The sequence below is a fragment of the Cetorhinus maximus genome, chromosome 34 (assembly GCF_964194155.1).
Source record: "Cetorhinus maximus chromosome 34, sCetMax3.hap1.1, whole genome shotgun sequence".
NCBI lineage: Eukaryota > Metazoa > Chordata > Chondrichthyes > Lamniformes > Cetorhinidae > Cetorhinus > Cetorhinus maximus.
In genome coordinates, this window is record NC_135912.1 from 930,301 (window position 1) to 1,000,672 (window position 70,372).

The window sequence follows — 70,372 nt, forward strand, 5'->3', positions numbered from 1 at the left end:
GGACAGAGACAAGTTGGTGGAGGGGGCAGATAGGTGGCAGATGAAGTTCAATGCGCAGAAGTGTGAGGTGATGCATTTTGGTGGGAAGAACATGGACAGACAATATAAAATAAGGGGTGGAATTTTGAAGGGGGTCAGGAGCAGAAAGGCTTGGGTGTGCGTGTGCATAGATCATTGAAGGTGGCAGGGCAGCATATAGTATCCGGACTTTATTAATAGGGGCATAGAGTACAAGAGCAGGGAGGTTATGCTAAATTTGACACTATTCAGCGGGTGTGTACATGACGTGAAGCAAAGGAAGGTTACTGTACCTTCGGACTTTGGGAGGAAGAAGGAAGAGACGGTTGTCTGTTTGACGCACCGCTGAGCAGCCCTCGTCTGTGTGAAATTTAGAGCAACTTCAATATTGTAATTCCTTCTGGACAGAGGGTTCAGCAGCTTTGAAATGGAATGGGGCTGAAAACAAATTTGAAGAAAGCAAAGTTAGGAATAACTTGTCACCAGCATGAACTGAACGCTAAATACAATAAGAATCTGAATATATTTGAATATTCTACATCACTGGTTAGTCCTCAGCCAGAGTATTGTGGACAATTCTCAACACCACTCTTCAGGAAAGGTGTAATGGCCTTAGTAAGGGTACAAAGAAGTTCTGTCAGGAATGAGGCTTCAGTTATGAGGAGAGGTTGGAAAAGTTTGAACTGTTCTCCTTGGAGCAAAGGTTAGGAGGTGACCTAAAAGAGGTTTCCAAGATGATGGAGAGGTTCTGAGAGTGGATAGGGAGAAATTACTCTCTTTGACGATAATCTAAATTCAAAATCATTGGCAAAAGATTTAGAGAGATGAGATGAGGAGAAATTGTTTCATACAGAGAGTTGTAAGGATCTGCAGGTTCCACCTGAAAAGATGGTGGAAGCTGATTCCATAAATAATTTTAAAAAGGGTGTTGGACAAGTACTTGTGGATGAAGATCTTCCCGGGATTCGGACAAAAAGCCAGAGATGTGGTACTAAACATGACTGATCCTTCAAAGAGCCAGTCCAAGCATGATGGGCCAAATGGCCTCCTTCTACATTGTGGTTTGCTATGATTTGGTGAAGAGGTTTTGACTCTTGGTGGATCAGGCAGGAATATTTCCTGCCTACTGTAATGAAATCCTTCTTTATATACAAGTTCATAATGTACAGAAAATAATAATAAATTGTCCCCTTGAATGGAACAAGGTCACATGCGGTTTTTCAAAAATTCATTTATGTGATGTGGGCGTCGCTGGCTGGCCCAGCTTTTACTGCCCATCCCTAGTTGCCCTTGAGAAAGTGGTGGTGAGCTGAATCTCTGCAGTCCATGCGGTGTAGGTACACCCACAGTGCTGTTAGGGAGGGAGTTCCAGGATTTTAAAATTCAAAGTCTTGCTAGACTGGGAGCCATGTACATCAGCAAGGATGGAGAGGTGTTGAGTGACTGGGATTACTGTCCTCTAGAGGATTGCTGCTGGCTATTATCACAGAGAATGGTCACTCAAACAAAATATGAGGCTGTTTGGAATTATTCCGGCAAGAGTGAGGAGGGGAGAAAAACAAGACCTGCATGACGGAATTTTTTAACAAGGTGACACTGATCCCAAAAAATACCAACCTCCGTTTTCCTCCTCTTTAGCTCCCTCGTGTCCAACCAAATCCCACATTCCTCCACCTTCGGGTTTTCAGATTTCTTCTTGCGTTTCATTGATGTACTGTACATAGTGTTGGCACTGGGCAGGCTGGGAAAAAAACACAAATACATCGATCACTTATACTGTGCAATATGCTGTTACGTGACACTTCTCTTAGTCTTTCCTTCCGGAAAGCACGTCCTACATTGTGAGCGTCAGTGACCCGTTCAACTATGGAGCCATTGAAACCCTGCTCAATCCCGTCTTCACTCAACATTACACACACATGGATTATCCAACAGGATAGTGGAGGCAGGGTGGAGAGTGGGGGATTGGGTAAGTAGGGGATTGGGTAGGTGGGGGATTGGGTAGGTGGGGGATTGGGTAGGTAGGGGATTGAGTAGGTAGGGGATTGGGTAAGTAGGGGATTGGGTAGGTGGGAGATTGGGTAAGTAGGGGATTGGGTAGGTGGGGGATTGGGTAGGTAGGGGATTGGGTAGGTGGGGAATTGGGTAGGTGGGGGAAATGGGTAGGTGGGGGAAATGGGTAGGTGGGGGATTGGTAAGTAGGGGATTGGGTAGGTGGGGGATTGGGTAGGTGGGAGATAGGGTAGGTGGGAGATAGGGTAGGTGGGAGATAGGGTAGGTGGGAGATAGGGTAGGTGGGAGATAGGGTAGGTGGGGGATTGGGTAGGTGGGGGATTGGGTAGGTGGGGGATTGGGTAGGTGGGGGATTGGGTAAGTAGGGGATTGGGTAAGTGGGGGATTGGGTAAGTGGGGGATTGGGTAGGTGGGGTGGAAGTTGGAGAGGGCGCAGGGCAGATCTAAAAAAGAGGGCTTGCAATTCTATAGTACCTTTTGCCAGCTCAGGCGGTCCCAGAGCACTTCACAGTCAATTAAACAGTATTTGACGCGTAATCACTGTCGTAATGTGGGATACGTGGCAGCCAATTTGCGCACAGCAAGATCCCAGAGCCAGCAACGTGAAAACGGCCAGATAAGCCTGGGTTTTTGATATATATATATATACACAAATATATACATATAAAAGCGCCGCCGGTCATGGGATAAATATTGAAACAGTCCCAGGGACGGGTTACTTCAGTTAAGTGTGGAAGCTGCCCTCGTAGGGGGGGAGGGGCGGGGGGAATGAGGCATTCGTGAGGGGAGAAACGAGGAGAAGCTGTTTCCGGCGGCAGGAGGGTCGGTAACCAGAGGGGGACACGGATTGAAGAGAATCGGGAAAAGGACCAAGGGGGGCAGGGGGGGTGGGGGGAACGATGAGGAGAATGTGTTTTTTACACAGCGAGTTGTTGTGATCTGGAAGGCGCTGCCTGAAAGGGCGGCGGAAGCAGATTCAATAGGAACTTTCCAAAGGGAAAATGTGCAGGACTGAGGGGGAAAGGGAGGGGGAGGGGAGAGGAGTATGACTAGCTGGATAACTATTTCAAAGGGGCTAGTACAGGCACGATGGGCCGAATGGCCTCTGCCAGAGTTGTTGGGCTCTCTTTTTGGATGATTTCCCTCCCATCCTCCTGTAAAAGGTTCATATTCAACCTGGGAAGAGAAAAAAACACACCTGAAAAAAAAAATACAAATATTATTAAAAAGGCGCAGTTTGCTGGTTAAAAAAAAACTCAAGTTAAAAATCGCTCCGAAAATTCCCACCTATGATTTTTTTTTAATCAAAACCTGATTTTTTTTTTAAAAAAGCTCATCGTTGAGGGTAAACGGTTTTTATCCGCTCGGCGGTGAAGACGGACTCTCTCCCGCTCAGCTTTTCCCGCCGACCCTGCGTGCGCGCCCCCCCCGTCGGCGCCGCGTGCGTGCGTGTGTGTGTGAGCGGTGTGGCGCCCGCGCGCGCTACCGTCCGCCGGCGCCGTACCCGGGCCTGCAGCCAGCGCGCTCCCGCCGCGAGGGCGAATGGGGTCATTGGAGCGCAGGGGGAGGGGGACTGGGCTAAATGGGGTGTAGGGGAGGCGGAATGGGGTATGGGGGAGGCGGAATGGGGTATGGGGGAGGGGGAATGGGGTGTAGGGGAGGGAGAATGGGGTAAATGGGGTGTAGGGGAGGGGGAATGGGGTATGGGGGAGGCGGAATGGGGTATGGGGGAGGGGGAATGGGGTGTAGGGGAGGGAGAATGGGGTAAATGGGGTGTAGGGGAGGGGGAATGGGGTAAATGTGATGTAGGGGAGGGGGAATGGGGTATGGGGAGGGGGAATAGGGTGTAGGGGAGGGGGAAAGGGGTAAATGGGGTGTAGGGGGAGGGGGAATGGGGTAAATCGGGTGTAGGGGAAAGGGGTGTAGGAGAGGAGGAATGGGGTGTAGGGGGAATGGGGTGAATCGGGTGTAGGGGGAGGGGGAATGGGGTGTAGGAGAGGGGGAATGGGGTAAATCAGGTGTAGGGGAGGGGGAATGGGGTGTAGGGGAGGGGGAATGGGGTATAGGGGAGGGGGAATAGGGTGTAGGGGTGGGGGAAAGGGGTAAATGGGGTGTAGGGGGAGGGGGAATGGGCTAAATCGGGTGTAGGGGAAAGGGGTGTAGGAGAGGAGGAATGGGGTGTAGGGTGAAGGGGAATGGGGTGAATCGGGTGTAGGGGAGGGGGAATGGGGTGTAGGGGAGGGGCAATGGGGTAAATCGGGTGTAGGGGAGGGGAATGGGGTGTAGGAGAGGAGGAATGGGGTGTAGGGGGAGGGGGAATGGGGTAAATCGAGTGTAGGGGGAAAGGGGTGTAGGAGAGGAGGAATGGGGTGTAGGGGGAGGGGGAATGGGGTAAATCGGGTGTAGGGGGAGGGGGAATGGGGTGTAGGGGAGGGGGAATGGGGTAAATGGTGTGCAGGGGAGGGGGACTGGGCTAAATGGGGTGTAGGGGAGGGGGAATTGGGTGTAGGGCAGGGGGAATGGGGTGTAAAGGTGGGGGAATGGGCGGTAGGGGAGGGGGACTGGGCTAAATGGGGTGTAGGGGAGGAGGAAAGGGGTAAATGTGGGTAAGGGGAGGGGGAATGGGGTAAATGGGGTTTAGGGGAGAGGGAATGGGGTAAATGTGTAGGGGAAGAGGAATGGGGTATAGGGGAGGGGAATGGGCTAAATGGGGTGTACGGGAGGGGGAATGGGCTAAATGGGGTGTAGGGGAGGGGGACTGGGGTAAATGTGTAGGGGTGGGGGAATGGGGTAAATGTGTACGGGAGGGGGAATGGGGTAAATGTGGTGTAGGAGAGGGGGAATGGGGTAAATGTGGTGTAGAAGAGGGGGAATGGGGTAAATGTGATGTAGGGGAGGGGGAATGGGGTAAATGTGGTGTAGGTGAGGGGGAATGGGCTAAATGTGGTGTAGGAGAGGGGGAATGGGGTGAATGTGATGTAGGGGAGGGGGAATGGGGTAAATGTGGTGTAGGGGAGGGGGAATGGGGTAAATGTGATGTAGGGGAGGGGGAATGGGGTAAATGTGGCGTAGGGGAGGGGGAATGGGCTAAATGCTATTTTCCCATCTAATGGAACCTTCCCCAAATCTAGGGAATTTTGTAAAATTAAAACCAACGCATCAAATATCTCACTAGCCATTTCTTTTAAGAGCTGAGGATGAAATCCATCAGGATCTGGGGATTGGTCAGCCCGCAGCTCCAACAATTTGCTCCATACCACTTCCCTGGTGATTGTAAACTTCTTGAGTCCATGACCCCCTTCCACTTGCTGATTTACAGTTATTTCTGAGATGATACTTGTATCCTCTACAGTGAAGACTGATGCAAAATACCTGCACAATTCATCTGCCATCTCCTTAGTTCTCATTATTAATTCCCCAGACTCACTTTCTATAGGGCCAATGCTCACTTTGTTAACTCTTTTTAAAATATCTATAGAAACTCATACTATCTGTTTTTATATTTCTAGCCAGCTTTCTCTTGTACTCTAATGTTTCATTAATCTTTTAGTCATTCTTTGCTGTTTTTTATATTCTGTCCAATCTTCTGACCTGCCACCCATCTTTGCACAATTATACGCTTTTTCTTTAAGTTTGACACTTTCTTTAACTTTTTTAGTTAACCACAGATAGTGGGTCTTGCCCTTGAAATTTTTCTTTCTCATTGGAATGTATATATTCTGTGTATTCTGAAATATCTCTTTAAATGTCTGCCACTGCATCTCGATTGATCTATCCCTTAACCTAATTTGCCAATTCACTTTAGCTAGCTCTGCTTTCATGCCATCATAATTGCCCTTATTTAAGTTTAAGACACTAGTCTTGGACCCACTCTTCTCTCCCTCAAACTGAATGAAATTCAATCATATTATGATTGCTGCTACTTAGAGGCACCTTCACGTTGCATAATACCAGGTCTAGTATAGCCTGCTCTCTGGTTGGCTCCAGAACGTGCAGTTCAAAGAAACTATTCCAGAAATACTCTATGAACTCCTCAGCTAGGCTACCTTTGCCATTCTGATTTTTCCAGTCCATATGTAGATTAAAATCCCTGATGATTATCTCTGTATCTTTCTGACAAGCTCCCATTATTTCTTCCTTTAATCTCCATCCTATCACGTGGATACTGTTAAGAGGCCTGAACATCACATCAACAAGTAACTTTTTAGCCTTTATCATTTCTCATCTTTACCCAAACCACTTCTACATCTTGGTTTCCTGAATTTAGATCACCCCTCTCTGTTGTGCTATTGGCATCATTAATTAACAAAGACACCCCCTCCACCTATTCCTAACTTCCCGTCCTTTCTAAATGTCATTCACCCTTCAACATTCAGGTCCCAATCTATGTCATCCTGCAGCCATGTCTCTGTAATGGCTATCAATCATACTTATATTTTTCTATTTGAGCGATCAGTTCATCTGTTTTGCTTTGAATGCACATTCAGATACAGAGCCTTTAGTTTTGTCGTTTTATTATTTTTGTAACCTCAAGCCTTATCTGCTGATTTACTCTTAGATTTATACTCTCTATCCCTTCCAGTCGCATCTGTTTATCATTTCCCATATTAGTACCTTTCTCTCTTGCCTTGTCTCTACTCCTTGTACACCACATCTTCCCAAATTTGCTCCCTTGCCCCCACTATTTAGTTTAAAATCCCTTCTACTTCCCTGGTTATGTGACTCGCTAGAACACTGGTCCCAGCAAGGTTCAAGGGTAGACTGTCCCAATGGTCCAGCCCCCACTTTCCCTAGTACTGCTGCCAGTGCCCCATAAACCAGAGGCCACTTCTACCACACCCAGTCTTTGAGCTACGCATTCATTTCTTTAATCTTATTTGCCTTATGCCAATTTGCGTGACTCAGGTAATAATCCAGAGTTTATTACCTTTGAGGTTCTCCTTCTTAAATTGGTGCTTAACTCCTCATACTGTCTATGCAGAACCCCTTTTCTTGTCCTGCCTATGTCATTGGTACCTACATGGACCACGACAATTGGATCCTCCCCTTCCCACTGCAAGTTCCTCTCCAGCCCTGAGCAGATGTCCCGAACCCTGGCACCGGGCAGGCAACACAGCCACCTAGACTTTTGATCTTTGCTGCAGAGAACAGTGTCAATCCCCTTCACTATACTGTCCTCTGCTGTCACTACATTCCTGTTCGCTCCACCCACTTGAATAGCTTCCTGTACCATGTACCATGACCAGTCAGCTCATCCACCCTACAGCCCCCGCCCTCACCCAAACAAGTTGACAGTACCTCAAATCTATCGGACAATGGCAAAGGCTGAGACACCTACACTCCCGCCCTCTTACCTGCCTCACTCACAGTCATACCCTCCTGTCCCTGACCAAATCAGAAGACTCTGTCCTAAATGATGTGATTGCCTCCTGGTACAAAGTGTCCAAGTAACTTGCCCCCCTCCCTGATGCATCGCAGTGTCTGCAGCTCGGCCTCCCGCTCAATGACTCTGAGCCGAAACTCCTCGAGCCGCAAACACTTACTGCAGATGTGTTTGCCCTGGATCACACTGGAATCCAGGGGATCCCACATCCTTGACACATCACCTGTCCTGCCATCCTGAATGTGTTTTAATTAACTACTTAATTATTTTATTCAATTCATTATTTTCTTTTTTACATATTTTATTAACCTTACCATCGCTTTGTATACTAATTAAACCTTAATAATAGAATAGACATTAACCACTCACCAGATGCTCACCAAACAGCGAGCTTCTTCCCCCGTAGTAGCACAAGAAATAATCCCTACAGGATTAAAAAGTTAGAAAAGCAAAGGAGCACCTCCCTCCCCCTACACCCCATTTACCCCATTCCTCCTCTAAAGGATAAATGGATTGTAGGGGGAATGGGGTAGATGGGGTATAGGGGAGGAATGGGGTGTAGAGGGGGTGGGATAAATGGGGTGTAGGGGGAGGAATGCGGTAAATAGGGCGTAGGGGAGAGATGGAGGGAGGTGGTGACGGGTGTAGTAATGTCACTGGGTTAATAATCCAGAAGCCCAGGCTAATGCTCTGGGGACATGGGTTCAAATCCAAAAAAATTTAAATTCAGTTAATAAATCTGGACTAGAATAAAGCTAGTCTCAGTAATGGTGACCGTGAAACTATCATCGATTGTTGTAAAAACCCATCTGGTTCACTAGTGTCCTTTAGGGAAGGAAATCTGCCGTCCTTTCTCAGTCTGGCCTACATGTAACTCCAGTCTCACAGCAACGTGGTTGACTCTTAACTGCCCCTCTGAAATGTGCAGCTCAAGGGCAATTAGGGATGGACAACAAATGCAGCCTTTGCCAGCGACGTTCACATCCATGAAAGATTAAAGAAAAGAATGGGGTGTAGGGGAGGAATGGGGCAAACAAGAAGGAGGGAGAAATGGGGTGCAGTGGAGCAATGGGGTGCAGGGCATGAATGGGGGACAGAGAAATGGTGTATAGGGGTGGGGGAATAGGGGGGTGGGAGAAATGGTGCATACGGGTTAGGGTTAGTTTCTTTTTCCATGGGATGTGGCAATTGCTGGCTAGGTCAGCATTTATTGCCCGTCCCTCATTGTCCTTGAGAAGATGGTGGTGAGCTGAGGTAACTGGGGTGCAGGAGAGGGATGGGGTTAATGAAGTGTAGGGGAGAGTGGAAATGAAGGAGGTAGGATGGGTGGAGGAATGGAGAGAAGGGGGAAGTGTGGGAGGTGGGAGGGGGAATGGGAGAGCAGGGACAGATGAATGGGGAGGAGGGAGGGAGGAAAAATGGCACACGGATAGCCAGGGAAGGGGGGAAGTGATGGGATAGTGGGGTAGGGAGGAGAGGAAGAGGACAGGGCATGGAGGGAGGAATGGGGAGCAGGAAATGGAGAAGGCTGTGTGCAGGAGGGAGATAGATGGGGAATGGAGGGGGAAGGGGAGGAGGAAATGGAGGGAGGGAGGGAGAAGTGAGGGGGTGAGTTATTGAGTGAGGGAGAGAGGGAGGTGAACAGAGAGGGGAGAGTGAGATGAATTATTGGTTGTGGGGAGTTTATACCAACAAAGAAATATTGCAAATATTAAAATAACTTACCTGGAAAAGCTCGCTGACTTGTCCCATCAGTCCACAGCAATGTTGTTGACTGTTAACTACCCCTTTGAATTGGCCTAGCAAGACACACTATTGTATTTAAGGTAGTGATGCACCTCATTTACCCCAGTTCAGTTCGCCACCACCTTCTCAAGGGCAATTAGGGCTGGGCAATAAATACTGTCCTAGCCAATGGTGCTCACATCGTGTTCCAACTGCACCCACTCCCACCAACAGCCCCTGGAAATATGACAGATCACCCCCCCCTTTCAAACACTCAGGCATTTACAGGGGCCCAACCATCACTCCGACAAACCCAGGTTGTATTCCCTGGACGTTAGAAGGTCAAGGAATGATTTCGAGTTTTCAAGGTATTAAGGGGGTGTCTGTACATATGTATCCGGGAAGCTCGGGACTGGACGATTTGGGGATTTTATGGATTTTGGGTCCTGGGCCTAGCATGTGCTTATAATGCATAAGATAAAGCGTGAAAAATTAAAAATGAAAGGGTTGTATTCCAATTGCTGCCCAGGGCACCAGCTTCCAATGCAGTTGATTTTCGAGTCCTTCCGAATTTTGGGATGCTGGATGAGGGGGTCCGATACCTGTAATTTGTAGGGTTGATAGAGAGAAACTCTTTCCGCTGGTCGGTGGGGGGTCTAGGACCAGGGCCCAAAGTCTAAAAATATCAGCCAGACCTATCAGGGGGGAAATGAGGAAACACTTCCACACACAAAGGGCGGTAGAAGTTTAAACTCTCTTCCGCAAATGGATTGATTTGTTAATTTAAAATCAGAGATGGATAGATTTTTATTCATCACAGGTATTTTCTTTTATTACTTCAATGGGATGCGGGTGTTGGTGGCAAGGCCAGCATTTGTTGTCTCTCCCTGACTGCCCGCGAGGGCAGTTAAAGACTCAACCCCGTCGCTGTGGGCCTGGAGTCACATGTAGGCCTGGCCAGGTAAGGACGGCAGATTTCCTTCCCGAAAGGGCATTAGTGAACCAGATGGGTTTTTAAGACAACCGATGGTAGTTTCATTACCGCCGTGCCACCGTCTCTCCATCTGAAGGCGGACAGGGCAAAGGTGGATCAGTGGAATCAAGTCGCAGATCAACCGTAATCTCATCTGAATGACGGAAGAGGCTGGAGGGGCTGAATGGCCTCCTCTTGTTCCTGTGTTCCCGTTCTCCAACGTTCTGTTGAGTAGACGAGATGTAATTCCGTAAGTTCTGCCCAACCCCGGATTGACAATTGCCCTTGAACCCATTACCCCGCCCCCCCTCCCCTCCACACACCCCACACGCCGCCATCACTACCGTATGGAAAAAGTGGGCGAGCGGGTTCCCGGAGTTACGAGGACTGCAACCTCAGCACAGAGTCCGCGCCTTCTGGGGAAGAGGAGGAGGCCGGGGGTGGGGGGGTGGGGGGAGCGGCGATGGAGAGAAGGCCCACTCAACTCCGTCCTGATGTAGTTGGGAAGCATCAACATCAGATGGCAGCAACACTCCAAGTTAGAAAGAGAGGCAGGCAATCTGTTTTCGGTTATTACCATCTGCTCCGGTAAACCCCGAAGTGTTGGGGGAAACAAACGTGTTTTTCATTAAATGTTTCACCCAAAGCAATCGCAGAGGTCCAATAGCTAGGACAGTCAGCTCGGGGAGTGAATACAATAATATCAGCAATTACGGTGGACGGGCTGGGTTTGAGGATTGACAGGATCGTTCAACAGGACAAGCAGATTCTACATGGAAACATTGGTGATGCAGGGTTTTGGGAATAGTCTGTCTGATTGCTTATTGCAGATTCAAGCCTTAGGCACGCACATTCACCACAGTGGCGATGACATATCTCTTCTACAACTTTCAGGCAATAACTTGCATTTATTTAACACGGTCAAATGTCCCCAATTTGCCCCCACAGGGACCAATTATCAAACAGAATTTGACACTGAGGTCAAGAACGGAGATGTGCGGACAGGTGACCCAAAGCTCAGTCAAAGTGGTGGGTTTTTTGCGAGCATCTTACAGAAGGAGAGAGAGGGAGAGGCGGAGAGGTTTGGGGGAATTCCAGAGCCTTAGGGCCCCCCTAGGCAGCTGAAGGCCCGGCCGCCGATGGTGGAGCGACGGAGACTGGGGATGTGCAAGAGGCCGGAAATGGAGGAGCGTAGAGATCTCGGACGTTCGGGGGTGGGGGGGCCGGAGGAGGTTACAGAATTAGGGAGAGGCCATTGAGGGGTTTGCTAATGGAGAGAGGAATAGATTAAACGGAGAGATTGGCTTGTTGCCGACCCATGAGTACTGAGCTCATACTCATTGCTGGATCACCAGGTGACACCACGGGTAGAACTCAGTCCCACTGTTCTCAGAATGCCGGCTTTACCAGCGCAGATGCATGGAAGGTTCCTTGAGCCAGCATAGACTTGAATCAAGATCTCTTGGGCCTCAAACTAGCCCTCAAACTGATGTCGGCCTTAGCCCAGTGGGTAACACTCTCACCATCCATTGGAAGGATGAAATTCCAAATCCGACACCAGATATTTGAGCACAAAGTCCAAACTGACATTCCCAGTGCATTCTTGAGAGATTGCAGCACGGTCGCAGGGTCAGTACTGAGGGAGTGCCGCACTGTCAGAGGGTCAGTACTGAGAGAGTGCCGCACTGTCAAAGGGTCAGTACTGAGGGAGTGCAGCAATGTCACAGGGTCAGTACTGAGGGAGTGCCGCACTGTCAAAGGGTCAGTACTGAGGGAGTGCCGCACTGTCAAAGGGTCAGTACTGAGGGAGTGCCGCACTGTCAGAGGGTCAGTACTGAGGGAGTGCCGCACTGTCGGAGGGTCAGTACTGAGGGAGTGCCGCACTGTCAAAGGGTCAGTACTGAGGGAGTGCCGCACTGTCAAAGGGTCAGTACTGAGGGAGTGCCGCACTGTCAAAGGGTCAGTACTGAGGGAGTGCCGCACTGTCAGAGGGTCAGTACTGAGGGAGTGCCGCACTGTCAGAGGGTCAGTACTGAGGGAGTGCCGCACTGTCGGAGGGTCACTACTGAGGGAGTGCCGCACTGTCGGAGGGTCAGTACTGAGGGAGTGCCGCACTGTCAAAGGGTCAGTACTGAGGGAGTGCTGCACTGTCGGAGGGTCAGTACTGAGGGAGTGCTGCACTGTCAAAGGGTCAATACTGAGGGAGTGCAGCACTGTCAGAAGGTCAGCACTGAGGGAGTGCTGCACTGTCAGAGGGTCAGTACTGAGGGAGTGCCGCACTGTCAAAGGGTCAGTACTGAGGGAGTGCCGCTCTGTCAGAGGGTCAGTACTGAGGGAGTGCCGCACTGTCGGAGGGTCAGTACTGAGGGAGTGCCGCACCGTCGGAGGGTCAGTACTGAGGGAGTGCCGCACTGTCAAAGGGTCAATACTGAGGGAGCGCTGCACTTTCGGAGGGTCAGTTCTGAGGGGGTGCTGCACTGTCAGAGAGTCAGTAATGAGGGAGCGCCGCACTGTCGAGGGTTAGTACTGAGGGAGTGCCGCACTGTCAGAGGGTCAGTACTGAGGGAGCGCTGCACAGTCGGAGGGTCAGTACTGAGGGAGTGCTGCACTGTCGGAGGGTCAGTACTGAGGGAGCACCACACTGTCGGAGGGTCAGTACTGAGGGAGTGCTGCACTGTCGGAGGGTCAGTACTGAGGGAGTGCCGCACTGTCGGAGGGTCAGTACTGAGGGAGTGCCGCACTGTCGGAGGGTCAGTACTGAGGGAATGCTGCACTGTCGGTGGGTCAGTACTGAGGGAGTGCCACACTGTCGGATGTGCCAGTTTTCAGATTTCATGTTAAACCGAGAGCCGCATTTTCTCCCTAAGGTGGACGTAAAAGACTCGATGGTCACTATTCAAGGAAGAGCAGGTCACTTCTCTTCTGTCTCCGGGGTGAAACTATATCCCTCAACCAACATTAAAAAGACAGGTGGTCCGGGCTGTCACCTCGGTGCTGATTGTGGCACGTTTCGGACGTTACAACAGTGACTGCACCAACCCCCAAGAAAAGCATTTCATTGGCTGTAATATGACTTGGGAGGGAGACGAGCCATCGAAATGCAAACCTTTCGAATAATCTCAACTCAGGGGTTACGGTGACTTACAACTGAGGGGGAAGGTTTGCCCTTGCAGTTTGACCTGTCATATTGTCCTCCGTTGGATCTCGGGCTGTAAACACAGCCTCATGTTTGCCAACATTTGGTGAGCCAGGAATCAGGGCAGGTGTGTTTGTGTGTGTGAGTGTGAATGTGTGTGTGTGTGTGTGTGTCATAGGATTGCCAGTTTGTTGGAGAAAAGATTGGAAGGCAGATCAGTGACTGAATGGTAACTTTCAAAAGGACTATGGGGAAGGAGCAAGGGGAGAGGGGGACTAATTGGATATCTCTGGCCAAGGGTTGGCACAGGCACGATGGGCTACTTGTGTGGCCTCCTCCTGTTCTCTGACGCGATAGGGGCTTTTGGAATACTGAGAAGAATGGGAGCAGATAGCTCGGAGTGGGTAATTTAACTGGGATAGCAAGAGTAGAACCAGAGGGCATGAGCGTAGGAGGAACCGGGCAGTTACAACAGACCGAGAACCCGTCTGCGCACTCAGGTGGATGTAAGTGATCCGATGGCACTGTTAACAACAAAAAGCCAAGGGGTTTATCCCCGGTGCCTGGCCGATATTTATCCCTCAGTCAACATCACCGAAAGTGATAACCAAATCGTTGTCATGGATTTTTTTTCAAGGGGGAGCTGGTGTGAAAGGGGAGGAGGTGATGCTTCAGCTGTATGGAGCCTTGGTCAGGCCCTGTCTGGAGTAACTGGGTTCACCTCTGGGCCCCACAATGTATAGACTCTGTGAGTCTGTGATACTGAGTCAGTAACACCTCAGGAAAGACATACCAGCCTTGGAGGGAGGGGGGTGGGGTGCGGAATGCAGCGCAGATTCACCAGAACGATACCGGGGCCAAAAAGGTTCAATTATGAGGACTAGTTTTGAAGTGAACTGGGGAATGTGGTTAAAAGATAGGACGGTAGATATACAGCGGCAAACTTTTAAGGAGATACTTCCTAACTCCCAGGAAAGGTTTATCCCAGTGAGAAAGAAAGATTGCTGGAGAGGGGTGCATCATCCATGGTTGAATAGGGAAGTGTGGGAGCTTGCTGTGCAGAAATTAATTGGCTGCTACATTTCATACATTAAATCGGTGATTGCACTTCGAGGCTACTTCAGTGGCTGTGAAACACTTCATGATGTCCTGGGGTCATGTAAGATGCTACAGCAGTGGAAGTCTATCTTTTTTCCATCTTAATCTTCTAAACTGGCGGGAATACAAGCCCAGTCTGTGCAACCATAGAACCAGAGAATGGCTACAGCACAGAATGGGGGCCATTTGGCCCCTCGGTCCTGTGCTGGCTTTCTGAAGGAACAATTGACCTAGCGCCACATCCTGACCTTCACGCATGTTTTCAGCTATTAATCCAATTCTCTCCTGAATGCTTCTCGATTGACCCTGTCTCCACTACACTCTCACACAGTGCATTCCAGACCCTAACCACTTGATTGACCCTGTCTCCCCCACACTCTCATTGCGTTCCAGATCCTAAACATTCGATTGAACCTGTCTCCACCACACTCTCAGACAGTGCATTCCAGACCCTAACCACTTGATTGACCCTGTCTCCACCACACTCTCAGACAGTGCATTCCAGATCCTAACCACTCGCTGCTGATGTGGACATCAATGGGCCAATGTGCAGAGAAGGAGAGAAGGGCTGATAGCCAAGCAGGATGAAATGCTTGGTGCAATAAATCTATCAAATCTTCTGACCTACCACTAATTTTTGCAGATTTGTAGTGTTGTTTTCAAACTGATTCCATCTCTAACATCCTTATTCATCCACGGATGATGCATCCTTCTCAAAGAGTCTTTCTTTTTCACTGGGATAAATCTTACCTGTGAGTTATTAAATATCTCCTTAAACGTTTGCCACTGTATCTCTACTGTCTTACCTTTTAACCTCATTTCCCAGTTCTCATAATTCACCCCTTTTAGCCCCGGTATCAGCCTTGTGAATCTGCGCTGCATTCCACCCCCTCTCCAAGGCCAGAGGTATCTCCTTCCTGAGGTGTGGGGGCCCAGAACTGAACCCCGTTACTCCCGATGGGGTCTGACCAAGGCTCTGCGCAACTGAAGCATCGCTTCTTCCCCTTTTATCCCAGCCCCCTTAAAAAAATATAGTTATTGCATTTCTATAGCACCTTTCGCGACCTCAGGACGCCCCCCACAGCACTTCACAACCAACGGAGTCCTATATTTGAAGTGTAACGTAGAAAATGCGGCAGCTAATTGGTGCACAGCAAGCTCCCACAAACAGCAATGTGATAAATGATCCGATAATCTGTTTTTAGTGAGGTTGGTTGAGGGCTAACTGCTGGCCCAAGATGTTGGGCAGAACTCCCTTGTTCTTCTGTGAAGTGGGGTAAGATGGTGGCATAGTGATAATGTCACTGGACTAGTAAACCAGAGACCCAGCCTAATGCTCTGGAACATGGGTTCAAATCCCACCACAGCAGCTGGTTGAATTTAAATTCAATTCACTGGTAAATTCAATTAATTAATAAATCTGCAAATAAAAGCTGGTCTCAGTAATGGTGACCATGAAACTATCAACAATTGTCATAAACTCCCATCTGGTTCACTAATGTCCTTTAGGGTTGGAAATCTGCCATTCTTACCTGGTCTGGCCTACTCGTGACTCCAGATCCATAATAATGGTTGACATAAGACCTAGAAGCAGGAGTAGGCCATTCGGCCCTTCGAGCCTGCTCCACCATTCAATAAGGTCATGGCTGATCTGGTTGTGGTCTCAACTCCACTTTCCTGCCTGCCCTCTCCATAACCCTGACTCCCTTGTCGATCAAAGATCTGTCTAATTCGGTCTTGAATTAATTGAATGGCCCGGCCTCCACTGCTCTCTGGGGTAGAGAATTCCATAGACGAACAAACCTCAGAGGAACAATGTCTCCTCATCTCAGTCTTAAAAGGGCAACCTCTTATTCTTAAATTTCAAAGGCCTCTACACCTTCCACAGATCTTTTATTTATTGGCCGAGTCTAGGGATGACCAACAAATATTGATCTTGCCCATGACACCCATATCCCATGCGTTGACCTGACAGGGTGGACGTGGAGAGGATGTTTCTTCTTGTGGGAGAATCTAGAACTAGGTGTCACTCTTTAAAAATAAGGGGGTGGCCCATTTAAGACAGGGAGGAGAAAAAAAGAAATTCTCTCAGAGGGTCCTGAGTCTGTGAAATCTCTCTTTTTGAAAAGGTGACGGGAGAGCAGGAGTCTTTGAATATTTTTTAAGGCAGAGCTAGATAGATTCTTGATGAACAAGGGAGGGGTGAAAGGTTACGGGAGGGGTTAGGTAGGAAGGTGGGGTTGAGGTTACAATCATATCAGCCATGATCCTATTGAATGGCGGAGCAGAATCGGAGGGGCCGAGTGGCCTACTCCTGCTCCTAATTCATATGTATGTGTGTTTATATGAAAGAATAAAGCAATTAGTGGCCATGGAAACTGTTATATCCACAAGACAGGGCAGACAGGGCCTCAGTGAACTAAGAGTTAACGGCCAAAATTCTATTAGCGTCAATATTGCTTTCCTCCTCTTGCCTGCTAGCTTGAAATGAGTGGTGCACCTCGCTAACTCTGACCGGCGGGGGGGTTACCATCGGTGGAAGGAAGATCCTAGCTGAGGTTAATCCTGTTCACCTCTCACCACCTTTCCAGTGGGAGGCGGCAGGGGTCATCGCAGAGGTCAGGCACGGCTGAATGCCCCCCACCTTCCTGTCTCAAGGACGATTACAGCCACAGATGCAGATGGAGGGACTGGTGATGGAGGCATGAGCTCAGGCGATTTAAATTCAATTAATTAATGCTGCGTTTACTCTCACGCTAGCCGCGGCGTTCAGATGACACAGGAACCTGTGCAATGTCACAGGGCTTCCAGTCAGACATGGTTTTAAAGGTGGGAATGGGGGGCGGTGGGGGGAGAGAGGATGAGCAAAGTCCTGGCTAAGCCCTGTCCCCGTTAATTGGTCTGGGTCATCTAACAGAACACACGACTGAGTGGTTCCAGCAGCAGATGGAGTGCTGACCCTGCGGGTGCAGGAATTAATCAGGGAATGGCTTTAAGATGAGCGGATTACAGGGATCAGCGATCGTGTCTCTGGGGCAACTGTGCTCTCCCGCAGCACCCACAGGGGGCCAGCCAGAAGGTTGTGTCAAGGACAGGAAGGAAATATTCCGTCACAACTCATTAACTATCTCTCTCTCACAGATGCACCTCGCAGCCCTATCGCAAACTTAAGAATAAAACCTTCCTTCAATGAGACATTCTTAATAAGCACTGATCTCGTCCAATCCTTGTCTTCCGATTTCAAATAATAAAAACAGTTTTTTAATTATTGTTGTCAGTTGTCGAGCCGGAGTTAGAAAGCTGTGAGTTCCAACAAACGCTCCAGAGGCTTGAACACAAAACCTAGGCTGACACTTCCAGTGCTGTACTGAGGGAGCGCTGCACTGTCGGAGGGTCAGTGCTGAGGGAGTGCTGCACTGTCGGAGGGTCAGTACTGAGGGAGTGCCGCACTGTCGGAGGGTCAGTACTGAGGGAGTGCCGCACTGTCAGAGTGTCAGTACTGAGGGAGTGCCGCACTGTCAGAGGGTCAGTACTGAGGGAGTGCCGCACTGTCAGAGGGTCAGTACTGAGGGAGTGCTGCACTGTCAGAGGGTCAGTACTGAGGGAGTGCTGCACTGTCAGAGGGTCAGTGCTGAGGGAGTGCTGCACTGTCAGAGGGTCAGTACTGAGGGAGTGTCGCACTGTTGGAGGGTCAGTACTGAGGGAGTGCCGCACTGTCGGAGGGTCAGTACTGAGGGAGTGCCGCACTGTCGGAGGGTCAGTACTGAGGGAGTGCTGCACTGTCGGAGGGTCAGTACTGAGGGAGTGCCGCACTGTCAGAGGGTCAGTACTGAGGGAGTGCTGCACTGTCAGAGGGTCAGTACTGAGTGTGTGCTGCACTGTCAGAGGGTCAGTAATGAGTGTGTGCTGCACTGTCGGAGGGTCAGTACTGAGTGTGTGCTGCACTGTCGGAGGGTCAGTACTGAGGGAGTGCTGCACTGTCGGAGGGTCAGTACTGAGGGAGTGCCGCACTGTCGGAGGGTCAGTACTGAGGGAGTGCTGCACTGTCGGAGGGTCAGTACTGAGGGAGTGCCGCACTGTCGGAGGGTCAGTACTGAGGGAGTGCTGCACTGTCGGAGGGTCAGTACTGAGTGTGTGCTGCACTGTCGGAGGGTCAGTACTGAGGGAGTGCTGCACTGTCGGAGGGTCAGTACTGAGGGAGTGCCGCACTGTCGGAGGGTCAGTACTGAGGGAGTGCTGCACTGTCGGAGGGTCAGTACTGAGTGTGTGCTGCACTGTCGGTGGCTTGTACTGAATATCAGATGAGCTGCCTTTTAGATACAACATTAAGCCGAGGCCCCTTCTGCCCTCTCAGGTGGGGTCTGAGGAATTCCACTGGTTCAAAGAGGAGCCAGTGTCCTGGGACCAACGTTTATCCCTGAACCAACACCACCAGATCATATCTGGTCGATACCACATTTGCTGGTTGTGGGATCTTGCTGTGCGTGCATTGGCTGCTGGGTTTCCTACACGGTATAGAAATGAAACCCCTTTCATGGTTCGTGTTACTCTCGCCTGTGGGTTATCCAGCTTAAAGCCAGAAATGCGGGAGGGAGAGAGGGAGGGAGGGAGGGAGGGAGGGGATTGTATTGAACGTCTAGGACGCGTGCAGTTTGCACAGTTGCCTTCGCTCCCCAAATTCTCGGAATGCTGCGGGATGGTTGCTTATTTTGTCATCAGCCAGGCTGGATTAATTTAATCCTCAAAGGATCGTGGCAAGCAGCTGCCTAAGCACCTCCTTCTGGCTTTTAATATTGTTGTCCAAGATTGAAAGCATTTCCTGGAGGGACTTAACGATTAGAGTTTTAGAATTTATTCCACATTCTGGCCCACCTCCCCCCCACCCCTGTATTTTATCCCCCTTTTGTTCTATCCTTGCGCCCCCCACCCACCCACCCTTGCTACCTTTCAATTTTGGGGCCTATCCAATATCCAGGCCTTGTGCCGCCTAAGCCTTTCCTGTGTTCTATCGGTCAGGTTTTGGGACTTTATAGATAGAGGCATCGAGTATATAAGCCAGGAGGTTATGCTACATTTTTGTAAGCAGTCACGGGTTAGGCTTCAGTTGGACTATCCTGCGCACCGGGATGTCAAGGCCTAGACGAGAGGGCGCAGAGGGGATTTAGCAGAATGGCGCCAAGGATGAGGGTCTTGCAGAGAGACTGAGGTTGTTCTCCTTAACTAAAAACCACACGAAATAGGAGCAGGAGTAGGTCCTCGAGCCTGCTCCGCCATTCGATAAGATCTGATTGAGGCCTCAATTGCAGTTTCCTGCCTGCAACCCTCTCCCACCTCCCCACATAACCCTCGACTCCTTTGTAAATCAGCCACCTGTCTAACCCAGCCTTGAATATATTCAATGACCCCCGCGGCCTCTGCTGTCTTGTCCTTGTCCTTGTCTTCCGCTCGCCCTCGTTCTGAGGGCTGGCCGTGCCTAGACCAATCTTTCTCCGCTCTCCGCTCCCTGTCCCGTAGAGAGGCCGGTCCACGTTCCGATATTATCCACCCGTGCCATCTCGGGTCCTCCCTGCCCACGCTTTTCCAGGTGTTTTGCCTTGCGTTGCCTCTTTTTTCAAACGCTCCCCTCCTGTTCACACCGCGTGCCCCTAAGCACACGTGCTCCCTTGGGATCTCAGCGCCTCAAACAAGTTCCTCTTCACACCAGCTTTCTCGAGCACCCACTCACCCGTCCGCCTGGCCGCCCCCATCACGCACACGTATAACGCCCGCCTGAGTCCCTTGCACTTCAAATGCTCTATTCGAGCTTCGTGGCTCTCCGTGATGGCTCAGCTTTCACAGCCAACACGTTGGCAACGGCCACACAAAAAAAGGTGAACTCCTGTTGTAATCGAGACGCTGTGGTTACCCCCATTCTCTTTTCGGTGAGCTCACAATGCTGTGACCCTTGTTAAGCCTAGTCCTAACGTCTTTGGTAGATTCTGCATCAACTGCTTTCTGGGGAAGAGAATCCCAAAGATTAACGACGCTCCGGGTGAAGAAATCCCTTCTCAGTTCCCTCTTGAATGGGACACCCCTTATTTCGAATCTGTGCCCCCTCATTCTACATTGCCCCACGAGGGGGAAACATCCTCTTGGCATCGACCATGTCAGGTGCCCTCAGAACATTACACCTTTCAATAAGATCCCCTCCCCTCGTTCTTCTGAACTCCCCAGGGGGTCCAACATGCTCAACCTTTCCTCATAATACGACCCCACCCCCCCTCCTCCTCCTTGATACCCCAGGAATCGACCTAGTGAATCTTCTCTGGACCGCCTCCGATCTAAGCAGCGAATCCCTCCTTACACAAGGAGCGGAGAAAGCGAGCTATGGATCCGTGAGTTTCCGGCTTCCTGCTGAGCCGTGGACGGCAAATGCAATGGCTGAATGAAACTCTGCCATACCTGACTGTACTCATGGGCTGGGAATAGAGAGCCATGAAGAGACAAGTGAAAGGAGCCCAACTGGACAAAGAGTTGGCACGCTAGCCCTGTAGAATAAGCAATTTAATTAAATAGGTCCCTTATAATCTGCTGCCATGGTATCAGAGCCTGTGAATGGGAGCTATTGTTGGAAGGGTTAGTGAGGATGGTTAGCTGACCTCACACGTCCATTAAGTCCCAACTTGTCAGCTCTTGCCCACCATGGTCCCGTGGAAAGGATTTTTTTTTTTCTTTTTAGATTTCAGAATGACTCTCTTGTCCCTGAGGACTCTTATATAACCGTCCTTACTTCCTCCAATGTTCTCTCTCTCAAAGCCCTGAAATGCCTGATGCCCATAATTCCAAAAGAAAGGAAGGACTTGCGTTCCTCTAGCGCCTCCCGATGTCCCAAAGCGCGTCACGGCCAAGGGGCAGACGATTTTATGGAAGTGTAGTCTGCGTAGTGGAGGGTCCTGTGTCGCAGTGGGGGAGCATCCCTACCTCTACCCAGGAGCTCCGGGTTCGAGTCCCGCTCCAGGACTTGATAGCCCCGAGAGGTGTGGTGAACCAGGCTGGTTACCAGTCTGTGAATCCTTCCAATACACCGGATGGCGGGCGGGAAGACCAGACGGGTTTACCTGGTTAGCCACACTGCCGAAGGCAATGGCAAGACACTGCAGCCCTTTGTCAAGCATCATCACGGACCAATCCAATGGAAGTCCATGTTGCACGAGCCCCTCTTAGGGCCAGCTACCTAAGGAAGGAGCTGGAGTCTCTGTTGTACGGTGAAAAAACAAAGCAGTCAATTTGCTCAGGATTCTACAAACCCAGATTGCAAACCCAAGTTTTGGTTGAGGGATAAATGTTGGTCCAGGACACTGGGGAGAACTCTCCTGTCCTTCAAATAGCCAGGGGACCAATTGTGTCCACCTGAGAGAACAGAGAGTGCCTCAGTTAAAGGGCTCTTTCCGAAAGACATCACCTGCAAGAGGGCAGCACTTTCTCAGTACTGACCCTGTGATAGTGCAGCACTCCCTCAGTACTGACCCTGTGATAGTGCAGCACTCCCTCAGTACTGACCCTCTGACAGTGCAGCACTCCCTCAGTACTGACCCTCTGACAGTGCAGCACTCCCTCAGTACTGACCCTGTGATAGTGCAGCACTCCCTCAGTACTGACCCTCTGACAGTGCAGCACTCCCTCAGTACTGACCCTCTGACAGTGCAGCACTCCCTCAGTACTGACCCTCTGACAGTGCGGCACTCACTCAGTACTGACCCTGTGATAGTGCAGCACTCCCTCAGTACTGACCTTCCGACAGTGCGGCACTCCCTCAGTACTGACACTCCGACAGTGCAGCACTCCCTCAGTACTGACACTCCGACAGTGCAGCACTCCCTCAGTACTGACCCTGTGATAGTGCAGCACTCACTCAGTACTGACCCTCCGACAGTGCAGCACTCCCTCAGTACTGACCCTCTGACAGTGCAGCACTCCCTCAGTACTGACCCTCTGACAGTGCGGCACTCCCTCAGTACTGACCCTCTGACAATGCTGCACTCCCTCAGTACTGACCCTGTGATAGTGCAACACTCTCTCAGTACTGACCCTGTGATAGTGCTGCACTCCCTGAGTACTGACCCTATGATAGGACAGAAATCTCTCAGTACTGACCCTACAATAGGACTGAAATCTCTCAGTACTGATCCTGTGACAGTGCAGCACTCCCCCAGTACTGACCCTCCGACAGTGCAGCACTCCCTCAGTACTGATCCTGTGACAGTGCAGCACTCCCTCAGTACTGACCCTCCGACAGTGCAGCACTCCCTCAGTACTGACCCTCCGACAGTGCAGCACTCCCTCAGTACTGACCCTGTGATAGTGCTGCACTCCCTGAGTACTGACCCTATGATAGGACAGAAATCTCTCAGTACTGACCCTACGATAGGACTGAAATCTCTCAGTACTGACCCTCCGACAGTGCAGCACTCCCTCAGTACTGACCCTCCAACAGTACAGCACTTTCTCAGTACTGACCCTGTGATAGTGCAGCAATCTCTTTGTGACAGTGAAACATTCCCTCCATATTGACACATGGACAGTGCGGCGGTCCCTCAGTAATGGCCATCCAAGAGTGCGGTTCTCCCTCAGTAATGACGCTATGACAGTGCAGCACTCCCTCAGTACTGACCCTCCGACAGTGCGGCACTCCCTCAGTACTGACCCTCCGACAGTGCGGCACTCCCTCAGTACTGACCCTCCGACAGTGCAGCACTCCATCAGTACTGACCCTCCGACAGTGCGGCACTCCCTCAGTACTGACCCTCCGACAGTGCGGCACTCGCTCAGTACTGAGCCTTTGACAGTGCAGCACTTCCTCAGCACTGACCCTTTGACAGTGCGACACTACCTCAGTACTGACCCTCTGACAGTGCAGCACTCCCTCAGTACTGACCCTCCGACAGTGCAGCACTCCCACAGTACTGACCCTCCGACAGTGCAGCACTCCCTCAGTACTGACCCTTGGGAGTGTTTATGTGGATTTTAGGCTCAAGTCTCTGGAATGTGTCTCAAACCCATGATCTCCTGCCTCAGAGGCTAGAGTGTGACCGGCTGACCCTCACTCACACTGCGGATGCTTAGGTCCTGTGGGCGACTCTTTCTTTACATCGGCTCAACTGTGGGAGCCCAGAATGTCCTCCCCTGTCCCCATGTGGGGCTTGTCCCCTATGACTGAAGAAAGAGCATTCGTGTCATGTTTTGTCAGACTTTTGCTTAGACGCTGAATCCTCCTGGCACTTTGCACTTCTCTTGAAGAACAGATATGAAGGCAACAGCTATTTGAAGGCAGAAAAGTGTAGAATGTCTTTCCTGGTAAATGGAGACATCTTTAATAACCTGGCAAGTGAATACTTAACATCTGGACAAGGTGCAACTCTGACTCTCCAACGCTCAGTGGTGAGTGGTAATGTTTCACACGTATTGCAATGAGAGTATCTGGTTACCACTGAGGCACTAAATAGATCTTCGCTTCCTGTCATCAGGTTATTTCCTCTCATTGTCTATTGCGATTAATTATTGAGTGTTATCTTCACAGGCTGTTTGTGATATCACTTGGACTGGGGCCAGGGAAGCTCGATTATGCTGCGTGGGGCTGTACGAAGGCTCTGAAATGGTGGATACCAGGCTTCAATGAAGAAATTAACCCTTGAAGTTCCGACCATCCGTCGCCCCTTTGCTCCTGGTCCGGCAACACATCAGTTTTAAAATTCACTGCCATGGTTACCCTTTTCTCAGGCACTCTGATCAGATGTCTAGTCCCGGTGTGGAAGTGAGAGATTACTGTGCACGTCACCATACGTCACAGATTCTTAAACACCAGCTAATTCAAATTCTCATCCCTTCCTACCACTGCAATCCAATACCACAGCGTTCCAAGATCCCTATGCTCCTCCTATTCCAGCCTCTTCAACACTCGATTCCCATCGCTCCACCATTGGCGGCCGTGCCTTCAGCTGCCTGGGTCCAAAGCTCGGAATACCCTCCCTAAACCTCTCCGCCCCTCTCTCTTCTCCTTAAAGACCAACCTTTAAGCCAACATTTTTGACCCAGCTTTTGGACACCTGCCCTAATATCTCCTTATGTGACTCTGATTCAAATCCATGCTGTACCTGTCCTGGGAGTGTTTGATGGGGACGGTGTAGAGGGAGCTTTACTCTGTATCTAACCCCGTGCTGTACCTGTCCTGGGAGTGTTTGATGGGGATAGTGTAGAGGGAGCATTACTCTGTATCTAACCCTGTGCTGTACCTGTCCTGGGAGTGTTTGATGGGGACAGTGTAGAGGGAGATTTACTCTGTATCTAACCCCATGCTGTACCTGTCCTGGGAGTGTTTGATGGGGACAGTGTAGAGGGAGCTTTACTCTGTATCTAACCCCGTGCTGTACCTGTCCCGGGAGTGTTTGATGGGGACAGTGTAGAGGGAGCTTTACTCTGTATCTAACTCCGTGCTGTACCTGTCCTGGGAGTGTTTGATGGGGACAGTGTAGAGGGAGCTTTACTCTGTATCTAACCCCGTGCTGTACCTGTCCTGGGAGTGTTTGATGGGGACGGTGTAGAGGGAGCTTTACTCTGTATCTAACCCCGTGCTGTACCTGTCCTGGGAGTGTTTGATGGGGACAGTGTAGAGGGAGTTTTACTCTGTATCTAACCCCATGCTGTACCTGTCCTGGGAGTGTTTGATGGGGACAGTGTAGAGGGAGCTTTACTCTGTATCTAACCCCGTGCTGTACCTGTCCTGGGAGTGTTTGATGGGGACAGTGTAGAGGGAGCTTTACTCTGTATCTAACCCCGTGCTGTACCTGACCTGGGAGTGTTTGATGGGGACAGTGTAGAGGGAGCTTTACTCTGCATCTAACTCCGTGCTGTACCTGTCCTGGGAGTGTTTGATGGGGACAGTGTAGAGGGAGCTTTACTCTGTATCTAACCCCGTGCTGTACCTGTCCTGGGAGTGTTTGATGGGGACAGTGTAGGGGGAGCTTTACTCTGTATCTAACCCCGTGCTGTACCTGTCCTGGGAGTGTTTGATGGGGACAGTGTAGAGGGAGCTTTACTATGTATCTAATCCCATGCTGTACCTGTCCTGGGAGTGTTTGATGGGGACAGTGTAGAGGGAGCTTTACTCTGTATCTAACCCCGTGCTGCACCTGTCCTGGGAGTGTTTGATTGGGACAGTGTAGAGGGAGCTTTACTCTGTATCTAGCCGCGTGCTGTACCTGTCCTGGGAGTGTTTGATGGGGACAGTGTAGAGGGAGCTTTACTCTGTACCTAACCTCGTGCTGTACCTGTCCTGGGAGTGTTTGATGGGGACGGTGTAGAGGGAGCTTTACTCTGTAACTAACCCCATGCTGTCCCTGTCCTGGGAGTGTTTGATTGGGACAGTGTAGAGGGAGCTTTACTCTGTATCTAACCCCGTGCTGTACCTGTCCTTGGAGTGTTTGATGGGGACGGTGTAGAGGGAGCTTTACTCTGTATCTAACCCTGCGCGCAGAGTGTCTGGTGGTGAATGCCGGAATGTCGAATTTCCCTGCAGAAATCTCCCTCACTTGGAAAAGCCTCACACCTCAGACTGAGAATGGAAAGGTAAAATTGAAGCAACTCTAAACTGAATCGCTGGACATTCGCGCTTTGGAATAAAATGAGATGTGGCAGTGACACAAGCGCTCAGCGTATTCTGTTGCTACGGTTACCATCATCAATACTCGGTAATGGGGGTAGTGAGTGACAGCGGGTGTGCTTTTCTGGGTTAGGTTTCTGCCTGAGTTGTTTCACGGGACAGATAACAAGGTGCTTCATTTCCGTTTTGATTCTGAGCTGGTTATGCTTTTGAAAAGCTCGGAGTTTAATTCAGAGATCAAAGCAGCTCAGTCAAGCCCTTGGCTCCTGTCAGACTCTCTGTACATTCTATCTGAATGATGACACAGGGCTTAAATGTTCCCATTCTCCCACTGATCTGGGATTAAAACCCATGATCCTCATCTCTCTCTATCTCTATGTCATGGTGGATTTTCACTCATAAAGTTTATACACAGGTTTCATCGTTTAAATGTGGAGGAGGTGTGCAGACAGGAGCAGGACAGAGGCTGGGAATCCTGAGGTGAGTAACTCACCTCCTGACTCCCCAAAGCCTATCCACCATCTACAAGGCACAAGTCAGGAGTGTGATGGATTACTCCCCACTTACCTGGATGAGTACAGCTCCCACAACACTCAAGAAGCTTGACACCATCCAGGACAAAGCAGCCCAGCTTGATTGACACCCCATCCACAAACATTCACTCCCTCCACCACCGACGCACAGTAGCAGCAGTGTGTGTAACATCTACAAGATACTCTGCAGGAATTCACCGAGGCTCCTTAGACAGCACCTTCCAAACCCACAACCACTACCATCTTGAAGGACAAGGGCAGCAGAGACATGGGAAGCCCACCACCTGGACGTTCCCCTCCAAGCTACGCACCATCCTGACTTGGAAATATATCGCCGTTCCTTCACTGTCTCTGGGTCAAAATCCTCCCGCAGAGGAGGTGGGAGGAGGCTCGTGTGGGGCAGCACGGAGCAGATGGGCCGAATGGCCTGTTTCTGTGCTGGAAATTCTCTGTAATTCTATGTAGTTGTACCTGAATGGTGAGGTGTTAATCATATTGGGTTACCCTGGGTCAGTTTATTGATTTAATTATTCCTAGAAGAAACTATAGAGTTGGTCAGATGCTGCATGGGACTGGAAAACTGCTGTTGTGAAACACAATTGATGTTGGATTCACTATTCCTGAGGCTGTGGAGAAGCCAGGATTGTTCTCCTTAGAGCAGAGAAGGTTAAGGGGGAGATTGAATCGAGGCGTTCAATATCCTGAGGGGTTTGGATAGAGTCAATGAGGAGAAACTGTTTCCAGTGGCAGGAGGGTCGGTAACCAGAGGGACACAGATTGAAGAGAATCGGGAAAAGGACCAGAGGGGGAGATGAGGAGAAGGTGTTTTATTTACACAGCGAGTTGTTGTGATCTGGAAGGCGCTGCCTGAAAGGGCAGCGGAAGCAGATTCAATAGGAACTTTCAACAGGGAATTGGATCAATACTTGACAGGGAAAGATTCACAGGGCTATGAGGGAGAGAGCAGGGGGGAGTGGCGCTGATTGGGATAGCACTTTCAAAGGGGCACAATGAGGTGAATGGCCTCCTCCTGTGCTTTTAGATAATCATGGAGCTGGCTTCCATTTTAGTATCTCCATGTGCTTCTGATTCTTGGACCATTCTGTGTGGGAGAAGGGCATTCATATCGTGTATTATAGCAGAGAACTTATGTATAGCTTCTTCATTCCAGGAATGTAGGCATCACTGGCAAGACCAGCATTCATTGCCCATCCTTAACCACCTTTGTTGAAGAAGGTTCACTAAATTGGTCCCTGGGATGAGGGGGGTGTCCTATGATGAGGGGCTGAGGAAATCGGGTTTATATTCTCTGGAGTTTGGAAGAATGAGAGGCGATCCCATTGAAAGCTACAAGATCCCGAAGGGGTTTGATAGGGTGGATGATGGGAGTGCTGCACTGTCGGAGGGTCAGTACTAAGGGAGTGCTGCACTGTCGGAGGGTCAGTACTGAGGGAGCACTGCACTGTCGGAGGGTCAGTATTGAGGGAGCGCTGCACTGTCGGAGGGTAAGTACTGAGGGAGTGCCGCACTGTCGGAGGGTCAGTACTAAGGGAGTGCTGCACTGTCGGAGGGTCAGTATTGAGGGAGCGCTGCACTGTCAGAGGGTCAGGGGAATCTAACACACGAGGGCACAGTCTTAGGATAAGAGGTCGATCATTTAGGACTGAGATGAGGAGAAATTATATCACTAAGGGTTGTGAACCTTTGGAATTCTCTGCTCCAGAGGATCATGGATGCTCCGTCAGTGAATGTGTTCCAGGCTGGGATAGACACATTTTTGGTCTCACTGGGAATTAAAGGAATGGGGAGCGGGTGAGAAAAAGGAGTCGAGGCCCAAGATCAGCTATGATTGTGTTGGATGGTGGAACAGGCTCCATAGGCCATGTGGTCTCCTCTTGCTCCTATTTCTTATCTTACTTTTTTTTGCAAAAATATGCTTTATTCATAAAATACCTGAAAGAACACCACAAAACATTTCAAAATGGACATCACTAAAAGTGCAATCATGTTCAAGTTTTAGACAGAGATCATGTTGCACCCTGAGCTGATTCAATACAATCAAATGAACATTATAGACATTTCATAATGGTCATAACAGTCAGAGAGAGCAATAGTGTTTAAGTTGTCTACACAGATCATGTTGCACTCTGAGATGTTTCAGTACAATTATAATACAATTAGTGTTCACTACATACGTTCATTGTTAATCATACAGCCCGAGGGGTCTATACAGTTCCCAGTCCCTCGGTGCACTATGGCAGAAAGGTCTTAGACAGCGACCCTTCCCCATTGCGCCTTTGCAGTGGCTGCCCCAAGCTTTAGTGCGTCCCTCAGCACGTAGTCCTGGACCTTGGAATGTGCCAGTCTGCAACACTCGGTCAGGGACAACTCTTTGCGCTGGAAGACCAACAAGTTTCGGGCAGACCAAAGAGTGTCTTTCACCGAGTTAATGATCCTCCAGCTGCAGTTGATGTTTGTCTCGGTGTGTGTCCCTGGGAACAGCCCGTAGAGCACAGAGTCCTGTGTCACAGAACTGCTCGGGATGAACCTCGACAGAAACCACTGCGTCTCTCTCCAGCTCATCCTGCTCCATGGTGGTACAGCTGAGTGAGCACTTCATCCAGTACATCAGGGGCAGCTCAGAGTCAGCCACGTTGCTGTGGGTCTGGAGCCACATGTAGGCCAGGCCGCGTAAGGGCGGCAGATTTCCTTCTACAAAGGACATTAAAGCATGAGCTTGCATTCCTATAGCGCCTTCCACAACTTCTGCATGTCTCAAATCTCTTCACAGTCAAACAAATATGTTTTTTGAAGAGCAGTTACTGTAATGCAGAAAATGTGGCAACCAATAGGCAAAGAGCAAGCTCCAACAGACAGGAATAATGATCAGCTCATCTCATCCAGTGACGCTTGTTGAGGGATTAATGTTGGCAGGACACCAGGGGTCAGGGGGTGTGGGTGTGAGCCCCACTTTAGGGGATTAAACCTCATAATCTGGGCAGTCTTCCGCAATGCAGTACTGAGGGAGTGCCGCACTGTCAGAGGGTCAGTACTGAGGGAGTGCTGCACTGTCGGAGGGTCAGTACTGAGGAAGTGCCGCACTGTCGGAGGGTCAGTACTGAGGGAGTGCCGCACTGTCGGAGGGTCAGTACTGAGGGAGTGCCGCACTGTCGGAGGGTCAGTACTGAGGGAGTGCTGCACTGTTGGAGGTTCAGTACTGAGGGAGTGCCGCACTGTCAGAGGGTCAGTACTGAGGGAGTGTCGCACTGTCAGAGGGTCAGTACTGAGGGAATGCCGCACTGTCGGAGGGTCAGTACTGAGGGAGTGCCGCACTGTCGGAGGGTCAGTACTGAGGGAGTGCTGCACTGTCGGAGGGTCAGTACTGAGGGAGTGCCGCACTGTCGGAGGGTCAGTACTGAGGGAACGCCGCACTGTCGGAGGGTCAGTACTGAGGGAGCGCCGCACTGTCAGAGTGTCAGTACTGAGAGTGTGCTGCACTGTCGGAGGGTCAGTACTGAGGGTGTGCTGCACTGTCAGAGGGTCAGTACTGAGGGTGTGCCGCACTATCGGAGTGTCAGTACTGAGGGAGCGCCGCACTTTCGGAGGGTCAGCACTGAGGGAGTGCTGCACTGTCGGAGGGTCAGTACTGAGGGAGCGCTGCACTTTTGGAGGGTCAGTACTGAGGGAGTGCCGCACTGTCGGAGGGTCAGTACTGAGGGAGTGCCGCACTGTCGGAGGGTCAGTACTGAGGGAGCGCTGCACTGTCGGAGGGTCAGTACTGAGGGAGCGCCGCACTGTCAGAGGGTCAGTACTGAGGGTGTGCTGCACTGTCGGAGGGTCAGTACTGAGGGAGTGCTGCACTGTCGGAGGGTCAGTACTGAGGGAGCGCCGCACTGTCAGAGGGTCAGTACTGAGGGTGTGCTGCACTGTCGGAGGGTCAGTACTGAGGGTGTGCTGCACTGTCGGAGGGTCAGTACTGAGGGTGTGCTGCACTGTCGGAGGGTCAGTATTGAGGAAGCGCTGCACTGTTGGAGGGTCAGTACTGAGGGAGTGCCGCACTGTCGGAGGGTCAGTACTGAGGGAGTGCTGCACTGTCGGAGGGTCAGTATTGAGGGAGTGCTGCACTGTCGGAGGGTCAGTACTGAGGGAGTGCTGCACTGTCGGAGGGTCAGTACTGAGGGAGTGCTGCAATGTCAGAGGGTCAGTACTGAGGGAGTGCTGCACTGTCGGAGGGTCAGTACTGAGGGAGCGCCGCACTGTCAGAGTGTCAGTACTGAGGGTGTGCTGCACTGTCGGAGGGTCAGTACTGAGGGAGCGCCGCACTGTCAGAGTGTCAGTACTGAGGGTGTGCTGCACTGTCGGAGGGTCAGTACTGAGGGAGTGCCGCACTGTCAGAGGGTCAGTACTGAGGGAGTGCCACACTGTCAGAGGGTCAGTACTGAGGGAGTGCCACACTGTCAGAGGGTCAGTACTGAGGGAGTGCCGCACTGTCGGAGGGTCAGTACTGAGGGAGCGCTGCACTGTCGGAGGGTCAGTATTGAGGAAGCGCTGCACTGTCGGAGTGTCAGTACTGAGGGAGTGCTGCACTGTCGGAGGGTCAGTACTGAGGGAGTGCTGCACTGTCGGAGGGTCAGTACTGAGGGTGTGCCGCACTGTCAGAGGGTCAGTACTGAGGGTGTGCTGCACTGTCAGAGGGTCAGTACTGAGGGTGTGCTGCACTGTCGGAGGGTCAGTACTGAGGGTGTGCTGCACTGTCGGAGGGTCAGTATTGAGGAAGCGCTGCACTGTTGGAGGGTCAGTACTGAGGGAGTGCCGCACTGTCGGAGGGTCAGTACTGAGGGAGCGCTGCACTGTCGGAGGGTCAGTATTGAGGGAGTGCTGCACTGTCGGAGGGTCAGTACTGAGGGAGTGCCGCACTGTCGGAGGGTCAGTACTGAGGGAGTGCTGCAATGTCAGAGGGTCAGTACTGAGGGAGTGCTGCACTGTCGGAGGGTCAGTACTGAGGGAGCGCCGCACTGTCAGAGTGTCAGTACTGAGGGTGTGCTGCACTGTCGGAGGGTCAGTACTGAGGGAGCGCCGCACTGTCAGAGTGTCAGTACTGAGGATGTGCTGCACTGTCGGAGGGTCAGTACTGAGGGAGTGCCGCACTGTCGGAGGGTCAGTACTGAGGGAGTGCTGCACTGTCGGAGGGTCAGTATTGAGGGAGTGCTGCACTGTCGGAGGGTCAGTACTGAGGGAGTGCCGCACTGTCGGAGGGTCAGTACTGAGGGAGTGCCGCACTGTCGGAGGGTCAGTACTGAGGGAGTGCCGCACTGTCGGAGGGTCAGTACTGAGGGAGTGCTGCACTGTCGGAGGGTCAGTATTGAGGAAGCGCTGCACTGTCGGAGGGTCAGTACTGAGGGAGTGCCGCACTGTCGGAGGGTCAGTACTGAGGGAGTGCCGCACTGTCGGAGGGTCAGTACTGAGGGAGTGCCGCACTGTCAGAGGGTCAGTACTGAGGGAGTGCCGCACTGTCGGAGGGTCAGTACTGAGGGAGTGCCGCACTGTCGGAGGGTCAGTACTGAGGGAGTGCCGCACTGTCAGAGGGTCAGTACTGAGGGAGTGCCGCACTGTCGGAGGGTCAGTACTGAGGGAGTGCCGTACTGTCGGAGGGTCAGTACTGAGGGAGTGCCGCACTGTCAGAGGGTCAGTACTGAGGGAGCGCCGCACTGTTGGAGGTGCTGCCTTTCAGATGAGCTTTTAAAGTGATGCCTTGTCTGCTCCTCAGGTCTTTGTGAAGGTCCCATGTCCATTATTTACAGAAGAGGAGGAGAGTTCAACAGTGACTACACTTCAAATAACACGGCTTAATCGGCTGTAAATCTCATTGAGAAGCGCTGAGGATGTGGAAGGTGCTATAAAATGCAATGCCTTGCAGTTAAGCCAGCCAAATTTCCTGAGCTGGACTGTACATGAACCAGATTGCGAGTCTATTTTTGTTTGTTAAGTATCTTAACCTAAATACTGAATAACAATAGCTCTAATCCTTGATGCAATCATACGTGGTCTGTTGCGTTGACCCCTGTCGAACCTCCTCTGCCTATTCACCCCCACCCCACCCTGTTGCCATGGAGTTAACTGAATGTAGTGGTTATCATTTATTTTTCAGTTATTTTGCTAATTATTCTTTCTCCATCTCACAAATACCTGAGATACCTTCACTTCTCTTGCAGGATAGACCCAGCAGGGATGAGTTCCAAGGCGGCTGTGTTTATAACAGTCTTGAAGAGGGATGGGGTGAGTCTGGTGTGGAGCTGGAGCTGTGGATCACCAGCACAGACCAGTTGGGCCTGTTTTCGCTGTGTCCCCCACCACAATCCCTGTCTTACCTGCTGTTCCGTCACCCTGGAGCCTGGGCTGACTGACAGCAACTCTTCCAGGGAGAAGACTTATCTCCTGCCTGCGCATCGAGATAAGCCATGGCCGCTTTACATAGAAACATAGAACATAGAAATACAGGAGCAGCAGTAGGCCATTCGGCCCTTCGAGCCATTCAATATGATCATAGCTGATCCTCTATCTCAACGCCATAGTCCCGCCCCCTTCCCCATACCCCTTGATAGGACTAGAATATAAAAGCAGCTGCTGAGGCTTTATAAGGCTCTGGTCAGACCACATTTAGAATATTGTGAGCAATTTTGGGCCCCGTATCTCAGGAAGGATGTGCTGGCCCTGGAGAGGGTCCAGAGGAGGTTCACGAAAACGATCCCAGGAATGAAAGGCTTAACATATGAGGAACGTTTGAGGACTCTGGGTCTATACTCGATGGAGTTTAGAAGGATGAGGGGGGGATCTGATTGAAACTTACAGAATACTGAAAGGCCTGGATAGAGTGGACGTGGGGAAGATGTTTCCATTAGTAGGAGAGACTAGGACCCGAGGGCACAGCCTCAGAGTAAAGGGAAGACCTTTTAGAACAGAGATGAGGAGAAACTTCTTTAGCCAGAGAGTGGTGAATCTATGGAATTCATTGCCACAGAAGGCTGTGGAGGCCAGGTCATTGAGTGTATTTAAGACCGAGATAGGTAGGTTCTTGATTGGTAAGGGGATCAAAGGTTACGGGGAGAAGGCGGGAGAATGGGGTTGAGAAACTTATCAGCCGTGATTGAATGGCGGAGCAGACTCGATGGGCCGAATGGTCTAATTTCTGCTCCTATGTCTTATGGTCTTATGGTCTTATACCTTTAGAGTCCAGAAATCTATCTATTTCCTTCTGAAATATATTCAGTGACTTGGCCTCCACAGCCTCCTGTGGTAGAGAATTCCACAGGTTCACCACCCTCTGAAGAAGTTTCTTCTCATTTCAGTCCTAAATGGTCGACCCTGTATCCTGAGACTGGGACCCCTTGTTCAAAACCACCCCCAGCCAGAGGAAACACCATCCCTGCACCCAGTCTGTCCATCCCTGTCAGAATTTTATGCCTTTCAATGAGATCCCCTCCAGTGAAGACAGGCCATGGGGTGCTCCCCACTGAGCCCAGACCCTCTCTCACCAACATAGAGACTTGGTGACTGAAGACACAGACACCAATGGTGGAGCAACTAAAATCGGGGATGAGCAGGAGGCCAGAATTGGTGGAAAGCAGAAGTTTAAGCATTGAAGGGGCTGGGGTGGGTGGGGGGTGGTTACAGAGATAGGGAGGGTTGTAGGGGCTGGAGGAGGTTACAGAGATAGGGAGTGTTGTAGGGGCTGGAGGAGGTTACAGTGATAGGGAGGGTTGTAGGGGCTGGAGGAGGTACAGAGATAGGGAGGGGGTAGGGGCTAGAGGAGGTTACAGAGATAGGGAGGGTTGTAGGGGCTGGAGGAGGCTACAGAGATAGGGAGGGTTGTAGGGGCTGGAGGAGGTTACAGAGATAGGGAGTGTTGTAGGGGCTGGAGGAGGTTACAGTGATAGGGAGGGTTGTAGGGGCTGGAGGAGGTACAGAGATAGGGAGGGGGTACGATGGTAGTGGGATTTGAAAACAAGGTTGAGAAATTCAAAATCAAGGTATTGTTGTATGTAATCACACTCATGCACATGTGGAGATGGTGACATGGCGGTAATGTTACTGTATCAGTGATCCAGAGGCCCAGGCTAATCCTCTTGGGACATGGGCTCAAATCCCATCATGGCAACCGGTGGAAATTAAATTCATTTAATAAACCTGGAATTGACAGCTAGTGACCGTGAAACTATCATCGATTGTTGTAAAAACCCATCCGGTTCACGAATGCCCCTTTAGGGGAGGAAATCTGCCGTCCTCACCCGGTCTGGCCCTACACGTGACTCCAGACCCACAGCAATGGGGTTGACTCTTCACTGCCCCCTGAAATGGCCGAGCAAGACCCTCAGTTCGGGGGTAATTAGGGGTGGGCAAGAAGTGGCGGCCTTGCCAGCGACGCCCAGAATAAAAAAAAACAGGCCTAGGTGACAGAGGTACATGCGTGCTCATGCACTGCTTATCACACATGAACTGATGCTCCCTCACTTTATCAGAGTGTGTTCGACCCATCACGGTTGAATGCGTGTATCAGTGACAGTGACACTGTCTCCTCGCACTGAATAATTAACGGCCGTGATATCTGATCTGAGCCGGAATAGAGGGAGGCCGAGGACTGCAATCGGACCTGAAGCGAATGTTTGCTGCAGCATCAGGTCAGTTTGGGAAGGTGGTGCTCTCCCTGGGCCCTGCCCCCTCCCTGTTTAAAATAAGCACCATCATTGGTGATCTTAACAATTTCTCAGTGACGTGATCATTAAAAGGTGTTGGTCGGACACGCTCATTCCAAAACCCCCTGCATACCCCCCTACCACCACCACCACCGCCCGACCCCCGGCACCCCGATCCCCCCTCCCCAATCCCGAATAAAGGACGCAGACTCCAGTCGGGATCTCAGGTTGCGATCTCCCACGCACTCCTCCATTGGCTCCCTCGCTTAAATCCACACTTGGAGCGCTGTGCACAGTTCTGGTCTCCAAGTACCTTGGTTCGACCACACATGGAGTGGTCAATATTTACAGGAGGTCCCCGGGAGTGTGTCAATCTTTACAGGGGGTACCCGGGGAGTGTGTCAGTATTTACAGGAGGTCCCCGGGGAGTGCGTCAGTATTTACAGGAGGTCCCTCGGGGAGTGTGTCAGTATTTACAGGGGGTCTCCAGGGAGTGTGTCAGTATTTACAGGGGGTCCCCGGGAGTGTGTCAGTATTTATAGGGGGGTTCCCGGGGAGTGTGTCAGTATATACAGGGGATCCCCGGGGGAGTGTGTCAGTATTTACAGGAGGTCCCCGGGGAGTGTGTCAGTATATACAGGGGGGTTCCCGGGGAGTGTGTCAGTATTTACAGGGGGTCCCCGGGGAGTGTGTCAGTATTTACAGGGGGGTTCCCGGGGAGTGTGTCAGTATATACAGGGGATCCCCGGGGGAGTGTGTCAGTATTTACAGGGGGTCCCCGGGGTGTGTGCCTGTATTTACAGGGGGTCTCCAGGGAGTGTGTCAGTATTTACAGGGGGTCCCCGGGGTGTGTGCCTGTATTTACAGGGGGTCTCCAGGGAGTGTGTCAGTATTTACAGGGGGTCCCCGGGGAGTGTGTCAGTATTTACAGGGGGTCCCCGGGGGAGCGTGTCAGTATTTACAGGGGGTCCCCGGGGAGTGTGTCAGTATTTACAGGGGGTCCCCGGGGGAGCGTGTCAGTATTTACAGGGGGTTCCCGGGGGAGCGTGTCAGTATTTACAGGGGGTTCCCGGGGAGTGTGTCAGTATTTACAGGGGGTTCCCCGGGGAGTGTGTCAGTATTTACAGGGGGTCCCCGGGGAGTGTGTCAGTATATACAGGGGATCCCCGGGGGAGTGTGTCAGTATTTACAGGGGGTTCCCGGGGGAGTGTGTCAGTATTTACAGGGGGTCCCCGGGGAGTGTGTCAGTATTTACAGGGGTTCCCGGGGAGTGTGTCAGTATTTACAGGGGGTCCTCGGGGATGGCGTCAGTATTTACAGGGGGTCCCCGGAGAGTGTGTCAGTATTTACAGGGGGTCCCCGGGGAGAGTGTCAGTATTTACAGGGGGGTCCCCGGGGAGTGTGTCAGTATATACAGGGGATCCCCGGGGGAGTGTGTCAGTATTTACAGGGGGTTCCCGGGGGAGTGTGTCAGTATTTACAGGGGGTCCCCGGAGAGTGTGTCAGTATTTACAGGGGCTCCCCAGGGAGCCTCTGTTTATACTCTAACCTACAGCTGTAGATGAAGAACACGCCATTGGCGATTGCTGTATAAATGGAGGCACGCCTGTTTACACTGGAGCACTCAGTGGGACAGATGGCAAAACAGAAGCATCAGGAGCAAGGACACACCTGCACAGCTTGGGAAAGCAGTGACTCACGCTGGGAGCTAGAACACGGTACAGGTTTAAATCAAGGTCATGGGTCCAAGCCCTGCTCCAGAGACTCGAGCCCCCTAATCCAAACCGACAATCCTAATGACAGCACTGAGGGAGTGCTGCCCTCTGAGAGGGTCAGCAGGGAGCACTGCACTGTCGGAGGGTCAGTACTGAGGGAGTGCTGCACTGTCGGAGGGTCAGTACTGAGGGAGTGCCGCACTGTCAGAGGGTCAGTACTGAGGAAGTGCCGCACTGTCGGAGGGTCAGTACTGAGGGAGCTCCACTGCACTGTCGGAGGGTCAGCACTGAGGGAGTGCCGCACTGTCAGACGGTCAGTACTGAGGAAGTGCCGCACTGTCAGAGGGTCAGCACTGAGGGAGTGCCGCACTGTCAGAGGGTCAGTACTGAGGGAGTGCTGCACTGTCTGAGGGTCAGTACTGAGGGAGCTCCACTGCACTGTCGGAGGGTCAGTACTGAGGGAGTGCTGCACTGTCGGAGGGTCAGTACTGAGGGAGTGCTGCACTGTCGGAGGGTCAGTACTGAGGGAGTGCTGCACTGTCAGAGGGTCAGTACTGAGGGAGTGCTGCACTGTCGGAGGGTCAGTACTGAGGGAGTGCTGCACTGTCAGAGGGTCAGTACCGAGGGAGTGCTGCACTGTCGGAGGAGGTACTGAGGGAGTGCCGCAGTGTTGATGGTATTATTGAAATTTCCAATTGACCCCCAACCTCAAGAGCTTTTCATTGATGTTGTGGGGGAGAGGGAGTTCCAGATTCTCTCTCCCCTCTGTGTGAGGAAGTGTTTCCTGACATCACCCCTGAATAGCCTGGATCGCATTTGTTCTGGGCTCCCCCACCATCAGAGGAAATAGTCTAATAGTTTCTCTCTATCGACCCTATCAAATCATTTAGTCATCATTAGATCACCCCCTTAATCTTTTAAACGTGAGGAAATACAAGCCCAGCTCATGCAATTTGTGCTGATAATTTACTCCTTTTAGCCCTGGGATCGTCCTGGTGAATCTGCTCTGCATCGCCTTGCCCACCCCCCCACCACCCCTTGTGCCCCCACCCCCCCCAACCCCACCAACCCCTCCCCCCATCCCCACCCCGACGCCCCACCCCACACCCCCCCCAACCCCCCTAACACCCCCCCACCCCCCCCCCCCACCCCACCCCCTCCCCCCACACCCTCCAAGGCCAATATCTCCTTTTCGAGGTGCAGGGCCCAGTACTGAACCTCCCGATGGGCCCTGACCAAGGCTCTGTTTGACTGAAGCATCAATTCCTCCCCTTTGTCTTCCAGCCCCACCTTGGTAAACACCAACCATTATGCTTATTTTTCTCACGTCCAGCTTAAAAATCTGTGGACCTGGATATCGAAACCCCTTTCAGGGCTCCAGGACTCCCAGTATTAACATTCCTGAATTATCACTCTTGGATCCAGAGTGAATGACCTCAAATGTCTGCACATTGGACTCCACCTGCCATGGTTTTAGTTAACCCGTTCAATCTATCCAAGTCCCTTAGTAACTCCAGGCTACGCACGTTGCTGTGATTTCCAACTGAGCGCCTGCTGCCAACAGATACACATCTTCATTCTTTCATCAAGATAATAGCGTGAAGACATTCACCTTCACTTGAGGATTGAGTCTGGGGGCTATAAGTGACTCGGGGTACTATTTGGGCAGGGGATCTGTACAATGAAACTAGGTACGAATTGTGGTATGATGTTCTTCTTTAGCAATGAATCCCTGACCGCCAGACCCTATGCTTGCAGTAGACCCAGTGTCTTTTAGATTCTATAAGATCCCCCATGTGAGACAGGAGACCAAAGTCACAGGGGGTAGTGATAAAGCATTCAGAGCAGCTGGTAAAACCCCAGGAACAGGAGGTGCCATTCATGGAGGGACAGGGTGGCATAGAGGCAATCACACCCCCACCCCACTGCCCCAAGAAGCCCAGGCTAATGCTCTGGGAACCTGGGTTCAAATCCGCCCCCCATGGCAGCTGGTGGGATCTAAATTCACTTCATAAAAATCTGGAATTGGAAAACTCGTCAATGCAGATTATCATAGATTATCGTAAAAAACCCATCTGGTTCACTAATGTCCCTTTAGAGAAGGAAATCTGCCGTACTTAACCGGTCTGGCCCTACATGTGACTCCAGACCCCACAGCAATGGGGCTGACTCTGAACTGCCCCTCTGAAATGGCCTAGCAAGCCGCTCAGTTCAAGGACAGTTAAGGCTGGGTGACAAACGCTGACGATGTCCACATCCCACCAAAGTGCATAAAGAGAATTCACAGCAGCAGCTCCTGGAAAACCTAACCTAGGAGCAGGAGGGTGACCACTCAGCCTCCTCCGAGCCTGCTCTGTGAATGAGTCAAGGTTGATCTGTAAACCTAACTCCATTCACTTGACCCTGAATCTTTTATTTTTCTCTCTTGCAACCCCATCTTTGCCTGGCTCTCTATCCGTTTGCGATTTGACTCAGATTCACCCAATTTCCTCCCTGCCCCTTCCCCAATCTCATTCCTTAAAGAGATTAAGCATTGGCCCCATCGTTCACTCAGGTTCCGGATGCACAATTGCCCTCCTGGACCTTATCAGCTCAACTTGTGGCACAGCAAAATCTTTAGTGAGCTGAGGAAGGTTGAGGGAAGATGTCAAAAGCTGCAAGATTCCCCATTCCAGCAAAGTCCTGCCTAACGTCTTGGTTTGGGTGTTTTCCAAGTGCCCATAGGGATGTCACAATTCATTCTGATATTGTCCAGGGCAACACCTTGAGGAGCAAGTCAGTGACTGGAAGTGCACACACAGCTTTTAAAGACACAAAAATTTCTTTTATTTATCTTTCCCACTCAAAGAGTTCTTTATACGGGCGTCAGGTTCTGACAGGGGTGAGGATGAAGCCAGTGCTCTCACTAGGAGCTCTGTGCTGTGTGACGATGGCTCAGCGCATGAGGAATTTTCGGAGGTGTGAAAGGCACCCGGCTGCTCCATCCCATCCATAGCTGACAATGTGCCTGGACACAGCGAGGGCGGCTGAAAGACATGGCAGCGAAATACTGGTGGGTAAAAGTTTCTCACTGTGTAACACTGGGCTCCAGGACACCACTGATGAGTACAGTTCAGACAATATAATCTGGGGTGCAGTATTAGGGCAGGTCTATCGCTGTGTAACACTGGGGTACAGTACTGGTGGGGACGGGTCTGTCACTGTATAACACTGGGGTACAGTACTGGTGGGGACGGGTCTGTCACTATGTTACACTGGGGTACAGTACTGGTGGGGACAGGTCTGTCACTATGTTACACTGGGGTACAGTACTGGTGGGGACAGGTCTATCGCTGTGTAACACTGGGGTACAGTACTGGTGGGAACGGGTCTGTCACTGTATAACACTGGGGTACAGTACTGGTGGGGACGGGTCTGTCACTGTATAACACTGGGGTACAGTACTGGTGGGGACGGGTCTGTCACTGTATAACACTGGGGTACAGTACTGGTGGGGACAGGCCTGTCACTGTATAACACTGGGGTACAGTACTGGTGGGGACGGGTCTGTCACTGTATAACACTGGGGTACAGTACTGGTGGGGACGGGTCTGTCACTGTATAACACTGGGGTACAGTACTGGTGGGGACGGGTCTGTCACTGTATAACACTGGGGTACAGTACTGGTGGGGACGGGTCTGTCACTGTGTTACACTGGGGTACAGTACTGGTGGGGACAGGTCTGTCACTGTATAACACTGGGGTACAGTACTGGTGGGGACAGGTCTGTCACTGTGTTACACTGGGGTACAGTACTGGTGGGGACAGGTCTGTCACTATTACACTGGGGTACAGTACTGGTGGGGACGGGTCTGTCACTGTATAACACTGGGGTACAGTACTGGTGGGGACGGGTCTGTCACTGTATAACACTGGGGTACAGTACTGGTGGGGACGGGTCTGTCACTGTATAACACTGGGGTACAGTACTGGTGGGGACGGGTCTGTCACTGTGTTACACTGGGGTACAGTATGAGTTTCCTACTGGGTAACTACACTGGAAAACAGTTAAGACAAGATCAGGCAAATAGTGGTCACTGAAGGTTAAACCATATGGGATACAGCGCCAGTTTTCCTGTTATGTTGCTGTTATGCCAGTGAGAACACTGGATAAATCAACACGTGAGAGTTTTGTACAGTAAAATTATTACAACAGCTTGTTCAGGGGGAAAGGAAACAATATATACAGATAATTATCAATGGTACAGTGTTAGAGTCAGGTGCTGAAGGGAAGCAGCAGCCCCTTTGTGCTCGACACAGCCCTGCACGAAGTGTTTTTCAGGCAGGTTCGTTTCACAAAAGATGGTTTGAGAAAGGAAGTAAATCTGATCAGCGATGGGGGAAGAGCGTCAATAGTGGAATCTTCCTCCTGGCAAGAGGCAGGGATGTTTGTGGGTTAAATTCCTGAACTTGCCCTCGATTCACCGGGGACTGGGGGTTATTGAGTTTCCTCCCAGCGAGCGCTGCCGGCGATTGGCTTTTCTGTCAGAGCTTTAAGGTAAACACACCTTTGTTTTCAGTCTCAGGTTTCTTGGGGACAGGTGAAGGGGCCGGAGAAGACGGGGAGTGTCGGCGTGTTAGGGTTTGGAATCAGCTGCCGGGAGGGGCAGCAGGAACTGATTTAATCGCAGCTCCTCAAAGCAGAACCATAATTATGGGGATAAACTGGGACTAACAATTCCAAAGAGTTGAATGGCCGCCTCCTGAGCATTTTATATTGAGAACGAAACACGTGAGTTTGACGTCTCTCTGACTTTCAACCAAGTGCCGTGCGATGCCTTTGATGAGCAAGTGCCCTGAAAAGTCTGGCAGAGGGGGTACGCTCTGAGGAAGAGTCACATGGGCTGGAAACATTAACTGTTTCTCTCTCTCCACAGGTACTGCCAGACCCGCTGAGTATTTTTTTCCCCAGCTTTTCCTGTTTCTCATTGATGACATTAGAGGGGGCACGGGTTTGGCCTGGCCATGAGAGTTAGCTCTGAGGTCCTGGATTAATAGGCTAGCTCTACATCTTGGACCCTGGGCTGTGGGGAGAGGAAGGGTAGACAGAGCGGGCAGGAGAGCAAAGTGGGAGGGAAGCGATGGGCATCTCCTCACCGGACGCGTCTTCACACCGATGAGAAAGCTCAGCTCAGCTCTTCGCCATCTCCTTGCCCAACCTCTCTTCATCGAGAAGCCCAGAGAGTCCTCTCTTCAGATCAAGGGGATTGAGTGAAAAGGCTGTACACTGTGCCTTCCAACCAACGACTCCCCATCTCCACCCCCGCCCCAACCAGAACCCTGACCCCACTCTCAAAAGTCTCGGCGCAGGTGTAGCAACTGCAATTTGCTGTGTAGAAACGTTAGTTCAAAGTGGGTTTGGGGCCGATTTTAAAGAGATGTTGGTGAGATAGATATAGAAAGAGAGGGAGAGTGAGACATGTTACTTCCTCTGGTGTTGGGGAGTGGGTGCCAGTCCAGAGACAAAGCCTTAAAATTGGAGCCAGATGGTTCAAGGGTGATGTCAGGAAGCACTTGTTCACACACACGGGGGAGTGGGAATCTGGAACTCTCTCCCCCGCCACCCCCAGCCCCCAGAAGCTGTTGTGGCTGGGGGCGGTTGGTAGGTTGTTGTTGGATGAGGGTATTACAGGTCACGGGTAGATCCATGATTGAATTGAATAGTGGAAGCAGCTCAAGAGGCTGACTGACCTCCTGTTCTCACGTTCCTAAGAGTATTGCCCCCAACCTTCTGCCCACTTCAGGGCTGTGAATAAAAGCCCATTTCTGCTTGAGTTCCAGGCTGATCTGCTTAGCACATTCTCGAACTTCCATTCATTGACATGAGAGAGAGTGGGGCGTGGGAAGGATCAGAATTTTTTTAGACATTGGGAAAGGATGCCCGGCTTGGAGACAAAACGTTGTCATTGGCTGAGTCTTTACCCCTTACAATTCCTACCCATTATTTGCTGATCAAAATCCCGGGAGTGAATTAGGGTTGGAATAGATGGAGGTGATTCAACACAATGAATGTATTTAGCATTTAACAAACTGGACACTCAGTGTCTGCCAGTATCAAGCCACTTGTTCACCAGCGATCCGGGCGTTGGGTTAGAAACCGGCCACGAAGGCCAGAGTCCTTAAGGCTAGGTTTTAACTCACTCCAAACTCCTTCACTGAGGCAGAGTTAAAACTGGGGCCTCAAGTCATTTGATGTGGGTTCCTTTGTGTGTTGTACGTACGCCTCACAGAAGGTGACGGGGGTGGATTTTCAGGCAAAACAGGATGGGATGGGATGGAGGGTGAGCTGAGGTGAGGCATTGCAATCCCCAGGAACGCCGAAACCCATTTGTAAGGGTCTCACCAAAGTGTCATCAGAGGCCACACACCCCAGGAATTGCAAAGATATAGGAGCCTAGCAAAGCTGAAGATATATGAAGGATATGAAAGGTTACATATTGCTTTATTTACGTAGGTGAAGGAGACACTTTCTTAAATCTCCGGGTTAGACACAAGAGGGGCCAGCGCTCTTAACAGTCAGACCTAGGGAGAGTGAAATGCTGATGTGTTGATCCAAGATTCCAGTAGATGGGGGTCTCTCACTTTTACACAGGACATTATCTTCTTGGAGCTCAGCTCCTGTTGGTGTGCAATCTAAAGCTGGACCGGGCGGGGGGGGAGATCAGGCTACTTGATTGGATTCCGATCACCCGCGATCTAGAAGGCTGTAGGTCAATGTCCAGGGCACCTCTTCTCCCTACTTTTTTTGCCAGACCTCATCTCCCCTTCCCACCCCATCCCGCCCACCCACCCACCCACCATGGTGTATCCCCACCTGCCAAGTAAGACATGTCCGATGCAAAACATTTAAGAGGCTCCTGCTCCAATCGAGCCAACGTTGAGTGTGAAGACCACCCTTCCGGCAAATTTGTCCCGCTCATCGTCGTTCTTCACATTTGACCCATAAACTTTGCATTCAATGTTGACATCAATGTTGCGTGTTATATTCACAAACTTCACTGCCACCAACGGCTGTGTGTAGTTCACCTACAAAACAGAGAAGAATTAACAGTTGGTGTATCCAAAGCGTACAGCCAATCAATCTCCTGTCCAACACTCCCATCAGTCTTGAGTATCCCCCAATTTCCCATCGCTCCACCGTTGGCGGCCGGGCCTTCAACTGCCTGGGCCCCTACACTCTGGAATTCCCTCCCTAAACCTCTCCGCCCCTTTCTCTCTCTCTCTCTCTTCCTTTAAGACACTCCTCAAAACCTACATCTTTGACCGAGTTTTTGGTCACCTGTCCCATTGTCTCCTGATGCGGATGGCTGTCAAGTTCGGTTTTACAATCGCCGCCTGTGCACGTTTAACGATGTTAAAGGCTTTATGTAAATACAGGTTCATGTTCTTCCTCTGTCATTAGAAATGGGCTCAGGTGTTGGCGCCTCCCCTGTAGTATGTTGAAGGAGAAATGGGCGACTTCTTAAGGGAAGCCAGGAGCCCTTCAGCAGCCACTTGGTGCTGCATCGCTTGTCATTCCCACTGCCCCTCATGTGCTAAATGCCACACAGACATTGGAATGGGTTGACCTGGTGTGATTGGGGGTCAATGGGGAGTGGGCCTCAGATGGAGGCGGTGCCCATGAGAAGGTGGGGAAAGAGCAACACACACCTTTGCCAACATCATCGCGACCAGGACAAATTGCAAGGGTCTAGGCCCCAGAATCTAAAGCCAGATTACTCACATGTGCCTTCTTTCCATAATATGGGAAGTACATCAAGTCCAGGGTTCCATTGGGAGGGAAATATTGCAGCTCACGAACATTATTGGTATCTCTAACCTGAACAAGAAACAAAGGAAAAGATATTTGAGTGACTTGCCTCAGCTGCTCAAATTCAAAATGTACATCGGTGGAGAGGAGCACAGTTGACGTTTTGAGTCCTCATGACCCTTCAACAGAACTTAGTTCTGTTGAAGGGTCATGAGGACTCGAAACGTCAACTGTGCTCCTCTCCGCCGATGCTGCCAGACCTGCTGAGTTTTTCCAGGTGTTTTGGATTTCCAGCATCCGCAGTTCTCCACTTTTATCAAAATTTACGTGTATTTGGGTGCGGGAGTGAATCAAACAGGCGCTGGAAATTAATGAGAGGATGGGAGAGAGAGAAGAGCGAGAGAAGGAATGAGAGGTAGAGAGTGAGAGAAAGGGAGTGAGAGGATGAGAGGGGGAGAGAGAGAGAGAGAGAGAGACAGCAGGAGAGCGCAGGCACTGTGGATACCTGTTTTTAATTTTTGATTCAAGAATGATTATTGACCAGAGGAACACTCCCCAGCTATTTGATAAATTTGCAGCTGTGGGATATTTAATGTCCATCTGATAGGCAGACTCAATTTAACAGCCCATCTGCAAGTTGCCACCCTGACAGTGCAGCACTCCCTCAGTGCTGACCTTCCGACAGTGCAGCACTCCCTCAGTGCTGACCCTCCGAAAGTGCAGCACTCCCTCAGTGCTGACCCTCCGACTGTGCAGCACTCCCTCAGTACTGACCCTCCGACAGTGCAGCACTCCCTCAGTGCTGACCCTCCGACAGTGCGGCACTCCCTCAGTACTGACCCTCCGACAGTGCGGCACTCCCTCAGTGCTGACCCTCCGACAGTGCAGCACTCCCTCAGTGCTGACCCTCTGACAGTGCAGCACTCCCTCAGTACTGACCCTCCGACAGTGCAGGCCTCCCTCAGTACTGACCCTCCGACAGTGCGGCGCTCCCTCAGTACTGACCCTCCGACAGTGCAGGCCTCCCTCAGTACTGACCCTCCGACAGTGCAGCACTCCCTCAGTACTGACCCTCCGACAGTGCAGCACTCCCTCGGTACTGATGCTCCGACAGTGTGGCACTCCCTCAGTACTGACCCTCCGACAGTGCGGCACTCCCTCAGTACTGACCCTCCGACAGTGCAGCACTCCCTCAGTGCTGACCCTCCGACAGTGCAGCACTCCCTCAGTACTGACCCTCCGACAGTGCGGCACTCCCTCAGTACTGACGCTCCGACAGTGCGGCACTCCCTCAGTACTGACCCTCCGACAGTGCGGCACTCCCTCAGTACTGACCCCCCAACAGTGCAGCACTCCCTCAGTACTGACCCTCCGACAGTGTGGCACTCCCTCAGTACTGACCCTCTGACAGTGCGGCACTCCCTTAGCATTGCAGTGGGTGTGTCAGCCTAGATTTTGAGCTCAAGTCTCTGGAGCAAGACTTGAAATCATAATGTCATAATCAGAGTAGAGAGTGCAACCCACAGCTGATACCTTGTAGAAAAACATTGTGAGTTGTGGTCTGATCAATGGGGAATTCAGGAGAAACTTCTTTACCCAGAGACTGGAGAGAATGTGGAACTCACTCCCACAGGGAGTGGTTGAGGTGAATAGTGCAGAGACATTTTAGAGGAAACTGGATAAACACATGAGGAAGAAATGAACAGATAGATTTAGACAAGGAAAGATGGGAGGAGGCTCAAGTGGAGGATAAACACCAGCATGATGTGCTTGGGCTGAATGGCCTGTTTCTGTGCCATCTATCCTATATAATCCTATGCAATGACTAGAAATAGTATTAGGGAAGGATGTTCTTGAATTGACACTGAGGGGGTTGAAGTGGATAGGAGAGGCTAGATGTCTCTCCTGACTACTTAAACAGAACACCTCAGCAGAAACAACTCAAGGTTTCTTTGGTCCTGTTACTCAGGAGATCAATTGAAGATCTACTAAGCTGAAGAGTCTCCTTCTTCTGAACTCTTCATGTGATTTCAGGAGAATTTTGCCCCAATCCCCTAAAGCTCTGTCCAAGTTGAGGAATGCCAAAGAGTTGATGCACCATAATCTATCCAAACCTCAAAACCACCATCAACTTTCATATTCAACAAATAACATCAAATCCTCTTCCAGCTCCCCGAGGTCCCTGCGCTCCTCCAGTTCCGGCCTCTTGAGCATCCCCCCGATTTCCATCGCTCCACCAATGGCGGCCGGGCCTTCAGCCGCCTGGGGCCCTAAGCTCTGGAACTCCCTCCCTAAACCTCTCCGCCTCTCTATCCTCCTCCTCCTTCAAGATGCTCCTCAAAACGACCCCTTCGCCTGAGCTTTTAGTCACCTGTCCCAATAGCTCCTCACCTAGTTCCGTGTCAAACTTTGTCCCTGTGGGGCACCTTGGGAATATTTTACTCTAAAAAAAGTTGCTATATAAATTCAGGCTGCTGTGGTTGACAAACCCTGAGCCACTAAAGGCCCTGAAGAAGACACAACCTTCTCTGGCTGCTCTACATTTCCCTTAAGCTCTCTTTGAGTGAAGATCTGCTCCTTTTCTCTGCTTCCGTACAACGTGCGGCAATGTAATGTACCCTCTGCCTCTTTGGCACCAGGGTGTGTCAACGGAAACAACTCGATGTAGTAGAATACAAGCGAAAGGGATTAGGATTCAGAAAACAAGCCGTACTTGTGCAGTTGGCTAAACTCTACATACTAATCTAGAAGGCAGCATTAAGAGACAGAATTCATGCCCCATTCACTACAAGCCAAGGGTCAACTTAGTGGTGAACCGCACCCAGAGGGTAGGTTTTAATGACTCATTGCCAAAGCAAGCCAAATCTCTACTGTCTACTTTATCCTGGTAACTTTTAAGCATCTTACCCACGCTTTTAGGCCAAGTTTTGCCTATGATCGTCCAATGCAATGGAGAGCAGAAGGGATGAAATGAGACACAGAGATGGTTAACTGCATTCAGGGGGCCCTCCCGTGGGGAGGGATGGTCAATGCAAAGCACCAAGGAATCCCCAAACCACTAACCTTCCCTTCACAGGACACGTATGGAGTCTTCCCTTCACCAGGCAGGAAGCCAATAATCTGAAAGAGGAGAAATGGAAAATCCTTTATTTTGCCAACGCCTCTCACCCTGTCAGGACATTGCAAAGCGTTTACAGCCAGTGAGCTACTTTTCGAAGTGTATTCCCTATTGGAACATAGGAAACACAATTTGGGGACAGCAAAGCCCCACAAAAAGTAATGGGGTAATCACCAGATAACCTGTGTTAGTGATGGTTGAGGGATAAATATTGGCCAAAACAGTGGAGTGAAAACCCTCCCAGCTCTACTTTGAGTAACAGTCATGAGATCATTTATGTCCAAGTGAGAGGATAGTTGCGGCTTTGGTTTCACGTCTCAATCCTGCTCCTCTGACAGTGCAGCACTCCCTCAATACTGACCCTCCCACAGTGTGGCGCTCCCTCAGTACTGACCCTCCCACAGCGCGGCGCTCACTCAGCACTAAACCTCCGACAGCGCGGCACTCCCTCAGCACTGATCCTCCGACAGTGCAGCACTCCCTCAGCACTGACCCTCCGACAGTGCAGCACTCCCTCAGCACTGACCCTCCGACAGTGCAGCACTCCCTCAGCACTGACCCTCCGACAGTGCAGCACTCCCTCAGCACTGACCCTCCGACAGTGCGGCGCTCCCTCAGCACTGACCCTCTGACAGTGCGGCGCTCCCTCAGCACTGACCCTCCGACAGTGCAGCACTCCCTCAGCACTGACCCTCCGACAGTGCGGCGCTCCCTCAGCACTGACCCTCTGACAGTGCGGCGCTCCCTCAGCACTGACCCTCCGACAGGAGAATGCAAGGAGGAACATTTTTACACAGTGGGTGGGCAATGACTTGGACTTGGAAAGAACTCAATCCCCTCAAAGGGAAATCGGACAGGCTCGAGGGAAATAAACCTGTTTGGCTCTGGGGATTGGGGTGGGGCAGTGGAATTGACTGGTTTGCCCTGCGGGGACTCCAACGGTTGAATGGCCTCTTGCTGTGCTGTAAATGACCCTTGTTGTATATGAAGCTGACTGAAACAGTCTCACTAGCTCACCTTATTCATCTTGATGAAAATGCAGGGTTTGCCCTCGCTGTATCCATAAGTCTTGTCTTCGATTCCCGAGCATGGACCCAGCATGGTGCGATTGAACTGGCAAGACCTCTTGGGCGTGTTCCTCACATCCCCGCTATCCTCCTGCAGGTAATACTTCCCCGGCTTGCACTGGTCATTGGTGGAAACCTGGACGCTGTCATTGTAGGCTGGGGGAACAGAGAGATTTTCACCATCAAAGCTCGGCACCTCATGAAAGGTGCAAGTTGGGAGAGGAATGAGAAAGTGTGGGGTACAGTCAGTAAGAGCTGTTCACTGATGCCTACTCACAGTCTAGGTAGGCATTGAGGGCATTGACGTAGCTCTGCCAGGTAGCTTCCTGTATCACATTAAACCCAACAAAAAGGCTCTCTGTTTTTGGGCGGATCATCAGACCTGCAATAAGAAACCCAATCTGTGACTCAGCCGCCAAAGAATATTAAACCCACAATTAGTGCTGTTGCTAATGGACATTTTACAGCACAGAAACAGGCCATTCAGTCCTGGTAGCCCATACTGGACCGTGTTCAAGGCCTCCTCGATCAACAGAATTTATAACACAAAACAGAAAACCAAAGGCTGCCCTTTTGGAAAGTTCCGGGACCTTGTCAGACAGTAGGAAGCGATCTCAGTGTCCAGGGGTACAGGTTCATTCCAGGCTTGTGGACAGGTACAGAGAGCAATCAAAAAGGCTATTGGAATTTTTTAAAAACGCATTCTTTCATGGGATGTGGGCATCGCTGGCAAGGTCAGCGTGTGTGTTGCCCATCCCCAAATTGCCCTTGAACTGAGTGGCTTGCTGGGCCATTTCGGAGGTCAGTTAAGAGCCAACCCCATTGCTGTGGGTCTGGAGTCACATGTAGGCCAGACCGGGTAAGGAAGGCAGATTTCCTTCCCCAAACGGCATTAGTGAACCAGATGGGTTTTTACCACAATTGATGATAGTTTCATGGTCACTTTCCAAACCCACAATCGCTACCATCTAGAAGGACAAGGGCAGCAGACACATGGGGAACACCACCACCTGGAAGTTCCCCTCCAAGCCCCTCACCATCCTGACTTGGGAATATATCGGCCGTTCCTTCACTGTCGCTGGGTCAAAATCCTGGAACTCCCTCCCTAACAGCACAGTGGGTGTACCTACACCACAGGGACTGCAGCGGTTCAAGAAGGCAGCTCACCACCACCTTCTCGAGGGGCATTGAGGGATGGGCAATAAATTCTGGGCCCAGCCAGTGACGCCCACATCCCCGTGAATGAATAAAAAAAGAAATTACTGAGACGAGCTCTTAATTCCAGATTTATTAGATGAATTTTAATCCTACCAGCTGCCTATGGTGGGATTTGAACTCAGATTCACAGAGGATTAGCCTGGGCCTCGGGATTATCAGCCACTATGGCACTGTCTTCCCAAATGGGGCCTTAAATTTACATGTTTGAATGTTTGAACATTCAAGTGTATAAATTTAAATGTTGGCCTGAATCTGGAGGGGGGCTGGATTATGGGGAGGAAAGTGACCTTTGGTCAGATCCCATCTGGGTCCAGTTCTGGGCCCCGCACCTCAGGAAGGATAGATCGGCCTTGGAGGGAGTGACCCTGCAGATTCACTGGAATGATACCGGGGTTAAATTAGGAGGACAGGGTGCACTAACCAGACTTGTATTCCCTCGAGTTTAGGATTACGAGGTGATCTGATCAAGGTGTTTCAATGTAAAATGCACTCAACAGCGTTTCTTCTGGGGATGGGTGTGGGAGTACAGAACAAGGTGGGGGTGCAGAACCTTCTAATTGGAGCCCGGCCATTCAGGGGTGATGTCAGGAAGCATCACACAGAGGGGAGCGGGAATCTGGAACTCTCTCCCCACAAAAAGGCTGTTGAGGCTGGGAGTCGACGGGAACTTTTGAAACTGCGATTGAGAGATTTTTGTTGGGTCAGGGGGTACCGAGGGGGTGTAGAGATTAGATGGATTTGAGATGCAGATCAGCCATGATCGAACTGAATGGCAGAATGGCCTCCCCCTGTTCCCAAACCCTCTGTGTCAAGGACCGAATGTAATTGGGTTATTATGATATGGCGGTGGGAATGTGTTTACCTGGGTTTGTGATTCGGTCTTGATATTTCGGTGTGTATTCATTTACAGTCTGCAGCATCACCCACATGGTCAGGCTGAAGAGGCCAGTCAGGAAGGTATAAAACACCACGTAAAACAGCAGAATCAGAACTGGAAGAGACAAGAAAAACCCATTGCAAAGTATCAGTGCGTCCATGAGAGAGATTGTCCCTGCCGGGTCTACCCTTTCCCACCCCTCCTTCAGGCCTGTTGAAGGACATCTGTCCACCTCTGGACACGACATACTCTGGATGTAGAAAGCAAGTCTGGCACGAGTTCCTCCAGCTCATAATCCTGATGGAACAGCGAGTGTCCCTCTACATAGGTGCACAACACCAGGAAACAGGCCATTGGGCCCAACAGCTTCACTTCGAGGGCATTTAGGGGTAGGCAACAACTGCTGACCTTGCCAGCGATGCCCACACCCTGTGAAAGAATAAAAAAACTCTGCCAAGCTCCACACGAGTCTCCTCCCACCTTACAAATCATCTCACTCTACCAACGCGCCCTCCCATTCCTTTCTCTGGAGTATGCTTGCCCAGCTTCCCCTTAAATGCATCCAAAACTATCCTGATTTCAGGAAGCACACGGGGTGGGGGGGAAGGGAGTCGAAATCTGGAGCACTCTCCCCGCCACCCACCCCCAAAAAAAAAAAGGCTGGGAAAGGGGTTCAACTGGAAATTTCCAAACGAAGATGGAGAGATTTTTGTTGGGTAAGGGGATTAAGGGTTACGAACTGAGGCAGGAAGGTGGGGTTAAAATACAGACCAGCCGCAACCTAGTTGAATGGGGGGGGGGGGGACAGACTCAAGGGGCTGAATGGCCTCCTCATGTTCCTGGGTGAAAATGTTAAACCGTTGTAACCCTTATCGATATTTACGTCAGTTGTGAACTAGGCTGTAAGTGAAGGGATTCCCTACAGTTTCCTCTCTGTGGTAAAGTGTGAAAGGATATTTACAATGTCACCCAATGTCAGCCATTGACTAAAACCCTCCCTTTCCCCAATGTATTTCACAGCCAGGATTCAAACCATCTCTCGCTATCTCTGTGCCTAGACTTTTAAAAGAAAACAGATTCCTTTTCAGTTGTAAAAATATTGAAGATGGGATGGGTGGAGGGGGTAGAAGATGTTTTATTGACTGACCTACATGAATCATCTGATGGGCTTTCAAACTGACCATGGGAAGGTGGGACACTGAGGATGGACATGATGACTAACCTGTCAGAAGGTCAGTGCTGAGGGAGCGCCGCACTGTCAGAGGGTCAGTACTGAGGGAATGCTGCACTGTCGGAGAGTCAGTACTGAGGGAGTGCTGCACTGTCAGAGGGTCAGTACTGAGGGAATGCTGCACTGTCGGAGAGTCAGTACTGAGGGAATGCTGCACTGTCGGAGGGTCAGTACTGAGGGAGCGCCACACTGTCGGAGAGTCAGTACTGAGGGAATGCTGCACTGTCGGAGGGTCAGTACTAGGGAGTGCTGCACTGTCGGAGAGTCAGTACTGAGGGAGTGCTGCACTGTCAGAGGGTCAGTACTGAGGGAGCGCCGCACTGTCGGAGAGTCAGTACTGAGGGAATGCTGCACTGTCGGAGGGTCAGTACTAGGGAGTGCTGCACTGTCGGAGAGTCAGTACTGAGGGAGTGCTCCACTCTGTGACTACAAGCTGTTGGAGAGATTATAACTCAGGTGCTGAATTGGGCTGAAACATTTGATCTGAGTGGTTGGAATTGTCTTTCCTCCACACTTGAAGCAGTTTGAACATGACACACAGATGAGTAGCTGTTGAACTGGTTGGAGTCTCTTGTTAACAGCACACTGACCTCTCTCCTGCAAGATACAGTAACCTTCTGACTTCACTGGGCACTTCCGAAGGAGCAGGTCAGACTGGCAATTGCCCTGTTTGGTAACATTTGACACTGCTACAATCCAGATTCACACCAGCTTCAACTAACACACTCTTACAATCAAAGCTCCCTTTCTCTCAGGACTGAACCTATGAAAAGTGCATCAGTATTTAGAACAAAGAACAAAGAAAAGTATAGCACAGGAACAGGCCCTTCGGCCCTCCAAGCCTGCGCCGATCATATTGCCCGTCAACTAAAACATTTTGCACTTCCGGGGTCCGTATCCCTCTATTCCCATCCTATTCGTGTATTTGTCAAGCTGCCTCTTAAACACCACTATCGTACCTGCTTCCACCACCATCTCTGGCAGCGAATTCCAGACACTCACTCCCCTCTGCGTAACCTGGTAAAAGCTCTGATCTCATAAGCAGTAAGAGCTGAAGGAGGCCATTCAGCCCCTCTAGCCTGCTGCACAATTCGATAAGATCATGGCTGATCCTCCAACTCAACTCCACCCTCCCCAAATCCCACAGAGTCCAAATAATCCACCAACCTCAACCTTCAGTCTACTCAACAACTGAGTATCCACAGTCCTCTGGATGGAGAATTCCAAAGATTCACCACCCTCTTCCATTTAATGAATAAACTAATCATACATCAATAGAGCACTGGAGGAGGCCATTTAGCCCATCATGCCTGTGCTGGTTCTTTGAAAGAGCTATCCCATGAGCCTTGCTCCTCCCTGCTCTTCCCCACCCCCCCAGCCCTGCAAATTTTTCCCCTTCAAGTATTTATCCAATTCCCTGTTGAAAGTTCCTATTGAATCTGCTTCCGCCGCCCTTTCAGGCAGCGCCTTCCAGATCACAACAACTCGCTGTGTAAAAAAAAACCTTCTCCTCATCTCCCCCTCTGGTCCTTTTCCCGATTCTCTTCAATCTGTGTCCCTCTGGTTACCGACCCTCCTGACACCGGAAACAGTTTCTCCTCATTGACTCTATCCAAACCCCCTCAGGATTTTGAACGCCTCGATTCAATCTCCCCCTTAACCTTCTCTGCTCTGAGGAGAACAATCCCGGCTTCTCCAGCCTCTCCACACGAACTGAACTCCCTCATCCCTGGGAACCTTCTAGTAAATCTCCCTCCGCACCCTCCCCAGGACCTCGACATCCTTCCTCAAGTGCGGATTCCAGAATTGAACACCAGACTCCAGCTGGGGCCTAACCAGTGATTTATAAAGGGCCTAGCTTTTAGATATTTAAAGTCAAGGATCCAATAGGCTTTTTTTTTAAAAAATAGACTTATCACCTTATCCTGTCACCTACAAAGACTTGCGGACAAACATTCCCAGTTCCCTCCATTCTTACGCCCTCATTAAAATTCTACTTCGCCTCATTCTTCCTGTCTAAACGCCTCAATTCACCCTCTGTGCTGAGCCTCTGTGGAAGGGGAGGCCAAGAGGAGATGCTGGGGTCGGGGGTCACTCACCAGAGCTCCTACGCCAAGAGTCAGGTTAGTACAGAAGCTGAGAGTTAGCAGCCAACTCACGAGCCAAGATGCTGCAATCCTTGATGGTGAAAGTCAATCCCATTTTGGGAGACATTTAGATAAATATTTTGACGAGGATAAATATGGAAAAAGGGCCCAGAGAAAGAGCTGGGGGGGCAGGGTGGGAGCAGGGTGATGGAGTCGGTGTAGGGAGCTCCAGTGTGCAGCCAGCCACAGATGCAATGGGCTGAATGGCCTCTTTGGATGATTGGGGAAAAGACTACCCCTGTCTCTTAAACTCAGAGCCCGAGGGAGTCTCCTCTGGTACCTAACCAAAGCGGGGCTGGAGATTGAGAGTTAAACATTGGGAACGCCCGCCCACACATCCCACCTAACCCCACAATACGGTGACTGAGACAATTAGGCTGATTCTCCCTTCACCACCACCTCCCCTCCACTTCCCCCCACCCCTCCCCACCGTCTGCCAAATCTGAGACCAGTTATAGCGCCGCATGTGGTGTGTACAAGATGCACTGCAGGAATTCACCAAGGCTCCTTAGGCAGCACCTTCCAAACCCATGACTTCTACCATCTAGAAGGACAAGGGCAGCAGACACATGGGGAACACCACCACCTGGAAGTTCCCCTCCAAGTCACTCACCATCCTGACTTGGAAATATATCGGCCGTTCCTTCACTGTCGCTGGGTCAAAATCCTGGAACTCCCTCCCTAACAGCGCTGTGGGTGTACCTACACCACAGGGACTGCAGCGGTTCAAGAAGGCAGCTCACCACCACCTTCTCAAGGGGCAACTAGGGATGGGCAAGAGACGCTGGCCTAGCTAAGAAATGAACTTAAGACGACGGCCGATCTGTAATTCTCATTTACTGAGCCACTGTGATGTACAGGAGGCTGGACAGTCTATTCACTGAGACCCCAACCACATGTCACATGGCATTCTGGGGAGCCGGAACAGTGTCAATCGTGGTGGGGGTGGGGGTGGGTGTGGGCCAGGGTAGAGCACACGGGGATGGGGGTGGTGGTGGAGTGAGGGGATTGCAGGATTGTCCTGGTTATAACACCACTGCTGCCAAGCAATGTATTTGCGTTGATGAATGGTACAACGCGATGCATTAATCTCCGTACGGCTTCCGCACAGATGACTATGCTCAGAAATAATGACTCCAACTGCAATAATACACATTACATTCACTGAACAACCCCGGCCGTGCATGACCCACCGCAGGCTGGGTGATGTTTAACCCTTGAACCACATCCATTTAAGTGCCTTCCTTTCCTGAAGGGGGCGAACAGGAGGAGGCCATTCAGCCCCTCAAGCCGGCTTCTATCACTCAATGAGATCATCTGTTGATCTGCGATCCGATTGCTTGGTCCCGGGACCTTTATTAACGTTCCCAACATCCACCAGGTCAACTCAACTCATTCACAAAGCCCACAGCGAACAGATTCGAGGAGAATGGGGAGGGGGGGGTGAGGTCTAGCCCCTGTATTTGGTGTATAGAGTCTAAACCCCAGGCTTGGCTGGGGAGGTCTGTTCCCTGTATCCTGGGATCCAGCCCCTGTATCCAGGTCAAGCCCCTTTATTTTGGTGAGTATAGCTCCCTTATTTGTGAGGGGGAGGGTCCCAGCCCCTGTATCTGAGGGGTCTAGCCCCTGTATTTCTGGGGAGGGGTCTAGCCCCTGTATTTGTGGGGGGGGGGGATAGCCCCTGTATTTGTTGGGGAGGGGTCTAGCCCCTGTATTTGTTGGGGAGGGGTCTAGCCCCTGTATTTGTGGTGAGAGGGGGGGAGAGATGTGTCCCCTGTAAACTGGGATTGTCCCCTGTATGGGGAGGGGTATCACCCCCTATTTCTGATGCTGTTCTCTGGATAAATAATACCCCCGGCAACTCAGAAACCAGGTTTGGAGAGGGGGGGGTTACCAGGCGGGGAGGGGGGTCTGCATTAGAAAGTGTGGGCCAGTATGTACCCAACCCCCAGAGAGACCCCCAGCCCCAGCCCATTACCCGCACCCATTAACCCTACCCTCCCCTCCCCAACCGCACCCACCCAACCCCCAAAGCCCCAACCTCCCTACCCCACCCAACATCTCTCTCCAGCACTGGATAAAACCCCCTCCTTTTTAAAATAAAAAAAACAGCCCCAGAAATTTATAAAATATCCGGAGAAACAAGTCTTGGCAGGTGTGGAAATTTAAGCCTAAATCCACCCCCGCACTCCACCCCCCCCAGCAACACCCACCACCCCACCACCCCCCTAGCAACATCCACCACCCCTCCCCAGCAACACCCACCACCCCAGCCCCCTCCCCAGCAACACCCACCACCCCACCACCAACCCGAACCCTGGCAAACTGCAAAGACGAAGGAAGCAAAAGTTTCCCTTGTTTGTACGAGAGGAGGTAAAGGGGCATCACTTACCCCAGCTCGAGCCTGTCCTGCCCAGGAACTCCTGCGTCCTGGGGTTCCAGAGGAATTCTCTCCACTCGCCCATCACCTGCCCGCACGACTTCTTATCCTTTGCAGCCATCTTCACCACCACTGTAAGCGCAGGGTCAGGGCAGGAGAATTGTTGTTATCGTCACGGGTTTAATCCTGATGGATTCGCTCAGCTCAGCTCAGCTCCCAGACCAGTTTCCCTAATGACAGGCTAACCCCGAGCTCCGGGTGTTTTATAACCCTCCCCCTGCTTAACTTGCATGTCTGCAAATCCACGGCCACTCCCCCCCACCTCATTAATATTCATTTGCCAACCCCACGTTGTCTTTTAGCAAAGCAATTTCTTCACCCCATCCCACCCCCACCCACCCCCCCACCGACCCTGTGGTTTCTGCCCCCTTCCCCCCCACCCCCCCCAACCCCTCTCCCCCCCCACCCCCCCACCCGCCACCAAAGGGGGGCCTTGGGTGTAGCTGGGGTTCCACACAGCGCCCTCCGCGCCTGACTGCCTCCAGCTATTCGGCTTTGGGAGGCTTCATCTGAAAGCCCATGCCGTTTCCCCCCCCCCCGCCCTCCCCTCCCCCTGCCCCCTGCCCCCTGCCCTGTGCCCGCAGGCCCCTCGGGAGCACTGGGGACAGGAGGAGGCCATTCAGCCCCTCGAGCCTGCTCCGACCCACACTTCGATCGGGCCCGATCCGTATTGTAACTCCGTCCACCCTCCCCGGCTCCGTGACCCTTAGTCCCCTTCGCCCAGCAAAGATCTTACCAGCCCTGGTTTCTAATTGACCCCCTACCCCCACCCCACCCACCTCCTCACCACCTCCCCAAGTCTCAACAACTTTTTTGGGGGGGGTGGGGGGAGAAAGTTCCAGATTCCCGCTGCCCTCCGTGCTTCCCGACATCACCCCTGAGCCTAGGCTCCAACTGGAAGGTTCTGCCCCCTTGTTCTGGGCTCCCTCCCCCCCGGCCCCTTAACCAACCAGAAGGAATTGTTTCCTGAATCATTTGAACATCTTAAACACCTTAATAAGGTTCCCCCCACCCTACCCCCACCCCCATCCCTCCGAGACCACCCCACATCAATAGGCCCCGCCGCCACCCCCCAAAGTATAAACAACCTGGCGTGGCAGTCACATCGACGTGGGATCTTGCTGTGCGCAGGTGGGCCGCCCGGGTGTCTTGGCATTTGCGACGGTGGCTGCGCTGCCCCCCGGGGGAAGGGAAGGCCGGGGAGCGGCTTTGGTGGGGGGCGGTGGTCTGAGGCGACGAGGGGGCCCGAGCGCAGGACGAGGGCAGCTACCCTCGCAACCCCCCCACCTCCGGAGGTACAACGCAAACCCGACTCACCTCTCTTCACATACGTCATTTTTCTAAAAAAAACGAAAAGATAAAATAAAACAAAAGAGATCTCGGCCTCTCCCGCGCGGAAAACTCCTGGTCAAACTCTCGGCCGGCCCGATCGCTGCCTCCTGTTGGACAGGGCCAGGATAACACTGTTCACATTAAACCCTGACCAGACGGAGAGGGCCAGACAGTAACACACGTCTCACTCGATAACAAACACATCACCCCCACCCCCCATGGAGGACTGGGCCAGCCTGGGGAGGAGGGGGTGTATACACGACGCCATGGCAACCGCTGCTTGACCAGCTGGTGGGGTGGGTCAGCATTGTGATGCCCATCCAGATGCGGCCACCTCACTGACGGGCCAACAAGGTTAGCTCCCCACCCCCCCACCCCCACCCCTGTCACAGCGGGACCAGCGGGGACTGACCGGGAAGCCCCTGTGAGAGGGGTCACGGTCCGGCCTGGTCAGGGTGACACAGGCCAGGCCTGAATCCGAGAGGCCTCTGCTCCGCTCTCACAGTGAGCGTCCAGCCAGGGCCTCTGGAGACACGGACTCAGCCCCCGGGCCAGGGTTCTCGCTGGGGAAACTAGGCCCGGCCCGGCCTCAGCTCACCTGCCGCTCACACCCTCGCCCGTACCTTCCCCGCCGTGAGGCTGAGCAATACCAGCGCAGGCCGGGCTGTCCATCCTGCCTCAGGCTTTACTACACTTCAGCTCCTCTGTGGCCCCCCCCCGGGTCCGAACTCTCACTGAGTGGCGTCCACGGATCACCCCCTGGGCATATTGGCACCTGGTCCAGGAAACATCTTCTCATTCTTAGTTTCAAATCCCTCCATAGGGTCTCCCCACCCTATCTCTGTAACCTCCTCCAGTCCCTACAACCCTCCCTATCTCTGTAACCTCCTCCAGTCCCTACAACCCTCCCTATCTCTGTAACCTCCTCCAGCCCCTACAACCCTCCCTATCTCTGTAACCTCCTCCAGTCCCTACAACCCTCCCTATCTCTGTAACCTCCTCCAGCCCCTACAACCCTCCCTATCTCTGTAACCTCCTCCAGTCCCTACAACCCTCCCTATCTCTGTAACCTCCTCCAGCCCCTACACCCCTCCCTATCTCTGTAACCTCCTCCAGCCCCTACACCCCTCCCTATCTCTGTAACCTCCTCCAGCCCCTACACCCCTCCCTATCTCTGTAACCTCCTCCAGCCCCTACAACCCTCCCTATCTCTGTAACCTCTTCCAGCCCCTACAACCCTCCCTATCTCTGTAACCTCCTCAGCCCCTACAACCCTCCCTATCTCTGTAACCTCCTCAGCCCCTACAGCCCTCCCTATCTCTGTAACCTCTTCCAGCCCCTACAATCCTCCCTATCTCTGTAACCTCCTCCAGCCCCTACACCCCTCCTTATCTCTGTAACCTCCTCCAGCCTCCTACAACCTTCCCTATCTCTGTAACCTCCTCCAGCCTCCTATACCCCTCCCTATCTCTGTAACCTCCTCCAGCCCCTACACCCCTCCCTATCTCTGTAACCTCCTCAAGCCCCTACACCCCTCCCTATCTCTGTAACCTCCTCCAGCCCGTACAACCCTCCCTATCTCTGTAACCTCCTCCAGCCCCTACAACCCTCCCTATCTATGTAACCTCCTCAAGCCCCTACACCCCTCCCTATCTCTGTAACCTCCTCCAGCATCTACAACCCTCCCTATCTCTGTAACCTCCTCAAGCCCCTACACCCCTCCCTATCTCTGTAACCTCCTCCAGCCCCTACAACCCTCCCTATCTCTGTAACCTCCTCCAGCCCCTACAACCCTCCCTATCTATGTAACCTCCTCAAGCCCCTACACCCCTCCCTATCTCTGTAACCTCCTCCAGCCCCTATAACCTTTCCTATCTCTGTAACCTCCTCCAGCCCCTACAACCATTCCTATCTCTGTAGCATCCTCCAACCCCTACAACCCTCACTATCTCTGTAACCTCCTCCAGCCCCTACAACCCTCCCTATCTCTGTAACCTCCTCCAGCCCCTAAAACCCTCCCTATCTCTGTAACCTCCTCCAGCCCCTACAATCCTCCGAAATCTCTGCGCTCCTCCAGTTCCGGCCTCTTGAGCATCCCCCGATTCCCATCGCTCCACCATTGGCGGCCGGGCCTTCAGCTGCCTGGGACCCTAAGCTCTGGAATTCCCTCCCTAAACCTCTCCGCCTCTCTCTCTCCTCCTTTAAGATGCTCGTTAAAACCTCCCTCTTTGACCAAGCTTTTGGTCGCTTGCTATTTTAATCAGATAACACTCCAGTGATTCACTTTGGGATGTTTCAAGACATTAAAGGTGATATATAAATGCAGTTGATGTTGATTGTGTTCCAGGCAGTGCTTTGCAAACACTGGCACTAGAGAGATTGGGCAGTGCCAGTGACCACCCCTCCGCTCTGCCCCTGCTCCCCATCCCAGCCACAAAGACCAGACCGAGGGGCCACCAATAACAGACGATGATTTGTAAAATTAAAATCTGAAACAAAGCAGACATTTGCTTAAATTCCGGCCTTCAGATAAGATTGAAGGAGGCTTCAACTAACAGCAAATTGCATCATGGAGGTTTTCTGCCTGTTTTCGAGAACCATGGAACTCAGACTTAATCACATCATCCTGAGTGATACTTCCGAGGCAGTACTGAGGGAGTGCCGCACTGTCGGAGGGTCAGTACTGAGGGAGTGCCGCACTGTCAGAGGGTCAGTACTGAGGGAGTGCCGCACTGTCGGAGGGTCAGTACTGAGGGAGCGCCGCACTGTCAGAGGGTCAGTACTGAGGGAGTGCTGCACTGTCAGAGGGTCAGTACTGAGGGAGTGCCGCACTATCGGAGGGCCAGTACTGAGGGAGTGCCGCACTGTCGGAGGGTCAGTACTGAGGGAGTGCCGCACTGTCGGAGGGTCAGTACTGAGGGAGTGCTGCACTGTTGGAGGGTCAGTACTGAGGGAGCGCCGCACTGTCAGAGGGTCAGTACTGAGGGAGTGCTGCACTGTCGGAGGGTCAGTACTGAGGGAGCGCCGCACTGTCAGAGGGTCAGTACTGAGGGAGTGCTGCACTGTCAGAGGGTCAGTACTGAGGGAGTGCCGCACTATCGGAGGGCCAGTACTGAGGGAGTGCCGCACTGTCGGAGGGTCAGTACTGAGGGAGTGCCGCACTGTCGGAGGGTCAGTACTGAGGGAGTGCTGCACTGTCGGAGGGTCAGTACTGAGGGAGCGCCGCACTGTCAGAGGGTCAGTACTGAGGGAGTGCTGCACTGTCGGAGGGTCAGTACTGAGGGAGTGCCGCACTGTCGGAGGGTCAGTACTGAGGGAGTGCCGCACTGTCGGAGGGTCAGTACTGAGGGAGCGCCACACTGTCGGAGGGTCAGTACTGAGGGAGTGCCGCACTGTCGGAGGGTCAGTACTGAGGGAGCGCCGCACTGTCAGAGGGTCAGTACTGAGGGAGTGCTGCACTGTCGGACGGTCAGTACTGAGGGAGCGCCGCAGTGTAAGAAGTGCTGCCTTTATAATGAGTTCTTAAACTGAGGAATTTTCTGCCCTCTTAGTTGGATATGAAAGACCCCAAAGCCAGTATTTAGAAGAAGAGCTGGTGGGTGTAGGGGTTCTCCCCCCGTGTCCTGGGCCCAATATTTATCCCTCAACCAACATCGCAAAAAATAGTCGGATCTTGTTGTTAGCACATTGCTGTTTTTGGGAGCTTGCTGTGCTAGAATGGCTGCTGCATTTCCTCCATGACAACAGCAACTACACCTTAAAAATCACTGCGTTGGCTGCAAAGTGCTTTGGGATGGCCTGAAGTGGCGAGAGGTGCCATCGAAATGCAGGTCCCTTGTTTTTGCCTGGAGCGAGAGACTATTAGTTCCCCCAGTGACCAGCAGGTGTCAGAGCTGAGCTGCGTTGCCGACCTCATTCCTCAGCCCATTCATCCCTGGATCCTTTGGATTTTCCCTTGAAGGTTTCCCCCGAACTTTCCAGACCATTTTCCCACACGCCATTCCGGACTTGGGGGCAGGGAAATGAATGTCAAGCCGCTTTAGCCAAAGCAGAAGTGCCCTGATTCTGACCGGCGGTGTGATTGAGAGTGGGCTGCAAAGTTCTGTCTGTCCGTTAAGGGTGGCATCTTCCCTCAACCCACCCCACACCCCCCACCCCCCCCGGACAGACAGGGGGTGGTCAGACTGCACGAGGCGAGGTGTTGGGGTCCTGGCTGAGGTGCTCGGGGGGTGTGAATGGCGATGAGATTCAGATCGGCCACTGTCCGAGCGAATGGGAGGGTCACAACTGGAGTATTGTGTCCACCTCCGGGCGCCGCACTTTGGGGGAGGGGGTGTGACGGCTCTAGAGAGGGGGGGGCCGGAGATCCCCGGTTTTCTCCGATCTATCCGCCTGGCCCCAAGTCCCGGGTAGGAGGGGCCTCGCTGACCCGGTGGGGGTGTGTAGATTGGAGAAACCGGGGCTGTTCTCCTGATCGGTGGAGGGGTGGGGGGAGAGAAGGCCACGAGGAGATCTGTCTGTCAGAGATGCTCAGAATGACAAGGGGCCTGGGACAGGGCCGGTGGGGAGATACGGGTCACACTGGCTAGAGGAGGGAGTGCGAACAGTGACAGGGCACAGGTTTCAAGCGATTGGCAGAATAACCAAAGGCGACACGAGGGAAAGCTTCTTCACGCAGCGAGAGGTTAGGGTCTGCAATGCACTGTCCGAGAGTGTGGTGGAGAGTGGGTCAATCGAGTGGTTAGGGTCTGGAATGCACTGTCTGAGAGTGTGGGGGAGAGTGGGTCAATCGAGTGGTTAGGGTCTGGAATGCACTGTCTGAGAGTGTGGGGGAGACAATGTCAATCGAGTGGTTAGGATCTGGAATGCACTGTCTGAGAGTGTGATGGAGACAGGGTCAATCGAGTGGTTAGGGTCTGGAATGCACTGTCTGAGAGTGTGGTGGAGACAGGGTCAATCGAGTGGTTAGGATCTGGAATGCACTGTCTGAGAGTGTGGAGGAGACAGGGTCAATCGAGTGGTTAGGGTCTGGAATGCACTGTCTGAGAGTGTGGTGGAGACAGGGTCAATCGAGTGGTTAGGATCTGGAATGCACTGTCTGAGTGTGTGGTGGAGACAGGGTCAATCGAGTGGTTAGGGTCTGGAATGCACTGTCTGAGAGTGTGGTGGAGACAGGGTCAATCGAGTGGTTAGGATCTGGAATGCACTGTCTGAGTGTGTGGTGGAGACAGGGTCAATCGAGTGGTTAGGATCTGGAATGCACTGTCTGAGAGTGTGGTGGAGACAGGGTCAATCGAGTGGTTAGGATCTGGAATGCGCTGCCTGAGAGTGTGGTGGAGACAGGGTCAATCGAGTGGTTAGGATCTGGAATGCACTGTCTGAGTGTGTGGTGGAGACAGGGTCAATCGAGTGGTTAGGATCTGGAATGCACTGTCTGAGAGGTGGTGGAGACAGGGTCAATCGAGTGGTTAGGATCTGGAATGCGCTGCCTGAGAGTGTGGTGGAGACAGGGTCAATCGAGTGGTTAGGATCTGGAATGCACTGTCTGAGTGTGTGGTGGAGACAGGGTCAATCGAGTGGTTAGGATCTGGAATGCACTGTCTGAGAGGTGGTGGAGACAGGGTGAATCGAGTGGTTAGGATCTGGAATGCACTGTCTGAGAGTGTGGGGGAGACAGGGTCAATCGAGTGGTTAGGGTCTGGAATGCACTGTCTGAGAGTGTGGTGGAGACAGGGTCAATCGAGTGGTTAGGATCTGGAATGCACTGTCTGAGAGTGTGGTGGAGACAGGGTCAATCGAGTGGTTAGGATCTGGAATGCACTGTCTGAGAGTGTGGTGGAGACAGGGTCAATCGAGTGGTTAGGGTCTGGAATGCACTGTCTGAGAGTGTGGTGGAGACAGGGTCAATCGAGTGGTTAGGATCTGGAATGCACTGCCTGAGAGTATGGTGGAGACAGGGTCAATCGAGTGGTTAGGATCTGGAACGCACTGTCTGAGAGTGTGGAGGAGACAGGGTCAATCGAGTTGTTAGGATCTGGAATGCACTGTCTGAGAGTGTGGTGGAGACAGGGTCAATCGAGTGTTTAGGATCTGGAATGCACTGTCTGAGAGTGTGATGGAGACAGGGTCAATCGAGTGGTTAGGATCTGGAATGCACTGTCTGAGAGTGTGGTGGAGACAGGGTCAATCGAGTGGTTAGGATCTGGAATGCACTGTCTGAGAGTGTTGGGGAGACAGAGTCAATGGAGTGGTTAGGATCTGGAATGCACTGTCTGAGAGTGTGGTGGAGACAGGGTCAATCGAGTGGTTAGGATCTGGAATGCGCTGTCTGAGAGTGTGGTGGAGACAGGGTCAATCATGGATTTTAAAAAAGGAATTGGATTGAGACCTCAGGCCCAGGGAGGAATGGTGGGTGGGAGCGGGAGGAAGTGAGTTGCTGTTGCACACAGTCTGCAGGGAGATGAGGGGTCGAATGGCCTCCTTCTCTGCTGTAACCGCTCTAAGATTCTGTTGTTCTACAATAAGCTCGTGGGGCTGAATCTCCTTGTCATGTTCCTAAGTTCCGAAGTGTTTGGACTTTTACATGAATTTAAATATTCTTAGATGACAGGTCACCAGGCACAGAAACAAAGCAGGAGAAATAAACAGAAACAGAAATCGCTGGAAAAACTCAGCATCTGCGGAGAGGAACACAGTTAAAATAGAACTGGCTTCAAGTTTCCAAACCAGAGCCTGTCACCAGCTGAGGAAGCAGCGATGTAGAGGCAGTGTTACTGGGGCCAGTAATCCACAGGCCTTGGCTGAAGCTTTGGGTTCGAATCCCACCATTATCATTAAAATAATTATTCATGGATAATTAGTCTCACTAATGGTGACCATGACATCTCATCGAGTGTTGTAAAAGCCCATCTAGTTCACTAATGCCCTTTAGGGAAGTTGTCTGGCCTACACATGACTCCAGGCCCTCAGTAATGTGGTTGACTCTGAACTGGCCTCTGAAATGTCCCAGCAAACCACTCACTTGTAGCAACTTCTACAGAAATGATGGGGCTTTCTGCTACTGAGACATTGACCTGTGCCCAGACATCACAATGTCAACCCTGCAAAAATCCCCCTTACTAACATCTGGGGGCTAGTGCTGAAATTGGGAGAGCTGTCTCACAGACCAGTCAAGCAACAGCCTGACATAGTCATCCTCACAGAATCACACCTTACAGATAATGTCCCAGACACCACCATCACCATCCCTGGGTATGTCCTGTCCCACCGGCAGGACAGGCCCAGCAGAGGTGGTGACACAGTGGTATACAGTCAGGAGGGAGTTGCCCTGGGAGTCCCCAACATCGACTCCGGACCCCATGAAGTCTCATGGCATCAGGTCAAACATGGACAAGGAAACTGGGCCCCTTGCCCTTCAATCTAACGCCACTTGGAGGAAGCGCTCTGGGAGGGAGACTCCAATGTCCATCACCAAGAGCGGCTCAGTAGCACCACATCTGCTAAAGGGCACAGCTGGTAGACCAGGTCAATGACACATGGTGTGGGAACCAACAAGGGGGAAAAGCCAGCTTGGCCTGGTCCTCACCAATCTACCTGTCACAGTTGCCCTCCATCGTGTTGTGTGGCACTACCACCGTGCTAAATGGGATAGATTTCGAACAGATCTAGCAACTCAAGACTGGGCATCCATGAGGTGCTGTGGGTCATCAGCAGCAGCAGAATTGTACTCGAACACAATCTGTAACCTCATGGCCCGGCATATTCCCCACTCTACCATTACCATCAAGCCAGGGGATCAACCCTGGTTCAATGAAGAGTACAGGAGGGCATGCCAGGAGCAGCACCAGGCACACCTAAAAATGAGGTGTCAACCTGGTGAAGCTATAACACAGGACTACTTCTGTGTCGAATAGCATAAGTCATTCCTACACTGTCACTGGGTCAAGATCCTGGAACTCCCTCCCTAACAGCACAGCGGGTGTACCTACACCACAGGGACTGCAGCGGCTCAAGAAGGCAGCAGCTCACCACCTTCTCAAGGGGCAATTCGGGATGGGCAATAAATGCTGGCCCAGCCAGCGACACACAGGTCCTGTGTAAGAAGCAATACAATACCAGTTTACATAATAAAAATTTCAACAATCAGATTCACTGTTCAGCAAGATTCCACTGAAAGAACGAACGGCTGGAATCTGTCAGCATCTCAGGACATTGCAAAGCGATTTACACCCAATCAGGTCACTGGAGGAAGCATTCCTCTCTCAACTGGGAGATTGTGAGTTCCAGCACAAGACATTCAAGCAACAAATCCAGCCTGAAGCTCCCAGTAAGTGAGGGAGTGCTGCACCGTCGGAGGGTCAGTACTGAGGGAGTGCCGCACTGTCGGAGGGTCAGTACTGAGGGAGTGCCGCACTGTCGGAGGGTCAGTACTGAGGGAGTACTGCACTGTCGGAGGGTCAGTACTGAGGGAGTGCCGCACTGTCGGAGAGTCAGTACTGAGGGAGTGCCGCACTGTCGGAGGGTCAGTACTGAGGGAGTGCCGCACTGTCGGAGGGTCAGGACTGAGGGAGTGCCGCACTGTCGGAGGGTCAGTACTGAGGGAGCGCTGCACTGTCAGAGGGTCAGTACTGAGGGAGTGCAGCACTGTCGGAGGGTCAGTACTGAGGGAGTGCTGTACTATTGGAGGGTCAGTACTGAGGGAGTGCCGCACTGTCGGAGGGTCAATACTGAGGGACCGCTGGAGATGAGGCATTAAAACAAGGCCCCACCTGTTCTCTCAGGCGGCTGTAACAAATCCCATTGCCACTATTGTGGAGAAGCGGAGGGGAGTTTTCCCCAGTGACCTGGACCCAATATCTAACCCTGGACCAACACCGCTGCAGCAGATCAGCTGCTTTTCTCACATGGCTCTGCGTGGGATCTTGCTGTGCGCAAAGTGGCAGCCCCGATTCTTACACTGTGACGGTGAGCAGGCTTCCAACGACGTAATCGATTGGCCGTGAAGCACTTGGGCACGCCCTGAGGCGGTGAAAGGTGCTACTCAAATGCAGATCTTCCTTGCTTCTCGCCTGGCTGGTCTTGGCTTGGCGTCGGTCACTGGCGATGGTGACCGTCGGCCCTTCCCAAGGAGGTCACGCCCCGGGGGGACCTGGGGCCAGGGCTTCTGCCGATGAACAGCCACGTGGGAGCTTTTGGGGAAAAGAGCTTTTAAGTTGCGGCTTCTGACTTTTCGAATAATCCCCGTCGGAAGATGGGAATCTTCCCCTCGCTGGTGGATTTCCTTAATGGCATTTGACAAGTCTCCTTACCTCTGACTGCAGCCGGTAATCCCGCGTCCTCAGTGAACCATCGCTGGGCAGCAGCCTCCTCCGAGGGGCGTTGCTGCCGGATCTGGCATGAGGGAGGGACCCATCGTTGGGAGAAGGGAGCGAGAGGGCAGAGGGTTCCTGCCCGGGAGTCCCGGTCTTGAAGCGGTGAGGCTGACCGGTGAGTTTAATCGTCCTTATTCTCTTGTCTGGACCTGGTTAGCTGCTGGTACAGGACATTCCCCACCAAACGCTCTCCACAAACCCACGGGAGAGATCGAGGGGGCTGCACCCCTACTCATTGGGGTTGAGAAAGAATGAGAAGGTGGTCCTATTGAAACAGATGAGATCCTGAGGGAGCTCGACAGTGGTGGGGGGTGGTGGATGCTGAGCAGATGTTTCCTCTCGTGGGGGTGTCTAGAACGAGGGGATGCAGTTTCAAAATTAGGGGTCCCCCATTTAGGATGGAGGCGAGGAGGAATTTCTTCTCCCAGAGGGTCTGTCTTCCCCAGAGAGCAGATGAGGCTGGGTCAGTGAATATATTCGAGGCTGAGTTGGACAGATTTCTGATCAACCAGGGAGTCCAGCGTTGTTGGGGAGGGGCAGGAAAGTGGAGCTGAGACCACAACCAGATCAGCCATGGTCTTATTGAACGGTGACCAGGCTCGAGGGGCCGAATGGCCCACCCCAGCTCCTAATTCCTGTGTTCCTAACGTTTTCCATCGCTTCCCCCATCCACCCTTATCCCTGTTTCTTCAAAGCATCGACTCTCATTTCTCCCTGATCAGGAAAGTTGCTCAGCTATTGCAAAACCTTCCAACAATAACCCGCATTTATCTAGCGCCTTTAACCTCAAACAAGCCAGTGCATTTCACAGGCATCTGACCGAGGCAAGCAGTCGACCACCAAGTCCACGTTAGGAGATATTGGGGCAGGTGACTAAAAGCTTGGTCAAAGAGTTCGGTTTTAAGGAGCGTCTTAAAGGAGGAGAGAGAGATAGAGAGAGATAGAGAGAGATAGAGAGAGAGAGAGAGAAAGAGAGAGAGGCGGAGAGGTTTAGGGAGGGAATTCCAGAGCTTAGGGCCCCCAGGCTGCTGAAGGCCCGGCCGCCAATGGTGGAGCGATGGGAATCGGGGGATGGTCAAGAGGCCAGAATTGGAGGAGCGCAGAGATCTCGGAGTGTTGTAGGGGCTGGAAGAGGTTACAGAGATAGGGAGCGTTGTAGGGGCTGGCAGAGGTTACAGAGATAGGGAGGGTTTTGGGGCTGGAAGAGGTTACAGAGGTAGGGAGGGTTGTAGGGACTGGAGGAGTTAACAGAGATAGGGAGGGTTGTAGGGGCTGGAGGAGGTTACAGAGATGGGGGGGTTGTAGGGACTGGAGGAGGTTACAGAGATAGGGGGCTGTAGAGGCTGGAGGAGGTTACAGAGATAGGGAGGGGTTTAGGGACTGGAGGAGGTTACAGAGATAAGGAGGGTTGTAGGGGCTGGAGGAGGTTATAGAGATAGGGAGGGTTGTAGAGGCTGGAGGAGGTTACAGAGATAGGGAGGATTGTAGGGGTTGGAAGAGGTTATAGAGATAGGGAGGATTGTAGGGGTTGGAAGAGGTTATAGAGATAGGGAGGGTTGTAGAGGCTGGAGGAGGTTACAGAGATAGGGAGGGTTGTAAGTGCTGGGGGAGGTTACAGAGATAGGGAGGGTTGTAGGGGTTGGAGGAGGTTACAGAGATAGGGAGGGTTGTAGGGGCTGGAGGAGGTTACAGAGATAAGGAGGGTTGTAGAGACTGGAGGAGGTTACAGAGATAGGAAGGGTTGTAGGGGCTGGAGGAGGTTACAGAGATAAGGAGGGTTGTAGGGGCTGGAGGAGGTTACAGAGATAAGGAGGGTTGTAGGGGCTGGAGGAGGTTATAGAGATAGGGAGGGTTGTAGAGGCTGGAGGAGGTTACAGAGATAGGGAGGGTTGTAGGTGCTGGGGGAGGTTACAGAGATAGGGAGGGTTGTAGGGGTTGGAGGACGTTACAGAGATAGGGAGGGGTGTAGGGGCTGGAGGAGGTTACAGAGAAAGGGAGGGGTGTAGGGGCTGGAGGAGGTTACAGAGAAAGGGAGGGGTGTAGGGGCTGGAGGAGGTTACAGAGATAGGGAGGGTTGTAGGGGTTGGAGGACGTTACAGAGATAGGGAGGGGTGTAGGGGCTGGAGGAGGTTACAGAGAAAGGGAGGGGTGTAGGGGCTGGAGGAGGTTACAGAGATAGGGAGGGGTGTAGGGGCTGGAGGAGGTTACAGAGAAAGGGAGGGGTGTAGGGGCTGGAGGAGGTTACAGAGATAGGGAATGTGCGAGACCATGGAAGGATTTGAAGATGAGAAGTCAGCTGGATGTGGGTTTGGGTTTCAGTGAAGAGGCTTGAAGCCATAATCCAGGCCGATGCTTCCAGTGTCAGTACTGAGGGGGTGCAGCACTGTCGGAGGGTCAGTACTGAGGGAGTGCCGCACTGTCGGAGGGTCAGTACTGAGGGGGTGCAGCACTGTCTGAGGGTCAGTACTGAGGGAGTGCCGCACTGTCTGAGGGTCAGTACTGAGGGAGTGCCGCACTGTCGGAGGGTCAGTACTGAGGGAGTGCCGCACTGTCGGAGGGTCAGTACTGAGGGAGTGCCGCACTGTCAGAGGGTCAGTACTGAGGGAGTGCCGCACTGTCGGAGGGTCAGTACTGAGGGAGTGCAGCCCTGTCTGAAGGTCAGTACTGAGGGAGTGCTGCACTGTCGGAGGGTCAGTACTGAGGGGGTGCAGCACTGTCGGAGGGTCAGTACTGAGGGAGTGCCGCACTGTCGGAGGGTCAGTACTGAGGGGGTGCAGCCCTGTCTGAGGGTCAGTACTGAGGGAGCGCCGCACTGTCGGAGGGTCAGTACTGAGGGAGTGCAGCCCTGTCTGAGGTGGCGAT

The 70,372-nt window shown here is 52.0% G+C and overlaps 2 protein-coding genes and 1 long non-coding RNA gene across 4 annotated transcripts in view; 1 reads left to right on the forward strand and 2 right to left on the reverse strand.

Moving 5' to 3' along the window:
* aunip (aurora kinase A and ninein interacting protein) overlaps positions 1–3,449 on the reverse strand; it is a 10,548-nt gene extending 7,099 nt beyond the window's left edge. Inside the window, exons 1-3 of one of the 2 annotated variants that reach the window (XM_078533758.1) lie at positions 3,383–3,449; positions 1,636–1,750; positions 312–456 (exon numbers count right to left, since the gene is read on the reverse strand). In XM_078533758.1, the coding sequence (XP_078389884.1) occupies positions 312–456; positions 1,636–1,740 (250 nt within the window). In that variant the 5' untranslated portion in view covers positions 1,741–1,750; positions 3,383–3,449. Of the gene's footprint in view, positions 1–311; positions 457–1,635; positions 1,760–3,318 lie in introns of both variants that reach the window. The other variant, XM_078533757.1, reaches the window with a different exon arrangement.
* Positions 3,450–39,930: 36,481 nt separating this feature from the next.
* LOC144671728 (uncharacterized) lies at positions 39,931–41,487 on the forward strand. The gene is made up of 3 exons (XR_013573998.1): positions 39,931–40,095; positions 40,581–40,623; positions 40,755–41,487. It is a non-coding gene; the product is annotated as an uncharacterized LOC144671728 (long non-coding RNA).
* Positions 41,488–43,766: 2,279 nt separating this feature from the next.
* Positions 43,767–56,883, reverse strand: LOC144671789 (sodium/potassium-transporting ATPase subunit beta-2-like). Its single transcript, XM_078533828.1, has 7 exons — positions 56,760–56,883; positions 50,975–51,103; positions 49,172–49,276; positions 48,845–49,050; positions 47,773–47,829; positions 44,683–44,778; positions 43,767–43,985 (listed from the first exon to the last, which is right to left on the reverse strand). The coding sequence occupies exons 1-7, from the start codon at positions 56,866–56,868 to the stop codon at positions 43,806–43,808; spliced, it is 882 nt and encodes a 293-aa protein (XP_078389954.1). The 5' UTR covers positions 56,869–56,883; the 3' UTR covers positions 43,767–43,805.
* Positions 56,884–70,372: the final 13,489 nt, after the last annotated feature.

Coding starts and splice junctions, on each gene's coding strand:
- LOC144671789 (XM_078533828.1), bottom strand. CDS start 56,868: ATGGCTGCAAAGGATAAGAAGTCGTGCGGGCAGGTGATGGGCGAGTGG. Junction 47,830..48,844: donor TTTTCATCAAGATGAATAAG/GTGAGCTAGTGA, acceptor CTCCTCTTTCAG/ATTATTGGCTTCCTGCCTGG. Junction 44,779..47,772: donor ACGTGTCCTGTGAAGGGAAG/GTTAGTGGTTTG, acceptor TTTCTTGTTCAG/GTTAGAGATACCAATAATGT.